Source organism: Pan troglodytes, chromosome 9 (assembly GCF_028858775.2).
Source record: "Pan troglodytes isolate AG18354 chromosome 9, NHGRI_mPanTro3-v2.0_pri, whole genome shotgun sequence".
Classification (NCBI taxonomy): domain Eukaryota; kingdom Metazoa; phylum Chordata; class Mammalia; order Primates; family Hominidae; genus Pan; species Pan troglodytes.
The window spans coordinates 53,497,839-53,565,180 of NC_072407.2; the positions used below are offsets into that span (position 1 = coordinate 53,497,839).

The following is a 67,342-nucleotide window of genomic DNA, read 5'->3' on the forward strand; positions in this document are numbered from 1 at the left end:
TAGTTAAGAATCTTTGTGGGAATGACTGGATTATGCTGGATTTGGATTCCTGAGTTGGGGCTCATATCAAAACCACTCTATGAAGGTCTAAAAGGGAATGATCATGAGCCTTTGAACTGGTATGGAACATGCCAACAGGCATTTCTAACCTTAAAAGAAAAGATGGGAACAGCCCCTTCTTTGGGACCTTTCACCCTCTATATGGCTGAAAAACAAGGGACAATTTTGGGTGTTCTAAATCCAAGGCTCAGGAATAATCCCAGATGAATGGCTTCTCTAAACAGCTGGAACAGATGGTGGCTGGATGGCCAGGATTCTTGCAAGCTATGGCCACCATCACTCTATTGATAGAAACAGACAGTAAGTTTACCTTGGTGCACCATTTAGATGTTATGACCTCCCCATCAAGTACAGGAGGTTCTAGAGGCAAAAGGACGTCCATGGCTAATAGGAAGCCAGTTACTTAAATATCAGGCCCTTCTGCTTGACACCCCCAGATGTTACCCTTAAGGTATGTTAAGTTTTAAACCCTGCTACCCTGTTCCCAGACTTCACATCCCAAGAAACAGGTCCCCAATTCATCCACTTCTATGTGAAAACCATAGAACAGACCTACTCTAGCAGGTCTGACCTTAAAGATGAGCCCCTGATAGCTTTGATGTTTTGTGGTCTACAGACAGGAGTAGCTTTATTCATAAAGGAGTAGTAAAGAAGACAGGTAATGCTATGGTTAGCCAACAAGAAGTTATTAAGGCCAAAGTTTTACCGCCCCAGACTTCTCCTCAAAAAGTGGAATTAATTGCTCTAATAAGGACCCTCCAACTGGGAAAAGAGTCAATATATTTACTCATTCTAAATATGGGTTCCTGATGCTCCATGCTCATGCTGCCTTGTAGAAAGAAAGAGGACTACTAACATCTAAGGGGTCCCCCATAAAACATCACTGAGATCTTGGAACTTTTAGATACTGTCCAGCTCCCAAAAGAAATAGCAGTTATTCATTGCAGGGGACACAATAAGGGAGACATGTCTAGTATTAGAGGAAATGCTCTGGCAGACAGAGCAGCCAAGGCCACTGCTACAAGAAGATCAGTACCACTGGCCACTGCACTAATGCCTGATACTCCACCCATGTCAGCAGAATCATACTGTACACCTGAGGAAATTAAATGAACATAACAGAAAGGCTTACAAAAGAGTCCCTCATGGTAGTTGCTAGAAAGCAATAAACTTTCTCCCCAAGGCTAAGCAATGGAAAATAATTAAGCATTTCCATAACTCCTCACATTTGGGATGGAATTCTCTCTTCAAATTGGTTTCCCAAATATTCTTGGAGAAGGGACTATTCCAGACTGAAAAAGGGGTCACCAGGACCTGTGAACTCTGTGCCCATAATAACCCAGGAAGCCACCTACTCAAACCTTTATAACATCAAGGAACATACCCTGGGGAAGACTGGCAAATAGATTTCACTCAGACTGCCTTACAGAGGACTACAATATTTGCTAGTACTTATAGCCATTTTCACCAGGTGGATAGAAACTTTTCCCACAAGGACAGAAAAAGTATTGGAAGGGTCCAAATTCTTACTTAAAGAATTTCATCCCAAGGTTTGGATTATCAAAAAGCTTGCCAAGTGGTAATGGACCCTTCTTCATAGGTAAGGTGACCCCGCAGGTTTCCTCAGCCTTGGGCATTACCTGTCATCTTCATTCCTCCTGGAGGCTTCAATCCTCTGGTAAGGTAGAAAGAGCCAACCATGTTTTTAAAAGGACATTAGCAAAACTCTGTTGGGAAACCTGGGAGGCCTAAGATTTTCTCCAATCCGTAGCCCTCTTGTGCATAAGGAGGGCTCCAAGAGGAACCCTAAAACTTAGTCCATTTGAAATAACCTATGGGAGGCCGTTTTTTACTTCAGATTTCCTGTTTGATGAGGAGACACCTAGAACGCTCACTCATATTATCAACTTAGGCCAGTTTCGAAAGGTCTTTCAAGAATATGGAAATAAAGCATTTCCCTTTCCCACGAAGGAAAAGAGTAAGTCCCCTCTTTAATCTGGAGACTTAGTCTTACTAAAAACCTGGAAAGAAGGGAGTCTTCCCCAAGGATCTATTACAACCAAAATAAAAGGCCTCCTATCAGGTGTTGTTAAATACCCGTGCTGCTGTGAAACTTCTGGGAGTCACTAGTTGGGTATACCTGTATAGCATTAAACTTATTTTCTCATGAATCCCTGCAGGTGCAAGAGAAGAACACCATGACCTACACTTGTGATCCTCGAGAAGATTTGAAGCTGTTGTTTAACAAACACACAGATAAGTAGCATGACAAGGAAAAGTATGTGCAGTAATAAACCACACCTGTTGTTCTTATGCTAACAATTCAGAGTTAGTTGAACTGCAAGCTCAAGGACTTCCACCCTCCTGCAACTCTTTAAAATTAAGGAGGAGTATATAATCTCTGAGGGGAAAATGAGGTACATCAGCAGGACTTGTGTTCCAAGCATGAGTCACAACCCCAGCCATGATGCAGCTTGTCAAAGCCCCAGTTTTGGGGTTTGCCTGCATCAGAATGGTTAAATCAAGCTAATTAACATATGCATTACCTCACATAGTTATCCTTTTCGTGGTGAAAACACTTAAAATCTACCCTCTTAGCATTTTTTAAGAATACAAGATTTCGTTATTTACTATAGTCACCATACTGTACAATAGATCTCTTGAACTTATTCCTCCAATCTAACTGAAATTTTGTATCCTTTGACCTACACCATGAAAGCAGCCATTTGTGACCTTCAGTTATTTCTGTGCTTACCTTTTTAAGCTTCAAAACATAGAATTTACCTCTGTCTAAAATATTTAATTAAACATAATTGTGACCCTACTCACAGGAAACTGTCACTACCAACAAAACAATGATATTGTATTTATAATTATGATGGCTATTTTTAATTTATTTGAGTGTCTACTATGTGCAAAGTACTTTATATTCTTTCTGTTATTTGTTAATAATTCTCACTGACACTCAATAAACATGATAACCTTGATATTCCCATTTCATAAATTAGGAAACCAAGAGACAGAAAGGTTAATTATAGTGTTCAAGTTTAAGTAGCTAAAATTTGGCTTAGATAGAATTCAGGTCTAAGCCTGTCCAACCCAAACCCCTCATGCTTTGCCAAATTCTATTCTGCTTCCACTTAATATAAATAAACAAGTTAGTTGTCTTAAATATCTTATATTTACATTGAAATTGTCTTCTTGAAACTCTTTGGCCTTCATTTTTTAAAATAAATTTTGTTGTGTATATCACTTTTTGAACTAATTTGCAGGTGAACTAGTTTTCAAAGACAGATCAGGCTGAAAATGTTGTGTCTGCAAAGAACCAGCTAGTGACTTGTCAGTAATTTAAATTCCATAAATGTTTGATTCACACATATCAGAAAAATTCTTTGAAATTAACTGTCTTTTTCTCCACCTGCACCACTTTGTACATAAAGGAACAGCTCATAACTTATACAGTGCTACTTTCCTCTGATAAATAACAAAATAAAAAATAGCAAATATTTTTATATGAGTATGCATTCATTTTGCCATTGTTCATTAAAACAAAATTCCACTTCAGGGAAAGGGGTTCAAGAGAAGTGAAAAAAATGATTTTTTTAAAGTTGTTTGCCAGTGGCCGTGTAACGATCAGTTGCAGAATAAAAATCTCAAACACAGATCTTCTCTTTTTACTTGACCAGTATATTTTCCACAGTACTTAAAATTCAGAGGATTACATTATTTCTAACCTTTATTCTTCTTTTACCCTTTTCTCACCAGCAAGGAAGGAAACTAACATTTATCAGGCACCTGTCACCTGCCCAACAGTCATCTTCCTACACACTTTCCTCTTACAAAGGCATGACCTAAGGAATAAAATGTCCATTTATAGTTGAAGAAACTAAGCATTAGATAAGTTTATTTGCCTAAGCTGACTTCTAAGCTGAACAAATAAATAATTTAGCCCTAGAGTGTAGTTTCCACCTTTTAGGTTGGCAGAGGCTTAACCAAGGGTAAAGATTAAGCTGAAATTATGCAAAAAAGCAATAATTGAGAACTGAAGAGGTCTTGGAGGTAATGTGATGGGAGGCGGTCATGGGGATCAGTGAAAAGACTGGCCTTGAACAGGATGATAAATCAGAATAATTGTCGGTGTAAGTAAGGGAACAGGGAATTCATGGGATCAGGGGAGGGGCACCAGCACAATATCTTTATTTTGACCTCATCTAAAGAAAAATCTAAATTGTCTGATTTTTAGGTTTAAAAAATACATAAAAATACAAAGAAGAGAAAAAGTGTCATTTTCTTATAATCAATAAGCTACTATTTTAAAGTCTAACATATCTGTTTTATGAGGTTTCTTTCCATTTTTAATTACACAAAGTCATGTACTGATATATTGTGCTTATTAAATTAGGATATCAAAAGTAGAAGTAAAAGACCCCTTTGCTCTTCTACTTCTCATGACAAAAAATACTATTCTCTGCTTTCACACACACAAATACGTACTAACACATGCACACACAAAGAAAATATTTTTGACATTTAGTGGTTTATTTTCTATTAACGTTATCATACTAGATGCATCATTTTCAACTTACTTTGCACTCAACATTGTTTTTCAGATTGATCTGTATTAACAAATAAAAATACAATTCATTTCTTGTAACTGCTATACAGTAATCCATCATACACCATGGTTGCCTAAGCAATTCCCTAGTTGATTACTTCTATGTTTTATTACAAACAATTCTGTGGTGAAAATCCTTGCACATGTTTCCATGTGCACATTCATGAAATTCTTAGGTATTAAGAATATCTAAATTAGTTGTTCTTTAAGTAGATACCTACGAGTGAATCAAATGGTTAGTACTTATTTTAACAAATACCATCAAAGAGCTTTCCATGCTGGCTGTGCCACCAGCAGTGTACAACAGAGCTGCCATTTCCCATCTCTGGCCACACTTGATATTGTCAAGTGCTTTAGTCTTTGCCAATATGTGAAATATGTGAAAGTGGATTCTTATTATTCCTATAATTGGCATTTCCCTGATTACCACCAAAGTTGGGCATCTTTAAAATGTTTGTATAAACAGTAAATTTTTTGTTTATACATTTACCTATTTATATATTGGTTGTTTAACTTTTTCTTCTTATACTCTAGCAGTGCTTTTTATATTCTGATTCTTTGGCTATTATACATGTTGCAAATACCTTCTCTCCAGCAGTGACTGGTCTTCTGACTTTGTTTATGGTGTCTTCTTATCATTCAAAAGCAATTTATGTATTATGTGGCCCCATTTATTGATCCAAATTTTATCTCTCATTTCAGAAAGACTTCTCTGGCCTAGATCATGAATATATTCTCAAATAATATCTTCTATTAATTTTTAAAAAGAAATGTTTGAGTTTAGGATTTTTTTCATCTGGAATTTATTTTCATAGTCATGTAAAGTAGGAACCTAATTTTATGTTAAAACCTTCAAGTGGCTTCACATCTTCTTACAGGACTGAGGCCAAATACACTGTGTCCTGAAAGCATATGCTGATTCTGTGACTGTAATTCCCTTTTCATTCCTCACATTTTCAGTTGATTCATCTGACTCCTTTTACTCATACTTCAACATCCAGTGAAATATAGCCTCTTGCATGTAATACTCCTTGATCCACTCAGTGTTGAAAACCCTTCACTCATCTCCTGACTATACCTGGCTCATACACTATTGTCGCATTCATCACATTGTGAAGTCATTCATTTATATGCCAAGATTCTACTCTTGATTCTGAAATACCCCTTAATTGATGATCACCCTACTGTGTCTTCTCATGCCTCTAACTTATGAATGAGCTTATTCCTCTAGAATGAGAATGTTCTTTTCTACTTTTGTTCCTAACTCTGACTCTACTCTATTAGGTTTGTTTGTTTGTTTTTCCCTAAAGATGCACTCTTAGATGTGTAAAAATATTTGGCTAAAAGAATATTTGTTGCAGTACTCTTTATAATAGCAAAAACTAGAACCAATCTAAATCCATTAACAGGGGTTCCGTTAAATAAATTTAGAAAAGCTATATAATAAATACTAAACAGTCATCCATATTGAGTCACAGAAAAAATTTACATTATGCAGATATATATCAGGCATAAATTGAAATATGAAAATCAGATTAAACAAATCAGTATGGAAATAAAATATTATCTCATATATTACCTATCACATATATTTGTGTCATACACCTATCATATGATATACTGTATATAAAGAGAGGGAGAGGGAAATAGAGAATAAAAGGGAGGAAGAAGAGAAAGAAGGGGAGGAAAAGGAGAAGAAAAGGTGATGAGGACTGGAAGAGTATCCACCAAAATGTTGATAGTGATTATCTCTAGGTAATGGGCTAATAGGTGGATTTATACAAGTGTTTTGGAGGATGTATGCTGACCATCTTTATTTTCTTATTTTCTAAATTTGCTAAAACAAATATGGATTATGAATGAAAGACATTTTACATGGTCTCTAAAAAGAAGATACAGCTATCTTTGTAAACAAGATTAGTAATAATTTTTAATTACTAGAAAACTACTCAGAATATTTACCCATGTATTTAATCTAGTGAGTTGAAATTTTTCAAAAGTAAGCAATATTTATAAGTTAATGGGGATGTTGTTCATCATAATTTGGACAATAAAAATAGGGGTGCACTAGTATTAGTCTTTCTGCTATTTGATATTTTAACTGTACCAAAAATCAGGGTACTGTAAATTACAATTAAAATAAGTGTGCTTTTCTAAAAAGTCTTTTCAGATGAAATTGTAGCAAGCTGCCCAAAAGACAGGCTATTTTTTAGCAATCCTCATCATTATTTCATATTTCTTAGTTAATTAAATAATATTTTTATCATCTAACAGCAGAAATGAATGGGTACAGAATTCAAGGTCTCAATTATAGCTAGCTATTATTAATTAGCTTCCCAAAATGTGTCAAAGTGAAAGAAAGCAATATTTCCTTTGCCAAAAATTCTGCAATTGTCATTTTTATTAGACATGGAGTTATGGGGATAAAACAAGAAACATTTCCTGATAATCTCCCAAATGTGGTGGAAACTAATTTCTTGGAGACCAATTTTGCACTTTTTGTGACTTTTTTAACTTTTATTTTAGATTCAGTGGTACATGTGCAGGTTTGTTAAATAGGTATCATGGGGGTTTGTTGTACAGATTATTTCATCACCCAGGTAATAATCATGGCATAGTACCCAATAGTTGGTTTTTCAATCCTCACCCTCCTTCCACTCTCTACCCTCTAGTAGGCTTTAGTGTCTGTTGTTCCCTCCTTTGTGGCCATGTGTATTCAGTGTTTAGTTCCCATTTATAAGTGAGAATGTGTGGTTTTGATTTTCTGTTCTCATGCTAGTTAGGATGATGGCCTCTTGGAGATTAATTTTGAATATTTCTTCCCATAACAGAGAAATTTCTTTTCATATGAATTTATAGGTTGTTTTTTCTTCGTGTAAAAGTGAATATGTTGTAACATGAGGAATTACAGACTATTTTTTCCAACAGAGGGCAAGTTTAATATAAATTATGGGAGCCTACAATCTTAAAAGGTGAAGCTTTGGAAGGGATATGGTGAGAGTTTGTAAAACCAGGGAAAAGATGGAATGAAAATGGACCTACGTTTTAGATTTCAGAGTTTGAAATGAGAAGGCTAAGGTAAAATAAAAAGAAACACCATGTTGTATTACTCAACAACAACAACAAAATTTCTCTAAAGGCCGCATGTATTTCAAGTCTAAAAGAGATAGAAAAACAAAAGAAAGCAATTTCTTTATAGAAGGTTAGGAAAGGGTTGAGGTTTGTTGCGGGAAGTCAGGGACCCCAAACAGAGGAACCAGCTGAAGCTGAAGCAGAAGAACATAAATTGTGAAGATTTCATGGACATTTATTAGTTCCCAAAATTAATACTTTTATAATTTCTTATGCCTGTCTTTACTGCAATCTCTGAACATAAATTGTGAAGAGTTCATGGATATTTATCACTTCCCCAGTCAATACTCTTATAATTTCCTATGCCTGTCTTTACTTTAATCTCTTAATCCCGTCATCTTCATAAGCTGAGGATGTATGTCACCTCAGGACCCTGTGATGATTGCGTTAACTGTACAAATTGTTTGTAAAACATGTGTGTTTGAACAATATGAAATCTGATTGTACAACATGGGTGTTATGAACAATATGAAATCAGGGCACCCTGAAAAAGAACAGAATAACAGTGATTTTCAGGGAACAAGGAAAGATAAACATAAGGTCTGACTGCCTGTGGGGTCAGGCAGAATAAAGCCAAATTTTTCTTCTTGCAGGGAGCCTATAAATGGACGTGGGAGTAGGAGAAATATTGCTGAATTCTTTTCCTGGCAAGGAATATTAATAATTGATAACCCTGGGGAAGGAATGGATTCCCAGGGGTAGTCCTATAGACAACTGCTCTGGGATCGTCTGTCTTATGCGGTTGAGATAAAGGATGAAATATGCCCTGGTCTCCTGCAGTGCCCTCAGGCTTACTAGGGTTGGAAATTCCAGCCTAGTGAATTCTAGTCAGACCAGTTGTCTGCTCCCGAACCCTGTTTCCTGTTAAGATGTTTATCAAGACAATGTGTGCCCAGCAGGACATGGAACCTCATTGGTAATTCTAATTTTGCCCTTGCCTTATGATCTTGCTCTGACCTTTTGGCTTGTGATCTTTTATTGCCCTTTGAAGCATGTGATCTCTGTGACCCTCTCCCTATTCATACACCCCTCCCCTTTTGAAATCCCTAATAAAAACTTGCTGGTTTTGTGGCTTGGGGTCACCATCACAGTCCTACCTATATGTGATGGCACCCCCAGAGGCCCAGCTGTAAAATTTCTCTCTTTGTACTCTTTCTCTTTATTTCTCAGACTGGCTGACACTTAGGGAAAATAGAAAAGAACCTATGTTGAAATATTGGGGGCTGGTTCCCCTGATAGAGGTAGACATGGTAATATCAAATAAGCATGTTGGGAGTTCACTATGTGCCAGAAACTGCATTAAGAACTTTAGAGAGATTAATCTAATTGTCACAATAACACTTTGAGACATGTATACTCTTTGCCTTTTATTTCCCCAGCTTTATTGAGGTATATAGGTGACACCTTAAAAAAGAAAGAAGTTTTGTCATTTGCAGCAAGGTATATGGACCTGGAAGACATTATGCGAAGTGAAATAAGTCAGACACAGATAGACAAATACTGCGTGACCTCACTTATACTTGGAATCTAAAATATCTTTACTTTCATTTTAAAGACAGGCATCAGAGGTTTCTAGAAATCTCATCACTTTTCTCAAGATCGTGCCACTAGCAAGCATAGAAAATAAGATTCAATACTATGTAGCCATAAAAAGGAATGAAATCATGTCCTCTGCAGGAACATGGATGGAGCTGGAAGCCATTATCCTCAGCAAATTAAAGCAGGAACAGAAAACCAAATTGAGAACTGCATGTTCTCAATTATATGTGGGAGCTGAACAATGGGAACACGTGGACACAGGGAGGGGTCAACACTCACTGTGGCCCATCAGGGGAGGGTGGGGAGGGAGAGCGTTAGAGAAAAGAGCTAATGCATGCTGGGCTTAATATCTAGGTGATGAGTTGATAGGTGCAGCAAACCACCATGGCACATGTTTACCTATGTAACAAACCTGCACATCCTGCACACGTACCCCAGAACTTTTAAAAAAATTAAAGAAAGGGCTGGGCGCAGTGGCTCATGTCTGTAATCCCAGCACTTTGGGAGGCTGAGGTGGGCAGATCACAAGGTCAGGAGATCGAGACCATCCTGTGAATGGTGAAACCCCATCTCTACTAAAAAATACAAAACTTTGGCTGGGCACGGTGGCGGACGCCTGTATTCCCAGCTACTCCACAGGCTGAGGCAGAAGGATGGCATGAGCCCGGGAGGCGGAGATTGCAGTGAGCCAAGTTCACGCCACTGCACTCCAGCCTTGGTGGCAGAGCAAGACTCCGCCTCAAAAAAAAAATTAATTAAAGAAAGAAAATAAGATTCAAACTCAGATTGCTCTATCTCCAGAGCCAAACTCCTAACCTCTCTGCTATAGTGTAGCAGCGGTATTGCTGATGTCACACAGAGTGAGGAGAAGAAGTAGAAGCCAGGCCTGGATGCAGAAGAGCCTACTATATATGGCTAAGTGTTAAGTAACATTTTGCCTCATGTTTCTACAACTCAATTAATTATCACACAGTCTCAAATGATGTCAACATGGATTGCTACTTAAAGATCTGGATGATGGATCAAAAATAACTCATTTTAAGCTTTGGTTTAGGCATTTCAAAAATTGGTAATCTTGATTAATTGACTAACCACATCAGTAAACAGAGCTTCCTCATTTCTAAAATAGGAATAATAATCATTCATACCATGTATATTTCATACAGTTGTTTTATAATCAAATTATGCAATTCAAGTGAAAATACTAAATAAACAATAAAAGTCAGTGAAGGCTGGGCACAGTGGCTCATGCCTGTAATCCCAGCACTCTGGAAGGCCTCAGTGGGCAGATCACTTGAGGCCAGGAGTTTGAGACCAGCCTGGCCAACATGGAAAAACTCCATCTCTGCTAATAATGCTTAAGATGGAATACAATTATACATGATACAAAAAAGTAAGGCTTGGTTTGTTTCACTTATAAAAATAAAGTCATTTTTATTTCCTGCTTTACCACTCATTATCCACTTGCAATTTCTTACCATGTAAAGATCTTTCTCATGGCATTTTTTACCTCTTCATTTCTCAGGGTATAAATGAGTGGATTCAACATAGGTGTCAGAATACCATAAAATAATGCCATATTTTTGTCTATAGATAAAATAGAAAATGGAAGCATATAAGTAAATATACAGGGCACAAAGAACAAGGCAAAAACAATGAAGTGGGCTCCACAGGTGGAGAGGGCTTTGCGTCTCCCATCTGCACTGTGGGACCTCAAGGAGTACAGGATGACAATGTAGGAGGCAGCCAGCATGAGGAAGTTCAACAGGCAGATTAAACCACTGTTGGCAACCACCAGCAGACCAACGACATGCATGTTGGTGCAGCCAACTCCCAGCAAAGGGTACAAGTCACAGGCAAAGTGATTGATCACATTGGGCCCACAGAAGGGCAACCAAAGGACCAGGAGGAGCTGAACCAATGAATGCAGGAAACCCCCAAGCCAAGCCACCCCTACCAGCATGGCACAGAGATGCCTGGTCATGATGGTAGTACAGTGCAGGGGCTTAAAGATGGCCACATAGTGGTCATAGGCCATCAGTGTGAGCAGAATGATCTCAACACCTCCCAAAAAATGAGCTCCAAAGAGCTCAGCCATGCAGCCCTCATAAGAAATGGTTCTCCCCTCATACAAGGAGTCAGCAATGAGTTTAGGAGCCATAGAAAAAGAATAAAAGGTGTCAATAAAGGATAGGTTGGCCAGGAAAAAATACACAGGGGAAGCCAGGGTGGGGCTGGAGGTGATAGTGACCACAATGAGCATGTTGCCACAAACTGTGACCACATAGATCAGCAAAAAGACCACAAAGAGAACTCTCTGTACCTCTGAGTTCTGTGAGAGTCCCAGCATGAAAAATTCTGTGATATTGTGTGGTATTTCCATAGATTCCAAGGTCACTGAGAATTCAGATGCAGTATTGCCTATAAAAACAAAGAGAAACATGAGTAATAGAACTAATTGCCTGGGGAAAAACATTGCAAGTTTTCCTTTAATATACCCTTTGTCCCTCTTAACCCTCTTCTGTTCCAAAACTCTTATACAAATTTAATCTTCTGACCACAAAATGTCTGTTAACTTTAGCATCACTGGGCACCACATATCTCAGTTATTAGATGACAATAATAACTTATCTAAATTTGCATTTTTGTGGCTGCTGGGATTGAACATTTAACAGACATTTATTTTCCATTTCAAACTGGAGTAAATCTCTGATCACTTTCAGCATAGATTAGATCGCACTTGAGAATACCATGTAGAGTTAGGACCTCTTGAAATCTCTTGAAATCTCGGTGTGTATGGTCCATACTTCGAATTAAAGCTTTCTTCTTGGAGTTTGCAATGAAGTTGGTTACACTTTTTGTCGGTTTTTCCAATGGTAATACAATTGATATAAAACAAACTAAAGCAGGATTGGAAGAAACTGACTTGGTTGCAGCTAGAGACTTACCAAATTCTCTACTTCTCTACTTTCTCATTTATTGCATCTGCATACTGTGAACAGCATCATGCCTAGGAAGACAACTTAGCTTTCTCCTCCCCCTTGTTTTATACATTTTTACATCCTTCTGAGTTTTGCTTTCTCTGACCTTGGTGTAATCCTTCTAGTTAAGGACTACTAGTTCCCCTACAATCTACAGGGAGGACTCAAAGTAAAAAACAAAATTAAAAAAATGGGGAGTATCAGTGAAAGGTACTAGTAGATGATTATCTGCCTATAACTGCATAAGGGAAGCTACAAGGGCAGAGGAACAGGTGTCCTGTCTTAACCAGCTATCAATTATAACTTTATATGACAGAATATTCCTACTCACCCTTTTTTCCCCTGACGATACTAAGGAAATGCCTGTGAAATAGACCTAATAGTCCAATAGATAGTTTTGGGGTTTTTTGGAGAGACTTAAAAATTGCTCTTCTGGTCTTAAAACTTAAAATTTACATTTGTCTTATCTGAATTCCCTCCTCAAAACATTCACCCTTGGACATCCCAAAAACTATCAAAAAACTAAAACTCACCAAATCACTGCATTCAGGCAATAAGTTATCAGACCCTATATTCATCATAATTATTTGCTTAGCCTTCCCTGTTTTCCTAACCGACCACCTACTTCTTATTGTCCAACTCCTCTTCCTTACCCGTCTCTAACTCCTGTTTTAACAGTTACGTTTCCTCCCTGCTATATAAACCCCTAATTTCAGTTGATTGAGGAGATTGATTTGAGACTAATCTACCTTCCAGCTACAACACCCAATTGAAGCCTTTTTCCCTGGGAATACTCATTGTCTCAGTAATTGGCTTTCTGTGTGGCCAACAGCAGGACCTAGACAGAACCCCTGGCCCTTTGGTAACACCTGTGCCTATCTTAAATTTTGAAACTGTCACTAACCCTCTCCACCACCCTATCCTTTTCCTGGAAACATAGGTCTTCTTAAAGTAGCTGAATCCTCCAACTTGCTGCAGATTTAATGCTCAGCATGACAAGAATTAAAGGAGAACCATCAAGTGTCAGAAGAAGAAAGAGGTACCCAGATATATAGAAACACTGGAGAGAAAACTCATGTACCGATCATGAAACTGCTACCTTTTTCTCTCTCCACACTTCATTGCAAGAAGGTAAATATAGCTCCTGCAAGTGACAAGTCTGATGGGGACTTTTTGAAGGTAGAACATTATGGCCAAAAACACAGACAACAGTGATGAGAGGAAACACCTACACAGAATTTAGCCTTTGCCAAGCACTAACCAAACACTTACGTAGGTCAGCTTGTTTAATCTTCACATCATTCCCATGAAGTAGATTACTGGTTTTATCCTCATTTTTCAGAGGAAGAAAGTAAGAAATGCATAACTAATAAGTGGCATAACTGGGGCTGGTACCCAGGCAGTCTTGCCCCAGCTTGTGGGTTTCACGGTACCATACTGTCACTTAAACACATCTGGGTTTGAATCCCTCCTCTGCCATTTTATTGGCTGTGTTACTATGAACAACTTCTCAAGACTCAATGTTCTTATCTGTAAAATGAAGATAAGAGTACAGCAACACTCTGAGGCTGCAGAGAGGCATAAAAAACAATTTATATCAAGCGTTTGTACAGATAAACATTCAATACATGGAGTCTCTATCACCATCTTCAATATCCCAGGCAGTAAATTTTTCATATGGCTATTAATATGGGTACAGTATAATATGGGTATAATTATAAATATGAAAAATGCTCTAATGCTGATCCTTATGCAGAACACAAGAGTAGAGAAAATGTAATCAGTGTGAGTAGTATACAATGTAGCCAAATAATGGATTTATATGCCCAGAAATAAAAATAATAAGCTGATTCACCTCTGTGATTCAAATTTGTGGGAGTGTCAAATAAAATATTTGTTAAAAATTAATAAAGAAAGAAAGTTTCCTGTTTGAATTATCCATGAGAAATAAAATTATTTTGTGGAAAATAATGAGAATTCTAGTAAATTTATTCCACTGCATTTTTATTTGGGTTGCCTTTTTCTTGCATTTTATTATAAAAATACATTATAGAAAACTTACAGTGACTGGATCTGGGGACACCAACAGACTAACATGTCTTCAGATTTTTTTTTACATTTGAACATCATGGAATGGTGTACCTGGAAGAGTGTTTAAAATGTCATCAAGGCCAACTCCAAGTGTATGATCCCGAATTTCAATAGTTCATGTAATTAAATTCCTGGTGAGATTCAAATTGCTTTTTACATTGAGGCAAAGCACAGACTGGGAAGTTGCTATCGATTACAGAAACTCACCTAAGCTGAGTCTCTTAGAATCATACTAGGTAAAAACCCAAAGGGGGGTCATTTATTTACAAGTAGCTGGGAATTTGTTCCATCATCCGTTTCCTTTTTTTTTTTTTTTTTGTATTTAACCACATATTTATCATTTCTGGTGCACTTTATTCCTTTGTTTAGGTATTATTTTTGCCTCTGCCTGAAGCGCTTCTTTGAATATTTCTTGAGCAGGTGTGCTGGTGATGAATTCTTTTGGTTTTTGCATATCTGAAAAAGTTTATATTTCATTTTCTTTTTCTTAACTTTTTATTTTGAAATAATATAGGCTTACAAGAAGATGCAAAAATAGTTAATAGAGTCAATCTCAAGAGCCCTTCACCCAGTTTCCTCCAAGAGTAGCATCTTATTTCCCTTTTATTTGCTGAAGAATCCTATGACATTTCAAACATTTTCAATGGCCTCCATGTAAATGGTGGATCTGAGACTCAGAAAAACTAAGTGCACTTTATCTAAAGTCACATGAGTGATTGGTGACTCAGCTTTGAGACTCAGAAAGATGAAATGCAGTTTATCTAAAGTCATATGAGTAATAGGTGACAGAGACACAGCTGGAACCTGGGTGGCTCATCACCCAGACTGTCCCCTTCCCAATACAGCCACCACCTTCCACTTTTACTCCCTCAGACTTTGACAAGTCAAAAAGCACTGCCACTAAAATTCAGGAGAAAAGCCTCACAGAAGGGATAGCTGACTTGTTAGCTCTGCATTCTGCTAAGAATATTCATCAGCACAGTCTCAGAAAATCTTTCTCCCTCCACTGCAAAGGCTTATTATTTATAAGGTAGAAATGAGAACATACGGATTATTAGTACTGTATGCTTTCTGCCTTTCCAAGGGAGACAAATTCTCCCTCGCAGGATCTCTTGCTGAAGTGGTGTCAGAATGAGCCTTGTTCACAGGTGAGAACAACATTGATGCCATCATTTAATTAGTCCCCGTGAATAGAGTTTTGGTCTCACAAGGAAATAACTTACATTCTTCCTTCTAAAAGTACCAAATGTCCTTCTAGTCTCTGGGGAGAGTTCACAAATTATCCAGAAGAAAGAAAACTAGGATATTTCAGAACCTGATATTGAAAGGTCAGTGTTTATAAGGAAATCACTGACCGAACAACAACAAAATCAACAGCACTTATTGAGCATCTCTTGCATTCTAGGCATGGGTCCTAGGCCCTCTCACATCCATCCTCTCTTTTGTCTCCCCCCTTCAAAGCAAAGAGAGAAGAATCACTGTCCATTATCCACACCTATACTACGTAGCATGCTAAAATATCAAGGGAACTACAGTCAGAACAATCTGAATTGGAATTACACTTCCACCATTTCGACCATTCAGTAAGTGTTTATTACTCAGCCCCTAGCTAATAAAAGACAACACTTTGCTAAATGCCAGGAATATCATGGTGAATATGATGAACCTGGCTCCCAGCAGCATGGAGCTTATATTCTAAAAGGGGCAGTGGCCACCTGCCAACTAAAGCAGGAAGGAAAACTAAACAAATAGAATAATTACAAAATAAAATATATGGAATTGCTGGGTAAATTGTATAAATATTTTTAATGCCAATATTACTGGCCAGATCCAGGTCCATTCTGCCCACCTACAGTAAATCAATCACTGCAACTCTGGTTTTGCCGAGGAGAAAATATTTATTTGCAAAGCAAGCAGGCAGGAGGAGCAGCTCTCAAACCTGCCTCCCCAAAGATAAGGCTTAGGGATATTTATGGGTTAGGGAAGTGAGGTGGTCTAAAGCATGGAGAAAGGTGACTGGCAGTGGGGGAAAATGAAGTAATGGGTTTGCTCTGAGCAAGCACAGTCTGGGTTAAGGGCATTTCGTAGGACATATGTACATAAAATTGTAACGTTAGCCTAATCTGAAGGTGGAGGTGTTTGGCCTCCAATGTCAAAATGACATCTTTCCAATACTGTGCAGGTCCAATTCAAGGGTCAGTGGTCTCACTGGTTTGAAATGGACAGGAGCTGACCCAAGTTCCTGAAAAACAACTGAAACAACTATTGCTACAGTGACCTATGAATGTTATCTACAAAGTAGAAAACATCTACCAAATTAGAACTCTACGAAGTTTCTATAAGCTCTTGTACTCTTTTCAGCTATCCTGGCCTTCAGCTTTGTGGAAAAAGGAAAAATAAAAATAAAAAAAAATCAAACAACCACAAGGAAGCAAGGCAGGAAGACCTAATCAAATTAACTTTTCAGTTTCATTGATAAATGTTGATCAATTTCTCTCCAAAAAGGCAGCATTGCTTTACCTTCCTGCCTAAGCCCAACAATCCCGCTTTTAGGAATTAATCCAACAGATACAGTCCCACATGTTTACAATAGAATTGCTGAGTAAGAGGGATAGACATGTTTAATACTTATTCATATATGGAACAATCTTTGTAACAATTTATGTTTGTAAACATTTGTAACCTTTTACATTTCCAATACCCTTGTCTGTATTGCCACATACACCCTGCAATTCTCCCACACTAGATGAATTTTATTCTAAGCCTTCTCCAGACCTATTTCCTGAAAGTATTCAGAAAGTCACAAAACAGGGAAGATTTAATTTATATAAATTTGTGTCACCAACTTCAAAAGGCACATCAATATTGCTCAGCAATCCTAGTATATTGCTTTAGTCAACACATGTTCCCAACTCTCAAGAACCATGTATAACCTTTCTCACTTTCTTCAAAATTCCCTTCCCCAACCTGCAGTCTCCACTCTACACCTTGAACTCAAAGACTCCCTGTCAGTCTTGACAAAATTTACTTAGAGATACATTGTAATCTAGAACCTACCTTTCTTTTTTTTCCCTCCCTCTCTCCTTCATAGGAGTTATACCTGAATTATTCCTGGTAGCTTCTCCCACCTTCCTTCACTAGTTTTTCCCCAATAAATCTCTTGCATATTTATCTTAGTAGCTGCATAGTATTTCCAAACTAGTGTCTGCTTTTCACAGAACCAGGACTGATACAGAATATATAAGGAACTACCTTATAAGATAAACAAGATAAAGACAGACTACCATGTGAGACTTAAACAAGCACTTCAGAAAAGATGGAAAGTAAACATGTAAGAAAGTTGGGGGGTGGTTCACCTCTTAGTTATCCTGAAAAAAATATGTAAAACCACAATAAAATACCACAGCAATGCTCTCTCCACATGGCTAAAATTAAAGACTGTCAATACCCAGTATTTGTTGTCAATATAGAGGAGTGGTATCTCTCATGCCTGCTGGTAGAAATGTGCATTTGTTGTTTAAGTGTATGTTGGAAAACTATTGGATATTATCTACTAATGTTGAATATATGTATATATATGTGTGTGTATATGTATGTATGTATGTATGTGTGTATATATATATATATATATATATATATATATATATATATATGCCATGACTCGGACTCCACTCTTAGGTAGAAATCCAAAACAAAAGTGTGCATTTGTACATTGGAAGACACATCATCAAGAGTGTTAATAAAGCATTATTTGTAACAGCACAAAATTGGTAACAAGCCAAATGTTCATCAATAATAGAATGGATTTAAAAAGTGATGGTATAGGCTCAGTGGCTCACACCTGTAATCCCAGCACTTGGGGAGGCTGAGGCAGGAGGATCTCTTGAGGTCAGGAGTTCAAGACCAGCCTAGGCAATATAGAGAGACCCTGTCTCTCTCTCGCTCTTTTTTTTTAAAGAGGTGTTTGGGAAATTCCACTATGTAGATGTCCACTGCTGAAGGGCTGTCTTGGGTCATAACCAAGATGCATGGCCTGAGAGCCTGTGATGATTATTTGTGTTTGTGCAAACTCCAGAGCAGCCCAAGCTCCTGGACAAAGAGACACTCCACTCTGTTTTTAACTGACTTGATCAGACATATGAGGAGATACAGGTCATTGTCTCCAGCATCAAAGGAATGAACCAAGATGTTGATTTTGAAGAGCCAACACTTTCCCAACAAGCCTCCACAGTGTGACCTCACAGGGCCTCTACCGGCATGGCACTGAGTGTCAGAATTAAGGCATGTGAGGCTGGGCCACATTCTAGCAGAGGTGCCACTCAAAATGTGGCCTGGAGTAATAAAAAGATGTTGATGTAGCAGCTCCTCACCAGATGTCTTGCTCCCACTATTGCCCCTCCATGTCCAGTCTCTTGACAAGCAGCTGGAATGTTCTTTTTAGTGTTTTTGTTTTGTTTTGTTTTTTCTTTGAGATGGAGTCTTGCTCTGTCACCCAGGCTGGAGTGCAGTGGCATGATCTCTGCTCACTGCAACCTCTGCCTCCTGGGTTCAAGCAATTCTCACGCCTCAGCCTCCTGATTAGCTGGGATTACAGGCGACTGCCACCATGCCTGGCTAATTTTTGTATTTTTTAGTAGAGACAATGTTTCACCATGTTGGCCAGACTGGACTTGAACTCCTGACCTCATGTGATCCACCCACCTCAGCCTCCCAAAGTCCTGGAATTACAGGCATGAGCCACCACACCCTGTTTTTGTGTTTTGTTTTGTTTTTAGCTATAAGGTCTAGCTTTGTCCCTCAGCCTGCAGTGCAGTGGTGCAACCATGGCTCACTGCAGCCTCTGCCTCCTGGGCTCAAGTGATTCTGCCCCCTCAGCCTCCTGAGGAGGTGGAACTACAGGCCCGTGCCACCACATCTAATGGAGTTTTACTCTTGCTGTCCAGGTTGGAATGTAATGGCCTGATCTCAGCTCAGCCTCCCAAAGTGCTGGGATTACAAACATAAGCCACCATGTCTGGACTCTTTTAGCTATTTTTAATAAAAATTTTAAATATAAATTATTGTTTACTACAGACATCCAGTTTTACTACCAAATACTACATCTTATTCATTCTAACTGCATTTTTGTACCCATTAATCACTCACTACAAACTCTGCCTCCTAGGTTCAAGCAATTCTCCTGTCTCAGCCTCCCAAGTAGCTGGGACTACAGGCATTCGCCACCACACTGGCTAATTTTTGTATTTTTAGTAGGGATGGGGTTTCACCATGTTGGCCAGACTGGTCTTGAATTGCTGACCTCAGGTGATCTTCCCCCCTCAACCTCCCAAAGTGCTGGGATTATAGGCATGAGCCACTGCACCTGGCACACCTGGTTCATTTTTTAAATGTTATTTTTGCAGAGACAGGGGTCTCAGTATGCTGCCCAGGCTGGTCTCAAAATGCTACCCTAAGATAATCCTTCCCCTTCAGCCTCCCAAAGTCCTGGGATTAGAGTTATGAATCACCATGCCTAGACTCATTCTCTTTTAATTAGCACAGTTTCAATTTCTTATTATAGAAATACCATCAAATAGAAAATGTCAATTTTTTTTTTTTAATTGATCATTCTTGGGTGTTTCTCGCAGAGGGGGATTTGGCAGGGTCATAGGACAATAGTGGAGGGAAGGTCAGCAGATAAACAAGTGAACAAAGGTCTCTGGTTTTCCTAGGCAGAGGACCCTGGGGCCTTCTGCAGTGTTTGTGTCCCTGGGTACTTGAGATTAGGGAGTGGTGATGACCCTTAACGAGCATGCTGCCTTCAAGCATCTGTTTAACAAAGCACATCTTGCACCGCCCTTAATCCATTTAACCCTGAGTGGACACAGCACATGTTTCAGAGAGCACCGGGTTGCAGGTAAGGTCATAGATCAACAGCATCCCAAGGCAGAGGAGTTTTTCTTAGTACAGAACAAAATGGAGTCTCCTATGTCTACTTCTTTCTACACAGACACAGCAACAATCTGATTTCTCTATCTTTTCCCCACATTTCCCCCTTTTCTATTCAACACAACCGCCATCATCATCATGGCCCATTCTCAATGAGCTGTTGGGTACACCTCCCAGATGGGGTCGTGACCGGGCAGAGGCGCTCCTCACATCCCAGACAGGGTGGTGGGGCAGAGGTGCTCCCCACATCTCAGACGATGGGTGGCCGGGCAGAGATGATCCTCACTTCCTAGATGGGGTGGTGGCCGGGAAGAGGCACTCCTCACTTCCTAGACTGGGCAGCCGGGCAGAGGGGCTCCTCACATCCCAGATGGGGTGGCGGGGCAGAGGCGCTCCCCACATCTCAGATGATGGGCGGCCGGGCAGAGACGCTCCTCACTTCCCAGACGGGGTGGCAGCCGGGCAGAGGCTGCAATCTCAGCACTTTGGGAGGCCAAGGCAGGCGGCTGGGAGGTGGAGGTTGTAGCGAGCCGAGATCATGCCACTGCACTCCAGCCTGGGCAACATTGAGCACTGAGTGAACGAGACTCCATCTGCAATCCCGGCACCTTGGGAGGCCGAGGCTGGCAGATCACTCCCGGTTAGGAGCTGGAGACCAGCCCGGCCAACACAACAAAACCCCGTCTCCACCAAAAAAATACGAAAACCAGTCAGGCATGGCGGTGCGCGCCTGCAATCGCAGGCACTCTGCAGGCTGAGGCAGGAGAATCAGGCAGGGAGGTTGCAGTGAGCAGAGATGGCAGCAGTACAGTCCAGCTTCAGCTTGGCATCAGAGGGAGACCATGGAAAGAGAGGGAGAGGGAGACCGTGGGGAGAGGGAGAGGGAGAGGAAGAGGGAGAGGGAGAGGGAGAGCGAAAATGTCAATGTTAAGCAGGATTTTCATGTAAAGGTGGCAAATCACAAAATCTCCCTTCCTTGATACGTATTCATTCTTTTTTGTTATTTTTATTTATTTAAATTTTTAGATGGAGTCTCACTCTGTCACCCAGGCTGGAGTGTAATGGCACAATCTTGGCTCACTGCAACCTCTGCCTCCCAGATTCAAGTGGTTCTCCTCCCTCAGCCTCCTGTGTAGCTGGGATTACAGGTGTGCACCACCATGCCCAGCTAATTTTTGTATTTTTAGCAGGTATGAGGTTTCACCATGTTGGCCAGTCTTGTCTTGAACTCCTAACCCGAGGTGAAACACTTGCCTCAGCCTCCCAAAGTGCTGGGATGACAGGCTTGAGCCACTGCACCCGGCCCCTTGATACTTATTCATTCTAATGACATTTATTTTGTGCCTACTATGTGCCAAGTACTATATTAGGTTCTGAGAATGAATAATATGGGACTCCTGCAATAGGGAGCCACTGTTCTGATTCGGCATGAGTTTGAGAGGAGGACATGCAGACAAGGAATTCAGTAAATAGCAAGCTGAGTTTTGAGAGTGATATCTGCTTTGAGAGAACCAGGCAGGTTGAGGCAATGAAAAAGGAGGATGATTCCCCCTCCACAGGATGAGGGAGGATTTCTCTGCAGAGGTGATGTGTGAGCTGTGGTCTGAAACATGAGAAAAATCCAGCTATGGCAGGAGGTATGGGAAGTCCATTTTGGGCAGGGGAGAGCATGTGCAAAGGTCCTGAAGAGGGAAACCACTTGGCATTTACAGGAGCAGAAAAGAAGCCCAGATGCCTGATGCACAATGAGCAAGAGGAAAAGAACAGAGGGTGGCAGGCAGGGTCAGATCATGCTAGGACTGTTTTTTTTTTTTTTAAGAGACATGGTCTCACTCTGCCACCCAGGCTGGAGTGCAGTGGGGCAATCATAGCTCACTGCAGTCTCAATCTCCTGGGTTCAAGGGATTCTGCCATCTCAGCCTCCCAAGTAGCTGGGACTATAGGAATGAGCCCCACCATGCCTGGCTAAGTTTTTTTATTATTAGAGAGAGGAGTCTTGCTATGTTGCCTATGTGGGGCTCAAACTCCCAGACTCAAGTGATCCTCCCATCCTGGCCTCAAAAAACACTGGAATTACAGGTGTGTGCCACCATATCTGGCAAAGATAGGGAGTTTAGAAAATGCTTCACTTTTAATTTTTGTGGGTACATAGTAGGTGTATATATTTATGGGGTGCATGAGTTGTTTTGATACAGTCATATAATGTGTAATAATCACATGAGGGTTAATGGGATACCCATCACCTTAAGCATTTGTCCTTTCTTTGTTTTACAAACAATCCAATTGTGCTCTTATCGCCTTTTTTTTTTTTTTTTTTTTTTTGAGATGGAGTCTAGCTCTGTCGCCTGAGTCAGAGTGCAGTAGTGTGATCTTGGCTCACTGCAACCTCCACCCACCTCCCCCAGGTTCAAGCAATTCTCCTGCCTCAGCCTCCTGAGTAGCTGGGATTACAGGTGTGTGCCACCACACCTGGCCAATTTTTGTATTTTTAGTAGAGACAGGGTTTTGCCATGTTGGTCAGGCTGGTCTCGAACTCCTGACCTCAGGTGATCCACCTGCCTCAGCCTCCCAAAGTGCTGGGATTACAAACATAAGCCACCACATCTGGCCTCTTTTAGCTATTTTTAAATATAAATTATTGTTTACTACAGTCACCCTGTTGTACTACCAAATACTACATTGTATTCGTTCTAACTGTATTTTTGTATGCATTAATCATTCCTGTGCACCCACTCCAGCCCACTGCAGTTCCCAGCCTCTGGTAACTATCATTCTACTCTCTATCTTCATGAGTTCAATTGTTTTTTTAGCACCCACAAATGCCTGGGAACATGCAAAATTTGCCTTTCTGTGTCTGGCTTATTTTAGTTAACATAGTGATCTCCAGTTCTACCCATGTTGTTGCAAATAACAGGATTCTATTCTTTCTCATGGCTGAATAATATTCCATTGTGTATATGTACCACATTTTCTCTATTTATTCACCTGTTGATGGACACTTAGATTGCTTCCAAATCTTGGCTATTGTTAATAGTGTTGCAATAAATATAGAAATGCAGATATTTCTTTGATATACTGATTTTCTTTCTTTGGGGTATACACTTAGCAGTAGGATTACTGGATTATAAATTAGCTCTATTTTTAGCTTTTTGAGGACCCTCCAAACCGTTCTTCGTAGTGGTTGTACTAATTTACATTCCCACCAACAGTGTACCAGGGTTCCCTTTTCTCCACATCCTGAATAGCATTTGTTATTGCCTGTCTTTTGGATATAAGCCATTTTAACTGGGGTGGGATGATAGCTTATTGTAATTTTGATTTCTGTTTCTTTGATGATCAATGATGTTGAGCACATTTTCATATACTCATTTATCATTTATATGTCTTCTTTCGAGAAATGTGTATTCTGATCTTTTGCCCATGTTAAAATCAGATTATTAGACTTTTTTTCCTATTGAGAGAGATAAAAAAAATGAAAGAAAGACAGGAAGGAAGGAATGAAGGAAGGAAGGAAGGAAAAAGAAAGAAGGAAAGAGAGAGAAAGAAAGAGAAAGAGAAAGAAAGAAAGAAAAAAGAAAGAAAAAAGAAAAGAAAAGAAAAAGGAAAAGAAAGAGAAAGAAGATTGCATGGAGCGATAGAGAAGTACATAGTCAGTAGTCTAAGGGCACATCATATACCTGGAAAAACTAATACGGAATCACTGGCCTCCATCCAACCCTGGCTAAGCTATTGAATTTCAATGATAAACAAAGTATTCCCATGGCCTTTGGGCAGGAAAACATAAGTGCGTGTGAGAATAACCTCCAGCCAGCCTCAGAGCCTTCCATAACCCCAGCCAGAGCTAGATGACAATAAAGCCAGAACTTAAAGGAAGAACTGAAGAAAAGGAAAATGAATCAAGAATATTCTCCCAGGCCAGGTGCGGTGGTTCACGCCTGTAATCCCAGCACTTTGGGGGGCCGAGGCGGGTGGATCACCTGAAGTCAGGAGTTTGAGACCAGCCTGGCCAAGATGGTGAAACCCCGTCTCTACTAAAAATACAAAAATTAGCTGGGCATGGTAGCGTGCACCTATAATCCCAGGTACTCAGGAGGCTGAGGTGGGAGAATCGCTTGAACTTGGGAGGTGGAAGTTGCAGTGAGCCGAGATTGCACCACTGCACTCCAGCCTGGGTGACAGAGCAAGACTCTGTCTCAAAAAAAAAAAAAAAAAAGAAAGAAAGAAAGAAAAAGAATAGTTATCCAAGTATAAATGCATTAAACAGAAACTCTCAAACATGCATCAGTTCCAAAAATACAGCTGCTGTGGGTGAAAATAGAAACTGCAGGTTAAAAAGAATCATGATACTTTTATTATCTCTTTTCATAATTTTAATGAATGTTGAATAAAAAGATATAACTTTCACATAGTCATTTATCTGAAGTTCAGAAATTGTCCCACCTTACTTTAGTTTCTTCAGCTTCTGTTGTATCAAGCAAAATGAAAATTATGTATGTTTAAACTAAAACACATATAAAACACATAAAGTTATCTATTTTTTTGAGACAGTGTCGCTTGGTTGCCAGGCTGCAGTGCAGTGGCACGATCTCAGCTCACTGCAACCTACACCTCCCAGGTTCAAGCGATTCCCCTGCCTCACCCTCCCAAGTAGCCGGGATTACAGGCACTTGCCACCACGCCCAGCTAATTTTTGTATTTTTAGTAGAGACAGGTTTTCATCATGTTGGCCAGGATTGTCTCAATCTCCTGACCTCGTGATCTGCCTGCCTCGGCCTCTGAAAGTGCTGGGATTACAGATGTGAGCCACAGCACCAGGCAAAGTTATTTTTAATCCATTAATACATCTACTTACCTAACTACCTATTTGCACAAAAAGAGGTATGAATTATCACCTTTTTTTTTTTTTTTTTTTCGAGACAGAATCTCTTTCTGTTGCCCAGGCTGGAGTTGGAATTGTGTAATCTTGGCTCACTGCAACCTCTGTCTCCAAGGCTCAAGCGATTCTCGTGTCTCAGCCAGGCATGAGCTATGAGGCCTGGCCATACCACATAATGTTGAGTTATTTCTTGGTGGTTGAAAATTCCATTATTATTTATTACTTGCTTGTTTGTACTTTTCTTGTTTCTCTCCCTCTCTCCCACTCCCTCTCTCTGACAGGATCTCACTCTGTTACCCAGGCTGCAGTCTCAAACTCCTGGGTTCCAGTGATCCACCTGCCTCAGCCTCCCGAGTAGCTGGGACTATGGGTGCACATTACCATAACTGGTTTTTAAGTTTTTATGGAGATGAAATCTTGCTATATTCCTCATGCTGGTCTCATACTCCTGGCCTTCAGCAATCCTTCTACCCTGCCTTCCCAAAGTGCTGGGATTACAGGTGTGAGCTATAGCACCCAGCCTGCTGTGTACTTTTCCATAGGACTTAGATTTTATATAGTAATTACAAATAATTTTTACAAAAGCAGTAGCCATTCTAAACTTTTTAAAATTAAGCAGTAATTAAGAATGAGGCACAGAAAGTAGTATTAATTCAGCACCTATTATATACTAGATATTTTGCATAGAGCGGATCACCTAGCCCACATATCAAGGCAGGAATTATAATCTTTATTTTCCAGGAGATGAAACTGTGGATTACAAGCATTTGTTAATTCTAGAGTTACACAGCAGCTGCCAAAACAAGTTCCCTCTCCCCAGCAGCCTGCCCCCTGCTGGTTTTATCAAATTCAACAGCCCCCCACTTCCACCCCAACATCGGTGCACAAGCATGTTCACACACACACAGATTTCTGCTATATTCCATCTGCCTAGGCCAGGAGCTTGTCATGACAAACCAAATGTAATACCTATTTCCTGACCAAAGCTGTTATTCAGTATCTACGATTTGAGAAATAGTTTGATTTCACCCTGACAAGGATCACACTGAGGTCTTAAAAGAAGTAATAATTACAAACCATCAAAGTCTATGTGAAAGGGTGTGGTGTTCAGATATATCCAGCCCTTTGAGATGCTCTGCTGGAAGGTGGTTGAGGTGCAAAGTACTATTGACTCATGGTCATCTTGGTCCATGGTCATTAATAATGATAGTTTGTACTTTTGTGTTTGTGCTAAGGGTGGTTTTGAAACCTGGAAGAAGCTTATCAATGTCTAGGTATTCAAATATCTCTTTCACAATGTATGTGTGTGTGTGCTATGAAAACACATACACACATATATTCACATATGAATGTATACACATATTTATATATTTACACTATACTAATAAAAAAGTAAATTCTTTTTTTTTCTTTTTAAGATGGAGTCTCAATCTGTCACCCAGGCTGGAGTGCAGTGGCATGATCTCAGCTCACTGCCACCTCCGCCTCCCAGGTTCAAGCAATTCTCCTGCATCACCCTCCGGAGTATCTGGGATTACAGATGCCTGCCACCACACCTGGCTAATTTTTGTATTTTTAGTAAAGACGGGGTTTCATCATATTGACCAGGCTGGTCTTGAACTCCTGACCATGTAATCCACCCACCTCATCCTCCTAAAGTGCTGGGATTACAGCCATGAGCCACGGTGCTGGCATAAAGGAAATTCTTAATAATCCATGAAAAGAAAATGGTAGGCCAGATATCATGGCTCCCACCTGTAATCCCAGCACTGCAAGAGGCTGAGGGGGGAGGATGGCTTGAGCCCAGGAGTTTGAAACCAGCCTGGGAAACATGGTGAGACCCCCTCTCTACAAGAAATATAAAAATTACCTGGGCATGGTGGCTCATACCTGGGGTCCCAGCTACTCAGCAGGCTGAGGTGGGAGGATCACTTAAGCCAAGAAAGAAGAGGTTGCAGTGAGCTGGGATAATAACACCACACTCCATCCTGAAAAAGTGGTACCTTGCCTCAAAAAAAGGGAAAAAATTGGTATCCATGAAAAATTTAAAATATCTATATATACATAAATCTATACAGAAATACTATATTAATCAAAAAATAAATTCTTAATAGTTCATGACAGGCAAATAGCAGGCCAGGCACAGTGGCTCATGCTTGTAATCACAGCAATTTGGGAGGCTCAGGCCAAAGGATTACTTTTGTCCAAAAGTCTTGGAACAGCCTGGGCAATATAGTGAGAACCAACCTCTCAGAAAAAAATCAGAAATTAGCCAGGCATGGTGGCTTGTGCCTGTAGTATCAGCTACTCAAGATGCTGGGTTGGGAGAATCACTTCAGGCCAAAAGCCCAAGGCTGCAGTAAGCCATGATCACACGACTACACTCTAGCCTGGGTGACAGAGCAAGGCCCTAACAAAACAAAAAAGATAACTGTAAAAAATATAAATATAGAAGACATGAAGTGAGAAGCTGCCATGTCCAGAGCGAAGAAAAAGGGCCCAAGCAAAGGCTCATTCCCATTGCCACCCAAAGAAGACAAAAAAAGATGAGACACTAAATAAAACAAAAATCACTATGAAAGCACACAGGCAGAATTTATTATAAGTTTGTCAGAAATCCACTGTCAAGGTTAAAAGAAGAGACAGGTGTTTTGCTAAGGCAATCTGCTCTGAAGTTACCAACAAATAAGAGTCCAGGGAAGCTTTAGGCTCCTTGATGCTGTTGACCATCAAAGACTAAAAAGCTGGATCCAGAAGAGGTGACTGTGAGGCAAGAGCAAAGCCAGAAGAGGCCACCAGGAGGCAGAAGATGGATTTGAGTGGCCACTATGAGGCCAAAGATGGGCCAGAAGAGGCCATCGTGAGACAGGAGCTGGTATAACTGAGACCACAGTGAGACAGGAGCTGGGACTTGGGAGGCAGACGTGAGGAAAGAGATATGCCAGGTGAGGATAGTGAGAGGCAGTAGCTGGGCCTAGAGAGGCCAGTGTGAGGCAGAAGCTGGGTCTATTGAGGCAGCCTTAAGAAGCCATTGTCAGGTAAAAGCTGGGCCTGTTCAGGCTGCCACAAGGAAGGCAGTGAAACTGGAGGGCTGGACTTGAGAAAGTTTTGGGTCTACAAAGGCTGCCAGGAGCTGGACAGGAGCGGAGTCCAAAGAGGTTGTTGTGAGGCAAAAGCTGAACTGGTAGATGCACCTGGGAAGAAGAGATGGGCCAGAAGAGGACACTGGGAGGCAGCAACTGGGACTGGAGAGGCAGACTTGAGAAAATTCTGGGTCCACAGAGGTGGCCAAAAGGAAAAAACTCGGCCTGGAAAGACCATTGAGAGTAATGAGGTGGGCCTGAAGAGCTCATTTGAAGGCAGCAGCTGGGGCTGTCGAAGCTGCTGAAAGGCAGGAGTTTTGGATTGGGAAGGCCACAGTGAGGCAAGAGCTGGGCATGGAGAGTGCGCTGTTAGGCAGAGGCTGGGCCACTACAGGCATTTGAAAGGCAAAAGCATGAGGTGGCTTGGGTCTAAAAAAAAAACACTCGAAGACAGGAGCTGGGCCTGGAGAGAATGATGGAGAAAGTTTTTCACCTGTAGAGGCAGATGGGAGGCAGGAGCTGGGCTTGGAGAGGCCGGCTTGAGGAAGCTTTGGTCCTAAAAAGGTCAACAGGAGGCAAAAGCTAAACATAGAGAGGCCGACATGAGGAAGTTCTGTGACAAGAGACCCACAAAAGGCTGGAGCCGAGACTGGAGACTTGAGGAAGATTTGGGCCTATGAGGCAAAAGGTGGGCATGGAGGGCCCACAAAGGCTGGCAGGAGCTGGGCAGGAGCTGAGCCCAAAGAGGTTGTTTGTTGTGAGGCAGGAGTTGGGCCTGTCGATGAAGCCAGAAGGAAGAGGAAGAGCTGGGCCTGGAGAGGCCGCCAGGAGGGAGGCAGAGGCTGGGCCTCTAGAGGCCAATGGGAGGCAGGAGCTGGCCCTGAAGGGGCCCACTTGAGGATGCGTTGCACCTGGAGAGGCTGCCGGGAGGCCGGAGCTGGGCCTGGAGAGGCAGACTTCAGGACGATTTGGGCCTGCAGAGGATGCCAGGAGGCCCAAGCTGGGCCTAGAGGAGCTGACTAGAGGAAGTATGGGGGCCCAGAGACACCGTCAGAGGGCAGGAGTTGAGCCTGGAGAGGCCACCATGTGGCTTGAGCTGGACCCGGAGAGCTTGACTTGAAGAAGTTTTGGGCCTATAAAGGCCACCAGGAGCTGGGCAGGAGCTGAGTCCAAAGAGGTTGCTCTGAGGCAGGAGTTGGGCCTGTCGACGCAGCTGGGAAGAAGAGCTGGGCCTGGAGAGGATGCCAGGAGGCTGTAGCTGGTCCTGGAGAGGCCAACTTGAGGAGGTTCTGGGCCTGGAGAGGCCACCAAAGGGGACAAACTGGGCCTGGAAAGACCACTGTGAGGAGTGAGCTGGGCCTAAAGAGGCCATCGGGAGGCAGGAGCTGGGCCTGTCAAAGGTGCCAGAAGGCAGGAGCTTTGGACTGGTGTGGCCACAGTGAGGCCAAGAGCTGGGCATGGAGAGTCTGCTGTGAGGCAGAGGCTGGGCCTATATAAGGGCCCTTGGGAGGCAGGAGGCTGGGCCTGGAGAGGCCGACTGGAGGTCAAGTTCTGGGCCTGAAGAGGCTACCACAAGTCAAAAGTGGGTCCTGGGAAGGCCACTGAGAGGCATGACCTGGGCTGGGCCTAAAGAGGCGACTGGGAGGCAGGAGGAGCTGGGCCTGGAGAGGCTGACTAGAGGAAGTTGTGTACCTGGAGAGGCTGCTGAGAGGCAAGAGCTGGGCTGGGGGAGGCCGACTTGAGGACGATTTGGGCCTGCAGAGGCCACCGGGAGGCAGGAGCTGGCCCTGGAGAGGCTGACTTGAGGGCAAATTGGGCCTGCAGAGGCCACCAGGAGGAAGAGCTGGGCCTGGAGAGGCCAACTGGAGTAAGTTCAGGAACTGGAAAGGATGCAAAGGAGCAAATGCTAGGCCTGGAAAGGCCGCCGTTGAGGCATGAGCTTGACCTACGGAGGCCACTGGGAGGCAGGAGCTGGGCCTGCAGAGGCTGTGGAAGGGCAGGAGCTTGGCCCGAGGATGCCACAGCGAGGCAAGAGGTGGGCCCGGAGGGCCTACTGCAAGGTGGAGGCTGGGCCTGGAGAGGGCGCCAACAGGCAGGGGCTGGGCCTGGAGAGGCCACGAGAGGCATGAGCTGGGCCTCAACAGGCCAGTGTGGGGGAAGACCTCGGCCCAGAGAGGCCAGTGTGAGGCAGGAGCTCACACCTCTGGGTGGGTTGCAAGAGGTATGAGTTGGCCTGAAACAGGCCGCTGTGAGGGAGGAGCTGGGCCTGTCGAGGCTGCTGGGAGGCAGGCAGGAACTTGGTCCCAGGAAGCTGCCATGAGGAAAGAGCTTGGCCTGGAGAGGCCCCTGGGAGGCAAGAGCGGGGCCTGCAGAGGTTGCACTCCAGTCAGAGCTGGGTCTGTGCAGGCCACAGGGAGGCAGAAAGTGGGCCTACAGAATTTTGGCTGGAGAAAGGTTTGGGCCTACAAAGGCTGGTGGGAGCTGGGCAGGAGCTGAGCCCAAAGAGGTTGTTTGTTGTGAGGCAGGAGTTGGGCCTGTTGACTCAGCCAGGAGGAAGAGGAAGAGCTGGGCCTGGAGAGGTTGCCAGGAGGGAGGCAGAGGCTGGGCCTCTAGAGGCCAATGGGAGGCAGGAGCTGGCCCTGAAGGGGCCCACTTGAGGACGTGTTGCGCCTGGAGAGGCTGCCGGGAGGCCAGAGATGGGCCTAGAAAGGCTGACTTCAGGATGATTTGGGCCTACAGAGGCTGCCGGGAGGCCCAAGCTGGACCTAGAGAAGCTCACTGGAGGAAGTTTGGGGGCTTGGAGACACCATTGGAGGGCAGGAGCTGAGCCTGGAGAGGCCACTGTGAGGCCTGAGCTGGGCCTGGAGAGCTTGGTTTGGGGAAATTTTGGGCCTACAAAGGCTGCCAGGAGCTGGGCAGGAGCTGAGTCCAAAGAGGTTGCTGTGAGGCAGGAGCCGGGCCTGTAGACACAGCCGGGAGGAAGAGCTGGGCCTAGAGAGGACGCCGGGAGGCTGCAGCTGGGTCTGGAGAGGCAGACTTGAGGAGGTTCTGGGCCTGGAGATGCTGCCAAAGTTGACAAACTGGGCCTGGAAAGGCCATTGAGAGGAGTGAGCTGGGCCTAAAGAGGCCATCAGGAGGCAGGAGCTGGGCCTGTCAAAGGTGCCAGAAGGCAGGAGCTTTGTACTGGGGTGGCCGCAGTGAGGCCAAGAGCTGGGCCTGTATACAGGCCCTCGGGAGGCAGGAGGCTGGGCCTGGAGATGCCGACTGGAGGTCAAGTTCTGGGCCTGAAGAGGCCACCAAAAGTCAAAAGCAGGGCCTGGGAAGGCTGCCGAGAGGCATGAGCTGGGCTGGGCCTAAAGAGGCGATTGGGAGGCAGAGGAGGAGCTGGGTCTGGAGCGGCTGACTGGAGGAAGTTGTGCACCTGGAGAGGCCACTGAGAGGCAAGAGCTGGGCCAGGGGAGGCCAACTTGAGGACAACTTGGGCCTGCAGAGTCCACTGGGAGGCTGCAGCTGGGTCTGGGGAGGCCGACTTGAGGTGGTTCTGGGCCTGGAGAGGCCGCCAAAAGGAACAAACTGGGCCTGGAAAGGCCATTGTGAGGAGTGAGCTGGGCCTAACAAGGCCATTGGGTGACAGGAGCTTGTCCTATAGAGGCTGATTTGAGGAAGTTTTGCACCTGGAGAGTTCATTGAGAGGCAAGAGCTGGGCCTGGAGAGGCAGACTTCAGGACAATTTGGGCCTGCAGCAGCCATGGGGAGACAGGAGGCTGGCCCTCGAGAGGCCAAGATGAGGACTATTTTGGCCTGCAGAGTCCGCTGGGAGGAAGAGCTGGGCCGGGAGAGGCCAACTGGAGGAAGTTCAGGGCCTGTAGAGGATGCAAGGAAGCAAACGCAAAGCTTGGAAAGGGTGCCGAGAGGCATGAGTTTGGTCTACAGAGTCCACTGCGATGCAGGAGATGAGCCTGTAGAGGCTGATTTCTGGACAATTTTGGGCTGCAGACACCGTTGGGAGGAAGAGCTTGGCCTGGACATGCTGACTGGAGGAAGTTTTGGGCCTGGAGTGGATGTCAAAAAGCAAAATCTTGGTGAGAAAAGACCACCAGGAAGCCCGAGCCTTGCCTATAAAGGACATTGAGAGGGAGGAGCTGGGCCTGTAAAGGCTGCTGAAAGGCAGGAGTTTGGCATGAGGAGGCCATGATGAGGCAAGTGGTGGGCCTTGAGGGTCTACTGTGAGGTAGAGTGTGGGCCTGTGTAGGCCTATGTGAGGCAAGAGTTGGGCTGGGAGGAGCCATCTTTTGAACAATTTGGGCCTGCAGAGGCTGCCAGGAAGCAAGAGCTGTGCCTGGAGATTCCTCCTCTTGGCATGAGCTGGGCCTATAGGGGCCATTGTGAGGCAGCACCTGGACTTGTCGAGACTGCTGGGAGGCAGGCCGATTTGTGGCCTGGGGAGGTCACCGTGAGGCAAAGGCTCTTTTCGGAGGATGCCATGAGGCAGACAGAAACTCGGCTTTTGGAGGCCACCGTGAGCGAATAGCTGGACCTGTAGAGGCTGCTGGGAGGCCAAAGGTGGGCCTGGAAAGCCTGACTTTAAGAATTCTGTGGCCTAAACAGGCTGCCAGCAACTCGGCAGGAGTTGGGCCAAAGGAGGTTGTTGTGAGGCAGGAAATGGGCCCGTAGACACAGCCGGGAGGATGAGCTCATCCTGGAGATGCTGAATTGAGGACATTCTAGGCCTGGAGAGGCTGCAAAAGGTAAAATCTGTGCCTGGAAAAGTCACCCTGGGGCATGAGCTTGGCCTAAAGAGGCCATTTTGAGGCAGGAGCTGGGTCTGTAGAGGTTGCTGAAAGGCAGCTGCTTGGCCTGAGGATGCTACAGTGAGACATGAGCTGGGTTTGGAGGTTCCACTGTGAGGTAGAGGCTGGGCCTGTAGAGGCCAACAGTAGGCAGGAGCTGGGCCTGAAACTGCTGATTTGAGTAAGTTTGCAGCTCTGAGAGTATGCCAGGAGGCAGGAACTGGACCTGGATAGGCGATGACCGGCATGAGTTGGGCCTAAACAGCCCAGTGTGAGGGAGGACCTGTGCCTGTCGAGGCTGCTGCCAGGCAGGCAGAAACTTGGCCTAGGGCAGCTGCCATGAGGAAAGAGCTGTGCCCGGAGAGGTCCCTGTGATGCAAGAGCAGGGCCTGCAGAGGTGGTTCTCAAGTCAAAGCTGGGCCTGTACATGCCACCAGGAAGTAGAAGGTGGGTCTGGAGAGTTTGACATGAGGAAGTTTTGGGCCTATGGCAGCCGCCATGAGCTGTGCAGGAACTGGGCCAAAAGAGGTTGTTGTGAGGCAACAGTTGTGCCTGTAAACTCAGCCAGGAGGAAGAGCTGGGCCTGGAGAAGCCACCATGAGGCAGAGGCTGGGCCTGTAGAGGCCGATAGAAGGCAGGAACTGGGCCTGGAGAGGCCAACTTGAGGAGTTTTGGGCCTTCAGAGGCTGCCAAGGGGGGCAGTAGTTGGGACTAGAGAGGCTGAATTTAGGAAGTTGTGGGCCTGGAGATGACATCCCAGGACTGGAACTGGGCCTGGAGAGGCCACCATGAGGCATGAGCTGGGTGTAGAGAGGCCAGTGTGAGGTAGGACCTGGGCCTCTCCAGGCTGCTGGGAGACAGGTAGGAACCTGGCCAGGGAAGGCTGCCATGAGACAAAAGTTGGGCCTGGTAAGGTCCTTGTCGTGCATGAGCTTGGCCTAAAGAGGCCACTGAGTGGCAGGAGCTGGGCCTGTAGAGGCTGCTGAAAGACTGTAGCTTGGCTGGGGGGGGGGGACATGGTGAGGTAGATAGTGGGCCTGAAGAATCTGCTGTGAGGTCGATGTTGGGCCTGTAGAGGCCGACAGAAGGCAGGAGCTGGGCCTGGAGAGGCCACCAAGATACAGGAGCTGGGCCTGGAGAGGCTGCCAAGAAGCATGAGCTGGGCCTAAATAAGCCAGTGTGAGGCAAGAGATCAGCCTGGAGAGGCTGACTTGAGGAAGATTTTGGCCTGGAGAGCCTGTCAAAGGCAGGAGCTGGGCCTGGAGAGGCATGAGGCATGAGCTGGGCCTAATTGAAGACAGTGTGAGGCAGGAACTGGGCCTGTCGAGGATGCTGGGAGGCAGGCAGGAACTTGGCCAGAGATGACCTCCATGAGGCAAGAGCTGAGCCTGTAGAGGCTGCTGTCATGCAGGAGGTGGGCCTGTTCAGGCCACCGGGAGACAGAAGGTTGTGCTAGAGAACTTGATGTGAGGAAATTTTGGGCTTACAAAGGCCGCCAGGAGCTGGGCAGGAGCTGAGTGGAAAGAGGTTGTTGTGACGCAGGAGGTGGACCTGGAGATGCAGCCAGGAGGAAGAACTGGGCCTGGAGAGGCCCAGTTGAGGAAGTTCTGGGCCTGGAGAGGCTGCTAAAAGGCAAAAGCTGGGCCAGAATGGCCACGTGAGGCATGAACTTGGTCTAAAGAGGTCATTGGGAGGCAGGAGCTGGGCCTGTTGAGGCTGCTGAAAGGCAGCAGATTGGCCTGCAGGGCTGCGGTGAGGCACAGGCTGGGCCTCGAGAGTCTGCTGTGAGGCAGAGTTGAACCTGTAGAGGCCAATGGGAGGCAGGAGTTGGGCCTGGAATGGCGGACTTGAGAAAGTTCTTGGTCTGGAGAGGCCGCTGAGATGCAGGAACTGGGCCTGGAGAGGCCACTGAGAGGCATGAGCTGTGCCTAAAGAGGCCAGTGTTCAGCAGGAGTTGTGCCTGAAGAGGCTGACTTGAGGAAGTTTTGGGCATGGACAGCTGTGGGGGGGCAGGAGCTAGGCCTGGAGAGGCCACCGTGAGGCATAAGCTGGGCCTAATGATGTCAGTGTGAGGTAGGATCTGGGCCTGTCAAGGCTGCTGGGAGGCAGGTAGGAAATTGTTCGGGGAAGACATCCATGAGGCAAAAGCTGGGCCTGGAGAGTCTGCTGGGAGGCAAGAGCTGGGCCTGGAGAGGCCGCTGTCACGCAGGAGCTGGGCCTGTCCAGGATATTGGGAGGCAGAAAGTGGGCCTGGAAAGCTTGACTTGAGGCAGTTTTGGGCCTACAAAGGCCACTAGGAGCTGGGCAGGAGCTGAGCCAAAAGAGGTTATTGTGAGGCAGAAGTTGGGCCCCCAGTCACAGCCAGAAGAAAGAGCTTGGCCTGTAGAGGCCACCTGGAAGCAGCAGCTGGGCCTGGAGAGGCTGACAGAAGGCAGGAGTTGGGCCTTGAGAGGTTGACTTGTGGACATTTTGGGCCTGGATAGGCCACCCAGAGGCAGGAGCTGGGACTAAACAGGCTGTTGTAAGGCAGGAGCTGGGCCTTTACAGGCTGCTGGGAGGCAGAAGGTGGGCCTCAAGAAGAAGAGCTGGGCCTGTACAGACTGCCGGGAGGCAGAAGGTGTGCCTCAAGAGGAGGAGCTGGGTCTTGGAAGGTGGCCATGAGGCAAAAGCCAGCCCTTGGGAGGCCGATGAGAGGCAGGAGCTGGGGTCAACTTGAGAAAGCTCTGGGCCTGGAGAGAAGGCTGGGAGGCAGGAGCTGGGCCAAAAGAGGCTGTTGTAATGATGGAGTTGGGCCTGTGGAGGCTGCCGTGATACAGTAGCCTCATCTGCGGAGACTGTCATGAGGTAGGGTATGGGCCTAAATAGGCCATTGGGAGCCATGAGCTTGGTCTGTAGAGGCCAATTGGAGAAAGTTCTGGGCCTGAAGAGGCTGCTGGGAGGCGGGAGCTGGACCAAAAGATTCAAGCACATTACATTTATTAGGTACTTTATTTCCACTATTCTGTTGTAAGATATAATGAAATATAGAATTCATCATAATGTAGAATCAGTGGGCGTGTTAACCTTGTTTTCCTGTGACTAGATGGTCCCATCCTCTGAGCGTGATGGGAGAAAGTGGTAGATAATCAGGCATTAGATTCTCATAGGGACAGCGCAACCTAGATCCCCCACATGTACGGTTTGCAATAGGGTATGAGCTCCTATGAGAATCTAATGGTGCTGCTGATCTGAGAGAAGGTGGAGCTCAGGCAGAAATGTGAGCAAATGGGAGTGGCTGTAAATACAGATGAAGCTTCCCTCACTCGACACCACTCACCTCCTGCTGTGTGGCTCCTTACATCTCCATGGCTCAGGGGTTGGGGACCCCTGCTCAAGTGCATCCAAAAGGACCCTTCCCACACCAGTCTTCATAGTGGTCAAGTGCAGCAACCACTTAACTCCCAAGGCTTGTGACTCAGCTGGCATTTCATCACTATCAACAGTAAGTGGTAGCTTGAGTCATTGTGAAGTCACTTCCTGGAAATCACCAGCATCTCATTTCCCATTGGCAAGGAGCTCAGCACTGCCCCTTGGATAACCAAGCCTATGCCCAAATCCTATCTGTGTGGGTTTATCTCCTGGGACCCTTCCTAGCATATTAGTCAGAGTCCAATCAGGAGACATAAACCACTCAAAAGTTTAAAGTGGTAAAATTTAATACAGAGAATTATTCATTATAACAGGGGAACAGCATAATGAGACTGGCTAGCACAAAGTAAAGAGAACTCTAGAGAATATAGGACTAGCCCAGGCCAGGCATTGTGGCTCATGCCTGAAATTCCAGCAATTTCAGAAGCCAATGCAGGAGGATTGCTTGAGGCCAGGAGCTAGAGACCGGCCTGGACAACACAGCAAGACCCTATCTCTATCCAAAAAAAAGAAAAAAAAAATTAGCTGGGAGTGGTGGTGCACACTTGTAGTCCCAGCTACTCGGGAAGCTGATGTAGGAGGGTAGTTTGAGCCTGGGAGGTCAAGGCTGCAGTGAGTGATGATTATGCCATTACAGTCATCAAGCCTGGGTGACAGAGCAAGACCCCATCTCAAAGAACAAAACAACAACAACAAAACAACAACAACCATTTACAGACAGAAAAGAAATAGAGATAATAAGCTAAGGAAAGATGTTGAAATGTGACAGATAAAGTAATATGAGGTCTTTTATCTATTTAAAATAATGAAAAAAGTATTAAATTATAATACCCTGTGCTGGCAAAGGTGCAGTGAAATGGACACTTTCTTATACTATGAGTGGTGTTTAAATTGTACATAAGCCTTCCAGGGTAAAGCTTGGCAATTTTTTAAAATAATAGAGACACAATCTCACCTAGTGCGTCCTCCAACTCTTGGCCTCAAGCAATCCTCCTGCCATAGCTTCCAAAGGGCTGGGATTATAGCTGAGAGGCACCCAAAACCTTGACCATTTACATCAAGGGCAATGAGAATGTCCATTCACCATGACTCACGGTAATCTTACTTCTGGAAATACCTTGGAGAGACAATTCAATCTAAACAAAATGTCAACTGTACAAACAGTGAAAATCTAGGAGTAACTGAAGACAGAGTAGTTAAGTGAAATAAGAAACAGTTATAAGAAATTAAACTATGATATTTATAGGCACCTGGTAAAAGGTCACTTGATGTTACCTGCTACTTTTTTAAGACAGGGTCTCACTCTGCCACCCAGGCTGGAGTGCAGAGGCCTGATCATGACTCACTGCAGTCTCAGCTTCCCTGAGCTCAAGTGATCCTCCTACCTCAGTCTCCCAAGTAGCTGGGACTATAGGAACACATCACCACACTAGGCTAATTCATGTATTTTTCTGCAGGGATGGTGACTCCCTTTGTTTCCGTGACCTGTCTCAAACTCTTGGCCTCAAGCCATCCTCCTGCCTCAGCCTCCTAAAGTGTTGTGATTAATGGTGTGAACCACCACACTTGGCCAGCTGCTACTTTTATCAACATTATTATTATTCCACTCTATTAAAAATTATTTGTCATTACAAATTATTATTTTAAAGGCTATGGAAAAATATGTGTCCTACAGCATAATTGTAAAAACACATACAGTCATCCCTTGCTATACAGAGAGGATTAGTTCCAGCCACCTATCTCTGCATATACCAAAATCCATGCATACTCACATTTTGCAGTCACCCCTTTGGAACCCACATATAGGAAAAATCCAAATATGAGTTGGGTATAGCGGCAAGCACCTATAGTCTCAGCCACTTCGGGGGCTGAGGTGGGAGAATAGCTTGAGCCTGGGAGGTTGAGACCACAGTAAGCTGTGATAGCACCACTACACTCCACCCTGGACAACAGAGCAAGACTTTGTCTCGGAAACAAACAAACAAACAAACAAAAAAAAAGTTAGAAATTCTAATGAGGTCTGTTGGGCTAAATTCCATATAAGCAAAGTATGTATTAATGAAGCAAATCATGATAAATTAGTACAACAGACTTTCTAGAGTCTCTGACAATAAAGGTAAGAAAAATGCAAAACACAGAGATATATGGTAAAAAAAGAAATTAGGGAAGCATTCTATATGTTTAATAAGAAGACGCTGGCCATGTTTGTGCAGCAGCAGTTTGTCACGATATGACACACCTTGGAGAGAAGTTAACAGATGAGGAAGTTGATAAAAATGATCAGAGAAGCAAAATACTGATAGCGATAGTCAAGTAAACCACAAAGAATTTCCATAACTGATGTCAGCAAAGTGGGAATATTGTACAGTGTGCGTTGAAGTTCCTATACAACATTGTTTATTTGCCTTTTGTTTGTTTGTAAGGAACGTATATACTAAAAGTTCCTCTTGCTGTCGAAAGAATATGTGTGAATAAGTTATTTGAACTTACTTTTCTGTTTTTCTACTTTTCCTGCCATCATCCCACAGCCTTTAGAAATTTTTTATTTTTTTAGAAAATTGAACAAGTGCTCGCTGTGGTGGCTCATACCTCTAGGATGGGAGGCAGAGTTGGAAGGGTCACCTGAGGCCAAGAGTTTGACACCAGCCTGACCAATAAAGTGAGACCCCATGTCTACAAAACAATTTAAAAATTAGCCAGGTGTCGTCATGTATACCTACAGTCCCAGCTACTCGGGAGGATGAGGCAGGAGGATCCTTAGCCCAGGAGTTCAAGGCTGCAGTGAGCTGTGATGGCACCACTGCACTCCAGCCTGGGTGACAGGGTGAGACGCCATCTCCTAAAAGAAAAAAGAAAGAAAATAGATTAAGTAACAAGTTGTATGTGGCTTACTCTGAATATTTCTAAACTAGAAGTTCTCAGTCTTTTGGGGTCTATCTTTTGGGGTCTAGCACCCCTTTACATTTTTTAACTTTATTGAAGATCCCTAAGACTGTTTCTTTATACAAATATATTAAAATTAGAAAATATGACAAAATTTTAAAAATATTATAAATTTTATAAATATTATAAAACCATTACATGTTGATATAATACAAAATTTTAAAAATATTTAATATTCATTACATATTAATAATAAAATCATTACGTTAATACTTTTTTTTTTTTTGAGACGGAGTCTCGCTCTTTCCCCAGGCTGGAGTGAAGTGGCACAATCTCGGCTCTCTGCAACCTCTGCCCCCTGGGCTCAAGCGATTCTCCTGCCTCTGCCACCCAAGTAGCTGGGATTACAGGTGCCCACCACCATGCCCGGCTAATTTTTGTATTTTTTTTTTTAGTAGAAATGGGGTTTCACCATGTTGGCCAGACTGGTCTAGAACTCTTGACCTCAGGTGATCCACCCACTTGGGTCTCCCAAAGTACCGGGATTACAGGCATGAGCCACCACACCTACCCCAATTAATACATTTTTAGAAACACCAATTAGTCAGGCAACAACACTGGGCAGGGGTCTCCTCATTCCCAGAGACACAAACCCTACTCCATGGCTCCAGGGTTGCAACGGCTGCAGAGACAAAAGGCTCTGACTTCAGATTTCATTTTTTTACTTGTATTTCTATTTGTACTGTGAGACAGGTCCTGCTCTGTCCTCCAGGCTGGAGTGCAGTTGTGTACTTATAGCTCACTGCAGCCTCAATCTCCTGGGCTCAAGCCATCTTCCTGTCTCAGCTCCCCAGTAGCTGGTACTACAGTTGAGTGCCACCATACCTGGCTATTTTTTAAATTTTTTGTAGAGTAAGTGGTCTTGCTATATTGCCCAAGCTGGCCTCAAACTCTTGACCTCAAGAGATCTGCCCATCTCACCCTCCTGAGTAGCTGGGACTACAAGTACACATCACCATGCCTAGTTACATTTATTTTATTAAATTTTGAAAAACATTTTTGTAGAGAGGAGGTCTTGCTATGTTGCCCATGCTGGTCTTGAACTCCTGCTCTTAAAATAAACTCCCATCTCTGCTTCCCAAACAACTGGGACTACAGGCATGAGCCACTGCACTGAGAATGAAGAGATTTCTTTAATCTAGCATCCCATACTTGGTAGGATTGAGAAAGGCAGTAGTGTTTTTTAAAATTACTTAATAATTCAGTAAGAATCAAACTCAACCTTGACCCCTGCCTTCTCTCACACCTCACATCCAGTCTGTCAGGAAATCCTGTTGACTGTCTTCAACATGTACTGAAGATTCCCCCCCCCCACCCCAGCAACTCCCTGGCCTTCTCCCCTACTTCTCTCCTCTGACCATCTCTCACCACCACCATGACCCTAGTCAGGACCACTATCATCTCCCACCTGGATGTTGTCACAGCTTGGCCCCCATGCTTCTACCCAAATCTTCCCACAGTCTTTCTCAACTCAGCAGCCAGAGAATGCTTTTAAATCGGGAGACAGATCATGTCACCTCTCTGCTCAGAACCCTCCCACAGTTCCCATCTCAGTCAGAGTAAAAGCCAAACCCCAGCAATAACCTCCCAGGGCTTATGCGATGTGTACTGATTCCGTCCCCTAATTCTCTCCCTCTATCCTTCTGCTCCACTGGCCTCCTTCCAGAGCCTCAGACACACCTCAGACACTTTATTCTGTTGTTTCTGCCTATAATCCTCTTCCCTCAGCACCTTGGCCAACTCCTTCCCCTCCTTCAAGTCTTTGCTCAATTTTCACTTAGGAGGTGACCCCTGACCATTCTATTTAACATTGCCATCTGTCCCCATGCCTACCATGCTCATGTCTTCTTTTTCTTTATTTTTTTTTGTTTCTTTCTCTTTCTTTTTCTTTCTTTCTGTCTGTTGGTCTCTCTCTCTCATTCTTTTTTTCTTTCACAAGATCTCACTCTGTCACCAAGACTGGAGTGCAGTGGCACAATCACAGCTCACTGTAACCTCAAATTCCCAGGCTCAAGCGGTCCTCCCACCTCAGCCTCCCTAGTAGCTGGGACTACAGGTGCATGCTATCATTCCTGGCTCATTATTTTAGTATTTTACTTTTTTATTTTATTTTATTTTAATTTTGAGATGGAGCTTCACTCTTCTTGCCCAGGCTGGAGTGCAGTGGTGCAATCCCAGCTTACTGCAACCTCCATCTCCTGGATTCAAGTGATTCTCCTGCCTCAGCCTCCAAAGTAGCTGGAATTACAGGTGTGTGTCACCACGACTGGCTAATTTTTGTATATCTAGTAGAGACAAGGTTTCACAATGTTGGCCAGGCTGGTCTCGAACTCCTGACCTCAGGGGTGATCCACCCACCTTGGCCTCCCAAAGTGCTGAAATTTCAGGCATGAGCCACTGTGCCCAGCCAATTTTTTTATTTTTCATAGAGACAAGGTCTCTCCATGTTGCCCAGGCTGGTCTTGAACTCCTGGCCTCAAGTGATCCTCCTGTCTAAATTCCTGAAGTGCTGGGATTACTGGCATTAGCCACCATGACTGGCTACATGTTCATTTTTTCTTGCTGCTGCAACAGTTTGCAGTTTCCTATATTTAGTGGCTTAAAACACCACAAATCTACCATCTTACAGTTCTGGGGGCCAGAAGCCCAAAATAAGTCTATTAAGGCTAAAGTCAAGGTGTCAGCAGGGCTGCATTCCTTCTGGAGACTCTAAAGTCTTCCCTTAGCTTTTCCAGCTTCTAGAAGCCACCCACATTCTTGGATCATGGCCCCTGACTCCATCTTCAAAGCCAGAAGTAATGCATCTTCAAATCTCCCTCTCTGAACTCTGCTTCCATCATCACATCTCCTGCTCCAATTCTGATTCTCCGACCCTCTTTCTTTTATAAAGATCCTTGTGATTGCTGGGCATGGTGGCTCCCACCCATAATCCCAACACTGGGAGGTCAAGGCAGGAGAAACACTTGAAGCCCAAAATTTGAAACTAGCCTGAACAACATAGTGAGACCCCACCTCTAGAAAAAAAATAAGAATAAATATTAGCCAGACATGGTGGTGTGCATCTGTAGTTCCAGCTACTTGAGAGGCTGAGGTGAGATGATCACTTTATCCCAGGAGTTTGAGATCAGCCTGGGCAACATAACTAAATCTCATCTCTATGAAAATGAGCTGGGCATGGGTGACATGCATGTGTAGTCCCAGCTACTTGGGAGGCTGAGGTGGGAGAATGGCTTGATCTCAGGAGGTCAAAGCTATAGTGAGCTATGATCTCCTGAGATCATATGACCTCCTGGATAACAGAGGGAGATTCTGTCTCAAAAAAAGAAAAGAAAAGAAATACATATTTAATCTCTGTCCCTGGTTCCTGGCACAGAGCTTCTAAAGCTCTTACAAAGACCTCAGTGATAGACATGATAGGAGCATCTTTTGTTTTTAATATTTAATCTTGGTCCCAGGTTTCTAACACAAGAGCCTCTAAGAACTTTGGGGGCAACCACATGATTAGATGCTTGGAACTTTCAGCCTTATGCACTGAACTCCAGGAGGAAGAGAGGCTGAAGATTGACTTAATCACCAATGGCCAAAGATGTTATCAATCATCATGCTTGCATAATACAGCCTCCATAAACACCCTGAATGGGGTTTGCAGAGCTTCTGGGCTTGCTGAACACAGGAGATGCTGGGAAGGTGGCATGTTCAACAGAGGGCATGGGAGATCTGTGCCCCTCCTAACTTACCTTGCCCTGGGCATCTTTCTTTTCTTTTGAGACAGGGTCTGGCTATTTGTCCAGGCTGGAGTGCAGTAGCACAATCTCAGCTCACTGCAACCTAAGCCTCCCCAGTCCCCAGCTCAAGGAGTCCTCTCGGCTCAGCTTTCCTAGTAGCTGGAATAATAGGTGCACAACATCGCACCTGGTTATTTATTTCTATTTTTTTAAAACTTTTTTGTAGAGACAGGTTTTCACCATGTTGCCCAGGCTGGTCTCAAACTCCTGAGTTTAAGTAATCCCCTCACCTTGGCCTCCCAAAGTGCCGGAATTACAGGCATGAACCACCACATCCAGCAAGTATGTGTCTTTCATTGACTGTTTCTGAGATATATCCTTTACAATGAACCAGTAATAAGAAATGAATGGCCAGATACGGTGGCTCACATCTGTAATCCCAGCACTTTAAGAGGCTGAGGTGGGAGGATCACTTGAGCCCAGGAATTTGTGGCCAGACTGGGCAACACAACAAGACCCCATCTCTACAAAAAATAAAAGAAATTAGCCAGATGTGGTGGTAGAGGCATGTAGTCTCAGCTACTAGGGAAGCTGAGGTGGGAGGACCACTGGAGCCCAGACAGTTGATGCTGCAGTGAGCTATAACTTCACCATTGCACACCCAGCCTGTGCAACAAAATGAGAACCTGTCTCTCAGAGAAAAAGAAAATAAACTGTTGTTCTGAGTTCTGTAAACTGTTCTAGCAAATTATTAAACCCAAGAAGAGGGTCAGGGGAACCCCTGATTTGTAACAGGTTGGTCAAAAGTACAGGTGACAACCTAGGACTTGCCATTGGCATCTGAAGTGAGGATAGTCTTATGGGACTGAGCTCCTAACCTGTGGGGTCTGTGTTAACTCTAGGTAGTGTCAGAATAAAATTGTGGAATACCCAGTTAATATCCAGAACACTGGAGAATTCGGTGTAGAAACTCCATACACACATTCAATCAGAAATGTGTAAGTAGAGACAAACATGGACTTTTCTTTCACCTGTCTACCTGCTTAACTGCACAGGAGAGGCAATATGTGGTGCTCATGAACAAAGCAAGCATTGAAGTCAGAAGAGATCCACCATTTGACTCAGTCTTAATATCCAAGTGAGCTTGCGCAAATCACTCATTATCCCTAAGTCTTCATCATTTCATTCATAAAATGGGGATAACTGTGGCACCTACCTGTGATTTTGTGAGAATTAATAAGATATTACACTTGGTGTTATTGTGATCATTATACCTATTCTAAATCATTTGACAAGGACAGTGATGGATGATAACATCAAAAGATTAGAAACTGTAATGGGGTCTCTCAGGCAAAATTCCATACAAGCAAATTACTGTCTCTACAAAGCATTCCTGTCAAACTTAATTCACCATTTCCTGAAAAAAAGTGCCATCTTCATTGTTCAGGTCTTTACAGTGCTGGTTTCCCTGCCTGGGCAGCTCACTCCATCCCATCCCTCCACCTCCCCCTTCCCTCCCCACTCTCATACCCACTCTCATACAACTCTTCCTCACCTTTCAGGACTTGGCTTCAAAGGTCACCTTAACTGGAAGCTTCTCTCACACTCCAGAAAAGCTTCCCATTGCATATGATGCATGCACTATTATTTGATCATTTTTGAGTCATATTCCAAGCCTTTTTGTACCTGAATAACATGTTGCCCAGTCAGTCTCTCTTCCTGGACTCTGAAGTCTTTCATGGTAGATCCAGCTGAGAGTGACAAAAAGACATTCTTTTGAAATAGAGGGATGACACAGACAGACATACGTTCTTAAACGTTTTAAATGGTATGTGAAAATTTAACAAAATTAAAAGGCTTTGGGGAACACTTAGGAGGGAAAGTTACTGGGAATGTCATAAAGGATTAATTTGTACTTTATTTTATTTTATTTTATTTTAATTTTTTGAGACAGAGTCTCATTCTGTCACCTAGGCTGGAGTGCAGTGGTGCAATCAGGGCTCACTGCAGTGTCAACCACCTGGGCTCAGGTAATCTCACTTAATTTTTATTTGGTTTAAAAAATTCAGTCTTGGTTGAGCATGGTGGCTTATGCCTATAATCTCAACACTTTGGGAGGCTGAGAGGGATATATTACTCGAGGCTAGCAGTTTGAGATCAGCCTGGGCAACATATTAAGGCCCTGTCTCTACCAAAAAAAAAAACAGAGTGACTGTGTGGAAGACAATTTTTCCACAGACTGGGGGTGAAGGAAATGATTTCAGGATGATTCAAGTACATTACATATATTGTGTACTTATTTCTATTATTATTACACTGTAATATATAATGAAATAATTCTACAACTCACTATAATGCAGAATCAGTGGGATCTCTGAGCTTGTTTTCCTTCAGCTAGACTGTCCATCTAGGGTGATGGGAGACAGTGACAAATCATCAGGCATTAGATTCTCATAAGGAGAGTGAAACCTAGATCCCTCACATGCACATAACAGGGTTCATGCTCCTAGGAGAATCTAATGCTGCTGCTGATCTGACAGGACATGGTGCTTAGGTGGTCATGCAAGTGATGGGAGGGCTAGAAATACAGAAGAAGTTTCCCCTCATTCACCTGTTGCTCACCTCCGGCTCTGTGACCCTGTGGTTGGAGATCCCTGCTCAAGTGCATTCAAAAGGATCCATCCCATGCCATTCTTCAGAGTCATCTTGACTGCCACAGTGGTCAAGTGTAGCAACCCTAAGCTCACAGGGCTTATGCCTCACCTGGCATTTCATCACAATCAACAGTAAGTGATAGCTTGAGTCATTGTGAGGTCACTTCCTGGAAATTACCAGCATCCCATGTCCCATTGGCAAGGAGTTTAGCACTGCTCCTTGGATAACCGAACCTATGCCCAAATTCCATCTGTGTGGGTCTATCTCCTGGGACCCTTCCTAGCATAAATTCTGTATTTGTAGGAGTCCAATCAGGAGACACAAACCACTCAAAAGTTTAAACTAGAATGAGCAAAGTGGCTCACACTTGTCATCCCAGCACTTTGGGAGGCCAACGCGGGTGGATCACTTTGAGCTCAGGAGTTTGAGACCAGCTTGGGAAACATGGTGAAACCCCATTTCTACAAAAAACACAAAAATTAGCCAGGTGTGGTGGTACATATCTATAATCCCACCTACTCGGGAGGCTGAGGCAGGAGAACTGCTTGAGCCTGGCAGGTGGAGGTTGCAGTGAGCAGAGATTGTGCCACTGCACTCCAGCCTGGCTGACAGCATGAGACCTGGTATCCAAAAAGAAAAAAAAAGAAAAAAGAAAGAAAAAATATATATGTAAATTTAATATAAAAAGTATTAATTTTGGCCAGGTGAAGTGGCTCATGTCTGTAATCCCAGTGCTTTGGGAAGTAGAGGTGGGTGGATCACCTGAGGTCAGGAGTTCGAGACCAGCCTGACCAACATGGAGAAACCACGTCTCTACTAAAAACACAAAATTAGCTGGGCGTGATGGCACATACCTGTAATCCCAGCTACTCGGGTGGCTGAGGCAGGAGAATCGCTTGAACCCAGCAGGTGGAGGTTGCAGTGAGCCAAGATCGTGCGATTGCACTTCAGCCTGGGCAACGAGTGAAACTCCATCTCAAAAAAAAGTATTAATTTTAACAGAGAATTAGCATAATGAGGGACACACTAGCACAAAGTAAAGACAACTCTAGAGAATACAGAACTAGCAGAGGCCAGGCATGGTGTCTCATGCCTGTAATCCCAGCAATTTGGGAAGCCTAGGCAGGAGGATCGCTTGAGGCCAGGAGTTGGAGACCAGTCTGAGCAACATAGTGAGACCCTGTGTCTACCAAAAAAAAGAAAAAAAAATTAGCCAGGTGTGGTGGTGGTGCACATCTGTAGTTCCAGCTACTTGGGCATCTAGGGTGGAAGGATCCCTTGAGTCTGGGAAGTCTAGGCTACAGTGAGCCAAAATCATGCCACTGCACTCCAGCTTGGGCGACAGAGACCCTGTCTTAGAAAGAAAAAGAAAAGAAAAGAAAGTGCTAATCCCCCTATGGGGATCTCCTCTTCTCCTCCCCTCTCTGGAACCTCACTTGTCAGTTCTTCCTCCCACTTCCCTGTATCTTTAAACTATCCCCCACTTTTAGCCCCTTCCCACCATCATTTAAATTACTCAAACTTCTTCTATTTTAAAAACCTCTCCCTAAACTCAGTGTGTCCCCTGCTTTAGGTCCCAGCACACCCGCTGAGCCATCTGCTCCCCCTGGTGCCTTCTCCACACAGCAGCCTGAGCCATGTCTCTAATCCATTAATCTCATCACGTTACTCCAAAGTTTACATCACTTCTCCTTGTCTTGGGGATTAAATCCAAACTCCTTAACAGCCCCTGTTCTGCCCTGCCTTGCAAGGCAGCCTCACTGCTTGCCCCTCTCCATTTTACCTGCTGTGGAGTCCAACTGAGCCTCATGTGCCCCATGAATCAGGCATTAGATTCTCATAATGAGCTGAATCCTGCTCTTATGAAATCCACACTCTTTCTCCTCTGGGAGTCTCTGAAGTGAGTGATACCCTCTGCTTAGAATATACTTCTCCTTAAACCTCTGCTCTCTTCCTGGATAGCTTTGGGTCCTCTGTCACTTGTCTGCTTTGGCATCACCCCCTCCTGGAAGCCTTCCTTGACTCTCCAGATTCTCAGGAGCATGAGAGGTGAGGTGCTCCTCCCATGAATGGATGGAGATTAGGGAGTATGGGTTATTCATGTTTAATTCAACAGTTCTTAGCTCAGTACCTGGCACAAAACAGTTACTGTGGTGGCCAAAGTAATGACCCCACCCCCCACCCCCCACCAATTGCTCATGTCCTATGTTACACAGCACAATTACATAGGAAGGGGGAATTAAGAGTACAGATGGAATTAATGTTGCTAATCAGCTGATCTTAAAACAAGATTATCCTGGAGTATCTGGAAGAGCCCATGTAATATCAAGCTTTCTTTAAATGTGGAAGAGGGAGGCAGAAGGTTAAGAACCAGAGACGGCGGGTACAACGGCTCATGCCTGTAATACCAACACTTTTGGAGGCCAAGGCAGGAAATTCCTCTGAGTGCAGGAGTTCAAGGCCAGCCCTGACAACATAGTGAGGCCCTATGTCTACCAAAAAAAAAAAAAAAAGAAAAATTCACTGAGTGTCACGGTGCTTACCTGTAGTCCCAGCGCTTACCTGTAGTCCCAGCTATTGGGAAGGCTGAAGTGGTAGGATCACTTGAGCCTGGGAGTTTGAGGCTACAATGAGCCATGATAGGACCACTGAACTCCATCCTGAGTGACACAGCAAGGTCCTGTTTCTAAAAGAAACCAGGACATTGGAATCAGGATTCCCTCCATACTAAGGTGCCTACAAAGCATCTCTCTCTGCAAATGAGTAAACATCATCCCCTAACTCCTCACAGAGTGGAGCAGCAGGAAAACTCCCTCACCTCATTTCTGTGTGGCTTGGGAGGCCTGGACAGCCCAATAACCAGCTCCTTGCTGATGAAGCAATCGGGAAATGGCTCGAGTTGAGCTAAGGAGAATTTGGATCCTCCTTTCGGTTCTCAAATAGGCAGGGTAGGGGCCAGGCATGGTGGCTCATACCTCTAATCCTTGCACTTTGGGAGGCCAAGGTGAGAGGATTGCTTGAGGCCAGGAGCTCAACACCAGCCTGGGCAACATAGCAAGACCCAGGTGGCATGCCCCTGTGGTCCCTGCTACTTGGTAGGATGAGGTGGGAGGATTGATCACTGGATCCCAGGAGTTTCAGGCTTCAGTGAGCCATGATCACACCACTGCACTCCAGCCTGGGTGACAGAGACAGAACATGTCTCAAAAGCTTTAAAAAAAAAAAAAAAAAACAAGAGAGACCATAGGCAGGCATCACCACATCCAGCTAATATTTCAATATTCTGTAGAGATGAAGTCTTGCTAAGTTGCCAAGGCTGGTCTAAAACTCCTGGCATCAGGCTGGTGATGAGGGCTCATGACTGTAATCCCAGCACTTTGGGAGGTCAAGGCAGGCAGATCACCTGAGGTCAGGAGTTTGAGACCAGCCTGACCAACATGGTGAAACCCCATGTGCACTGAAAGTACAATAATTAGCTAGGCAGTAGTGGCATGTTCCTGTAATCTCAGCTACTCGGGAGGCTGAGGCAGAAGATTCACTTGAACCTGGGAGGCAGAGGTTGCAGTGAGCCCAGATTGTGCCACTGCACTCTACCCTGGGCGACAGAGTGAGACTCTGTCTCAAAAAACAAAAAAACAAAAACAAAACAAAACAAAAACTCCTGGCATCAAGAGATCTTCCTATCTCACCCTCCCAATGCCCTGGGATTATATTTTTGTTTAGAATAATTGAAGACACTTGTTCTTATACTGCCTTAAGGTATAAAGAAAAAAAAAAGATAACAAATGGTGAAGGCCAGGCACAGTGGCTCAGCCTAGTTTCCAGAACTTTGGGAGGGTGAGGTGGACAGATCACTTGAGGCCAGGAGTATGAGACCAGCCTAGCCAACATGGTAAAACCCATGACTACAAAAAAGTAAAAAAAAATTAGCCAGGCATGGTGGCATGCACCTGTAATTCCCAGCTACTCAGGAGGCTGACGTGAGAGAATCACTTGTGCCTGGGAGGTCAAGGCTATAGTGAACTGTGATGGCATCACTGTGCTGCAGCCTGAGAGACAGAGCAAGCCCCTATCTAGAAAAAAAATGTCAGTGAAGATGTGGAGGAATTGGAACCCACATACATTACTGGTGGGAACATAAAATCGTGTAACCACTTTGGGTATTTCTTTTCTTGTCATTTTTATTGGATTTTTTTAAATCAAGACAGAGTGTCATTATCTTGCCCAGGCTGGTATTGAACTCATGGGTTCAAGCCATCCTCCCAACTAAGCCTCCTGAGTAGCTGGGATTACAGGTGTGAACCATCGCACCCAACTGGTGTAGCCACTTTAGAAAACAGTCTGGCAGTTTCTCAAAAGGCTAAATGTACAGTCATTATATAATGCAACAATTTCACTCCAAGACATATCCCAGAGAAATAAAAATATATGTCCACACAAAAACTTGTACAGCAATCCTCATAGCAGCATTATTTGTAATGGCCAATACATGGAAACAACCCAAATGTCCACCAACTGATGAACAGATAAACAAAATGCAGTGTGTCTCTACCATGGAATATTATTCAGCCATAGAAGGAATGAAATATTGATACACACTATGACATAAAGGAACTTTGAAAACATTGTGCTAAGAGGGAAAAAAGCCACAAAAGATCACATATTATACAAATCTATTTGTCCAGATTAGACAAGTCTATAGTGACAAAAAAATGCATCAATGGTTTCCAAAGACTGGGGGCCAAGGCAGGTGGAGGGGAGTAGGAGGTAGTGGATAAGGAGTGTGGTTTTCTCTATAGGGTAATGAAAGATTCTAAAAGTGACTGTGGTGATTGATGCACAGCTCTGGGAATACTCTAAAACCTACTGAATTTCAGATTTCAATAAATAAAGTGAACGGTATGTGAATCATATTTTAATAAAGCTACTATTTTAAATAATAATAATAAGGGGCTGGGCACAGGTGGTCATGCCTGCCTGTAATCCCAGCAGTTTGGGAGGCTGAAGCAGGAGGATCACTTGAGGTCAGAAGTTTGAGCCCAGTCTGAGCAATCTAGCAAGATCCTGTCTCTATGATAAAAAAAATTAAAAAATTAGCTGGGCATGGTGGCACATGTCTGTAGTCCCAGCTACTTGGGGGACTGACATGGGAGGATTGCTTGAGCCCAGGAGTTTGAAGCTACAGTGATTCGTGATCATGTCACTGTACTGCAGCCTGGGTGACAGAACAAGACCTTGTCTCTAAAAAGGAAAGAAGAGAAATGCAAGTTTTTATCACTTTGTGAGTGTAGCCAAGTTTGCGGGGAAATAGACAAGAATAAAAGGGCGCTGAATAATGAAGGTGAGTGGCTGGTTAGGCTCATTTGCTAGCTAATCAGCTTCTAAAAAATTTATTAGTAAAGTTACAGCTCTGGGGATAACCACACAGTCAAAGAATGAATGCTAAATTCATTACAAATGCTCATGGTCTTTCTTTACATGCCTTCTAGTGAAAAATTCCTAAGAGCCTGAACAGCAAGTCTGCAACTATAGCAGCTGTTTATTAAAGACTACAAAAAAGAAAAGGAGGCCGGGCATGGTGGCTCACACCTGTAATCTCTACATTTTGGGAGGCCGAGGCAGGCAGTTCACCTTAGGTCAAGAGTTCGAGACCAGCCTGGCCAACATGGTGAAACCCTGTATCTACTAAAAATACAAAAATTAGCTGGGTAATCCCAGCTACTCAAGAGGCTGAGGCAGGAGAACTGCTTGAGCCCAGCAGCCGGAGGTTGCAGTGAGCCAAAATCACACCATTGCACTCCAGCCTGGGTGACAAAAGCAAGACTCCATCTAAAAAAAAAAAAAAAAGAAGAAGAAGAAGAAATGGCATCTTCTTCAAGAATCACATAGTGTTTCATGATAAAGAAGCTCTAATTTTGCATTTGTGTTGATTTGATTTAGCCAATGTGACACCAATCTTGGATAAAGTGCAAACAACACAATTTCATTTTCTCATTAATTAAAACTGATTAGGTAGTGTAATATCAATTGTGATCTTATTAAAAACTGATCAGATAAAAAAATTATGGAATGATGGAGCCAATAAGATGTTACAACCTCTTCCAAGGAGAATTTAAAAATCCACACATATCTGAGACGATCAAGTATGAGGAAATATACTGGATTACTATATTTAAAAATAAACTGATTATATAGCCAACAACAACTGGACAGAGGTCTCCTCATCCACAGCCACATAAACTCGATCATGTGGCTATGCAGTTGCAAGGTCTGCATAGCCTAGAAGGGATTGGTCTGACTTGAGATTTCATTTCATTTGTATTTGTATTTTGAGACAGGGTCCCACTCTGTCACCCAGGCTGGAGTGCAGTGATATAATCATAGCTAACTGCAGCCTTGACCAACTGGGCTCAAGAGATGCTCCTGCCTCAGATGCCCCAGAATCTGGGAATACAGGCAAGTACTATCATGTAGTGCTATTTTTTTTTTTTTTTTTACTTTTGTAGAGAGAGAACTCTTGCTATGTTGCCCAAGCTGGCCTCAAACTCCTAGCCTCAAGAGATCTGCCTACCTCAGCCTCCTGAGTAACTGAGGCCATAGGTACACACCACCAGGCCCAGCTATATTTATTTTATTTTATTAAATTTCTTTCTTTTATTTTTGTAGAGAGGAGGTCTTGCTATGTTGCCCAGGTTGCTCTCCAACTCATGGCCTTAAACATACTCCCATCTCTGCCTGTCAAGCTGTTGGAACTATAGGTGTGAGCCACTGCACCTGGCCTGACTTGAGATTTCTTTAGTCTTGCATCCTTTACTTGGTAGGACTGGGAAAGGCAGTACTGTTTTTTTTTTTTAATTACTTAATAATTCAATTAGACTCAAACTCAACCTTGACTCCTGCCTTCTCTCACAGTTCACATCCAGTCTGCCAGGAAATCCTGTTGACTGACTTCAACGTGTATTCAGGCTCTGACCATCTCTCACCACCACCATGACCCTGGTCAGGACCAATACCATCTCCCACCTGGATGCTGCCACAGCTTGGCCCCCATGCTTCTACCCAAATCTTCCCACAGTCTTTCTCAACTCAGCAGCCAGGGGGTGCTTTTAAATCAGGAGACAGATCATGTTGTCTCTCTGCTCAGAACCACTCTGCGGTTCCCATTTTAGTCAGAGTAAAAGCCAAAGCCACACCAACAGCCTCCCAGGGCTTATGTGATCTGTACTGATCCCAGCCCAGCCCTGGCTCCTCCACTACCTCTCTCCCTCTATCTCTTTGCTCCACTGGCCTCCTTCCAGAGCCTCATACACACCAGGGAGTTTCCTCCTAATGCCTTTATCCTGTTGATTCAGCCTACAATGCTCTTCCCTCAGCACCCTGGCCAGCTCCATCACCTGCTTCAAAATTTGCTCAGTTTTCATTTATTACCACTCTACTTAACATTGCCATCTGTCCCCATTCCCATCATGCTCATTTCTTTCTATCTTTTTAAACAGGGTCTTGCTCTATTGCCCAGCATGGAGTACAGTGGTGCAATCATAGCTCACAGCAATCTCAACCTCTCAGGCTTAAACAATCCTCCTGCCTTGGCCTGCCTAGGAGCTGAGACTACAGGTGCATGCCACAACACCTGGCTAATTTTTTTTTCAACTTTTTTTTTTTTCTTGAGATGGAGTCTGGCTCTATCGCCCAGGCTGGAGTGCAGTGGTGCAATCTGGGCTCACTGCAATTTCTGCCTCCTGGGTTCAAGCCATTCTCCTGCCTCAGCCTCCAGAGTAGCTGGGACTACATACAGGCGCCTGCCACCACACCAAGCTAATTTTTGTTTTTTAGTAGAGATGGGGTTTCACCATGTTGGTCAGGCTGGTCATGAACCCCTGACCTCAAGTGATCCACCCACCTTGGCCTCCCAAAGTTCTGGGATTACAGGCTGAGACATTGCGTCCAGCCCCAACCACATTTTTTGAGGCTTGGAACTTTCAGCCTCACCCACTGAACTCCAGGAGGCAAAAGGGGCTGGAGATTAATTTAACCACCAATGGCCAATGATTTTATCAATCATGCCTCCATAAAAACCCTAAACAATAGGGTTTGGAGAGCTTCCAGGTTGCTGAACACAAGGAGGTGCTGGGAGGGTAGGGTGCCAAACAGAGGGAATGGAAGTGCCCCTCCCCACTTACCTTACCCTGTGCATCTCTTTCATTGGCTGTTCCTGAGATGCAGCCTTTACATTGAGCCAGTAATAGAAAATTAACTGGCCAGATGTGGTGGCTCATGCCTGTAACCCCAGCACTTTCCCAGATCTTTCTACCTTGGCCTCCAAAGTAGCTGGGACCACAGGCATGCATTAGTGTACCATCATACCTGGCTATTTTTTTTTATTTTTAGTAGAGACACGGTCTCACCATGTTTCCCAGGCTTGTTTCAAACTTCTGGGATCAAGCAATCCTTTTGCCTCAGCGTCTCAGCGTGCTGGGGTTACAGGTGTGGGCCACTGCGCCTGGCCTGGAACCTTGCTACTTGTATAGTCTGCAGAACTGTGAGCCAAATGAACCTTTTTCTTTATAAACTACCCAGCCTCAGGTGTTTCCTTATAGCAATGGAAAATGGACTAATATAGGAGTCGTATGCTAACACTTACCAGACTGTGATGAGCACAATGACAGAAGTATAGAGTGGGACTGAAACGCTCCCAAGGGGTTTCTTGTTGCATCATAGAGTGGGGTAAGACATCTCAGCTGAGGCTAAAGATGAGCAAAAATGAGGGTTAAAGACTGATGACGGGGGTAGGGAAAGGGTTTCCTGAAGGACCAATAAAGTCCCCCAAGGAAACTGACATTCCATGTGGCTGCAGGGTAGGGATATGGGGAGGGTGGTGCAGGATAAAACTGGGAAGGTGAGTGGAAGCCAGCTCTTACCAGGTCCTGTGGCCAAATTAATTTGGACTTTGTCTTAAAGGCAATGGGAAGTCACCAGCAGGTTTTAATCAAGGACCATTTTGACCCAAATTTGCCTTTTAGGAGAATTTCTCTGGCTTCAGTGAACAGGCTGAAGTGAGCAAGCCTAGAAGTCAGGAAGACAACTGGAGGCCCTTACAATAAACCAGTGTAAAAGAGAATAAGGCCAGGCATGGTGGCTCCTGCCTGTAATCTCAAAACTTTGGAAGTCCAAGGGGGGTGGACAGCTTGATCCCAGGAGTTTGATACCAGCCTGAGCAATGTGGTGAAACCACATCTCTACAAAAAACACAAAAATTAGCTGGGTGTGGTAGCTTATACCTGTGGTCCCAGCTACCCCAGAGGCTGAGGTGGGGGGATAACTTGAGCCTGGGAGGTTTAGACTGCAGTGAGCTGAGATCACACAACTGAGCTCCAGCCTGGGCAACAGAAGGAGACTGTCTCAAAAAAAAAAAAAAAATCCCATTCTTCACCTATTAGTGCCCTAATGTTCTCATAAGTACCTTGGTGACACAATGAATTCAACTGTCATTGCAATTCAGCAATCTACACATTTAAGTTTGTGTTTGATTTTCAATAATATCAGCCCTACAGATGCAAGAAATAAGGAATTGTGTTCGGGCTATCCTGGAAGCTCTCTGGATCCTAGACCATGACTTACGCTAAGAGGTAAAGACTTGAGCTTTTTGTTTTTCTCTCTGTAAGTGCTCAAGTGCAGCAGTCCCCAATTTTTTTGGCACCAGGGACCAGTTTTGTGGAAGAAAATTTTTCCACAGACTGGGGGAAGTGGGTCAGTTTTTGGAATGTTTCAAGCAACGTACATTTATTGTGTACTTTATTTCTATTATTATTACATTGTAGTACATAATGAAATAATTATATAACTCACCATAATGTAGAATCAGTGGGAGTCCTGAGCTTGTTTTTCTGCAACAAGACAGTCCCATCTCGGGGTGATGGGAAACAGTGACAGATTATCAGGCATTAGATTCTCATAAGGACAGAGCAAGCTAGATCCCTCACATGCACAGTTCACAATAGGATTCGTGCTCCTATGAGAATCTAAAGCTGCCACTGACCTGACAGGAGACAGAGATCAGGCAGTAATGTGGGGAGTGGCTGTAAATACAGATGAAGCTTCACTCAGCCATCTGCTGCTCACCTGCTGTGTGGCCCAATACAGGCCTGTGATCCAGGGATTAGGGGGCCCTGTTCAAGTGCATCGAAAAGGACCCTTCCCACACCAGTCTTCATAGTGGTCAAGTGCAGCAACCACTTAGCTCCCAAGGCATATGCCTCAGCTGGCATTTCATCACAATCAACAGTAAGTGATAGCTTGAGTCATTGTGAGGTCACTTTCTGGAAATCACCAGCATCCCATTTCCCATTGGTAAGGAGCTCAGCACTGCCCCTTGGATAACCAAACCTATGCCCAAATCCCATGTGTGTGGGTCTGGCTCCTGGGACCCTTCCTAGCATCAATTCTGTATTTGTAGGAGCCCAATCAGGGGATATAAACCACTCAAAAGTTTAAAGTGGTAAAATTTAAAATAAAAAAATTATTATAACAGGGCAACAGCATAATGAGAGATGGGCTACCAAAAAGTAAAGAGAACACTAGAGAACACAGGACTAGCAGATGCCAGGCATGGTAGCTCCTACTTATAATTCCAGCAATTTGGAAAGCCAAGGCATGAGGATTTCTTGACGCCAGGAGTTTGAGAGCAGCCTGGGAAGCACAGTGAGGCCATCTCTAAAACAAACAAACAAAAAAGCTCCATCTCAAAAATAAATAATAAAAATAAAAAAATAAAATAAAATAAAATTAGCTTTGCATGCTCTTGTACATCTGTAGTCCCAGCTCCTTGGGAGGCTGAGGTGGGAGTATTGCTTGAACCCAGGAGTTTGAAGCTACAGCAAGCCATGATCACACCACTGCACTGCAGCCCGAGTGACAGAGCAAGACCCTGTCTCTAAAAAGGAAAGAAAAGAAATGCAAGTTTTTATCACTTTGTGAGAGTAACAAAGTTTGAGGAGAAACAGAACAACAAAAGAGCACTGAATGGTGAGGGTGGGTGGCTGGTTAGGCTCTGTTCCTAGCTAAGTGGTTTCTGAAAAATTCATTAGTAAAATCATAGCTCTGGGGGTCAGTCATGCAGTCAAATGATGAATGCTAAATCCATTACAAATGCCCATCTTCTTTCTTTACATGACTTCTAGTGAAAAAATTCCCAAGTGCCTAAATAGCAAGTGGTCTGAAATGATAGCAGTTGTTTATTAAAGAAATAACATCTCAGCCAGGTGCGGTGGCTCACATCTGTAATCCTAGCACTTTGGGAGGCTGAGGCGGGCAGATTACCTGAGGTCAGGAGTTTGAGAACAGCCTGGCCAACATGGTGAAACCCCCGCCTCTACTCAAAATACAAAAAATTAGCTGGGTATGGTAGTGAGTGACTTAATCCCAGCTACTCGAGAGGCTGAGGCAGGAGAATCACTTGAACCTGGGAGGCAGAGGTTGCAGTGAGCCGAGATCGCACCACTGCATTCCAGCCTGGGCAACAAGAGCAAAACTCTGTCTCAGACGAAAAAAAAAAAAATCTGTTTTTAAAAACAATGAGTCAAATATTATTTTCCTCCCTGCCATTTTACAGGTGTGCAACCTGAAGAACAGAGAATTTAAGTAATTTTCCTAAGTGGCAGAGTGCAGATTTAAATCCTATCACTTTGGCCTCAGAGTTTGTGCTTCATTTTATTATTTTAAATTCATCTTTTTTTAAAACCAAGAGACTTATGCAAAATTGTGCTAGGATTCAAAAAAAGCCCTGACCATGGGTGCAGGCAGGGCTCACGCTGCATTTTCTTTACTTATTTATGTCCTGCTTGGATGGAGACATGATGACAGGAGCTCCCTCCACCACCGTGCACCAGAAAGGAAAGTGAAGAGAAGCACAGGGAAGCCAGTCTTGCCATGTTTGAGCAACTGAACCAATGTCAGCCTCAGCCTACCAGCACAATTAATTTTATGTGAGAAAAACAGGCATCTCCCTATTTGGAAAATCACACTGGCTGCAGCAGCAAACAATCGTCAAGTTATTCCTGGTTAACATTATTCCTATAGCCCTAATCTCTACACCCACCCCCCCACCCAAAAAAAAAAAAAAAAAAAAAAGATGATCCTAATGCAGGTATTTCCTTTTGCATTCACGAGGAAATGGAAGAAATATCCATATTTGACAGTTGGTTGGGAACTGTCTTTGGTATTGTGTGAAGTATTTTAATATTGTAAACATGAAAGGTGAGAATCCTGGAGACCCTATGGGCATAGAGAAAAGGAAGTACATTAGAGGGTGTTGTAGGAAATACTTTCATTCCAGGCACTGCTGTTTAAACTACCCCTAAACTTTCTTTCCTTAAAAGAACAGAAAAAACAAAGAGGGCAAAAGATCAAGAAACATTCCATGTCATCCTCTGCACTCTTATTTGTTGTAATAAAGGAAAAGCATTTTAGGGATTTTCTTGAGTGCAGTTTATGATGTGATCCAAGTTATTTATTTTCTGTTAATGATTTGGAAAATTTTAATTAAAAACATTCAGAAATTTAGCTTTACCAAAGGTAGCTGTTCACATGTAAAACTAGTTTGGTTAACTTCATCTGTATAAACACATAGCTAGTAAACTGACATAACTATTAAACTGGAGAATCAACAGAAACATGCCAAGGACTGGCCCTTACCTTCCACAGTGACCTCAATTTCAGGAATCTTTTCATTACTCTCAGGGCTTCATCGTCTTTTTGGGGACTGAAAGTTGTAAAATGAGCACAGAATTACCTTAGTATATTGTAGGAAAAAAAATACAGAAGAAGATGCTTTATAAGAGTATTAACATTCATACAGTTTGACTCTTTTCAAACAAACCTGCAGAATTAAACTTGTAGTGGAATCCTCCACAGGTGGCTCAAAAAAGCCGTGGAAACATGAATAAAGTGGGATTGCAAATGTGACATTTCCAATCAAATGCTGTTTTTTTTAAAAAAAAAAAAGAAAAAGAGGTCCATTAAATAAAATACCTTAAAAAGCCAAAAAACTAACTGCAAGTCCCACAAAGATATTGGCCAATGATTCTGTATGATTTAAAAAATGCTGATAAAGTATGTCTTAATGCAGTGAAATATCATAGGAAGTACATGTAATCTCTTACCTTTAGTGTTTATTTTACTAGCCATTACAGGAGGCAAGTAGGAAATAATTAGTTCAAGTCAAGAAAGAAAACCAAAAAAATGTTACAGTAGCCAGTACAATAGTGGTCTCACAGCTAGTAAAACAGTTGTGATATGATGAGGGATTTTTCCAAAAGGAGTTCGCAGGGTCACCCTGCAATGTGACAATAATTCCTATTATTGTGGACAAAAACCCTGATTTTTCCTTCCCATGACTGGTAAGTAATTATATGAAGAGTAAATTACTTCATGAAAAAGAAAATTAACACTAGTGTACTTTCTTCAGCCACTAAAATTCTGCAGAAACATAGATATAGTAAGAAACTCAATCATCACATCAGGCCCAGTGTGGTGGCTCACACCTGTAATCCCAGCACATTGAAAGGCCGAGGTGGTTGGGTCACCTAAGTTCAGGAGTTTGAGACCAGCCTGACTAACTTGGTGAAACCCTGTCTCTACTAAAAACACAAAAATTAGCCAGGCATGGTGGTGCATGCCTGTGATCCCAGCTACTCAGGAGGCTGAGGCAGGAGAATTGCTTGAACCCGGGAGGCAGAGGTTGCAGTGAGTGGAGATTGTGCCATTGGACTCTAGCCTGGGCAACAAGGGTGAAACTCTGTCTCAAAAAACAAAAAAAGAAAAGAAACTCAATCATCAATATTTAATCACTCACAAGATTGACCCAGGAATAACAGAGTAGATAAAACCCAGCAAATTAAACTACATTCAAGTACTTAGGCCTACTGTGAGCCAACATAGTGCCTCTCAACACTGTGGAGGCGGTGGTCACTATTCTTGCACTGATGAAGACGGCTAAGTACAGGATGGGGGACTGCAGGGGCTATGGAGAGTGCCAGGACTGCAGTTCAGAGCCAGGCTTTTTCATCAAGGACTTACAGCCAAGCCTGTCACCTCTAGCTAGAAAAACATTTTAGTAGAAATGTCATTTTACTGTTTTAATTCCAGAAATGACTACAGCGGCAAATAGAACTTACTTTTTTATTGTTGTTGTTGCTGTTGAGGCAGAGTCTCACTCTGTTGCCCAGGCTGGAGTGCAGTGCTGTGATCTCAGTTCATAGCAGCCTCTGCCTCCCAGCTTCAAGTGATTCTCCTGCTTCAGCCTCCTGAGTAGCTGGGTTTACAGGTGCCAGCCATGATGCCCAGCTAATTTTTTATATTTTTAGTAGAGACGGGGTTTCACCATGTTGGCCAGGCTGGTCTTGAACTCCTGACCTCAGGTGATCTGCCCTCCTCAGCCTCCCAAAGTGCTGGGATTACAGGTGTGAGCCACCATGCCCAGCTTAGAACTTACTTTTTAACAACAAACTTCATTTTATTACTCCCACGGATGATACCTTCAAGTCATGGAATTCCAAAGCAGGTAGGGCTTCGAAAGGGAATCCCCTCTGGCAAGCCTTCTACACATAGGAACTCGGGGTTTGATTGAAACACAGAATATGGTACTTTTACTGCCTCAATGAGTCCAAGAGCTTGAGCTGAAAGTGGAAGAGAAGACAATTTGTGGAAGATAAAATTTGACACAGACATTCTTTTATTTGTATCTGCATTCTCAAGTACATTATGGACAAGTTCCCTACAATTGAGCAATATCCACTTCATATTGAACGCATTTCACTTAGGTTACTGGGCAAATCTGAAGAACAAGCCTAAAGTACTTTTAAAAGAAACATTTAACACTTTTTTTTTTTCAGCTGGAGTCTTGCTCTGTCACCCAGGTTGGAGTGGAGTGCAGTGGCTTGATCTCACCTCACTGCAATCTCCACCTCCAGCCTCAGCTTCCCAAGTAGCTGGAACTACAGGCACACACCACCACGCCCAGCTAATTTTTTTCTATTTTTAGTAGAGAGGGGGTTTTACTATGTTAGTTAGCCAGGTTGGTCTCTATCTCCTGACCTTGTGATCTGCCCACCTTGGCCTCCCAAAGTGCTGGGATTACAGGCATGAACCACTGCACCCAGCCCATTTTAACACTTTCAATCAAAAGGAGAGTTATGTTATTAATCAAAATGACCTCTGTGTTCTAAGGAGAAACTACCAAAGGCCATTCCATACAGCAGTGGCCCCTGGTAGCCTTTGCATTCTCATCAAGAGGCAGGGTAGCTGTTCGAAGACAGGTGGTTTCTATGATGCAACTAAGCAGCGCTCAGTAAGTTCGAGTCATCAGATGCAGAGTAGTCAGGATTTCTGATAAGGGACAGGAAACATCAACACCAGGTATCGAGATAGTGGACAGAAATGCCCTGGGAATGCTGTGAGTGCTCCCCACTCTTTGCTCCTTTCTCCATGACAGACACGCCCAATCAACTGAAACACACTTTCTTGCTGAGCCTCCTCAGAATCATTCAAGACAGCATTCCAGGAAACTGCTGTCAACAAATCTAAGTATTTGCCACATGGGTGTCAGCCAGATTAGAAATACAGACAGTGGAATGACATCCCAATGCCTCCCTTCCTCTCCCATTCTGACACATGAGAAAGCCGAATCCAAGAGAAATGAAGTTGTCTGCTTGGTTTCAATAGCAAGCGTAGTAGTAGAAATACACCAAAGCCTGGCTTTTGGGACCTTCTTTTTAGGTCCTGAAATTCTATAATTCATTCAGATATGACCCTTCATTGATATGTTATTAAAGACATACTGTAGGGGAAGGGACTATGAGTCCCTTCATGTTCATATGAAAGAGTGAGACTTTTGTCTCCAAAAAATAAAAAATACAAAAATGTTTCAATTAAAAAAAAGGTGTGATGGTCTTTGGCAATGTTTAAATAGAAATAAGAGTATCCCTTTCAAATAAACTGACACTTTCTGAACATGTAATAACCAGGGTCACAGAATCACAGAGGCCAGTGAGATTAAAAAGTTCCCCTGTGAATGCCAGTGACACATACACCACCAGGAAAATGTCCTGTTCCTGTCCCTCCAACTAATCCACAGCAACATAATGTCAGCAAGTGCCTCCCCTACTTCCAGGCAGCCACAGGGAAAGTGGAGAGAAAAGAAACCATTTCCTCTGTCACTGATAAGTGAGGCTCAATGGGAAACACAAGGCATGAGGGGCATCCAAAGGGGGGTGACAATTTCAGTGTCTCCCCTTTGTCTTCCTGCTTCAGGTATCATCTGCATCTTCTGCTCATTTCATGATAAGGAAGGAGGCAGCAATAGCATGTCTGCTGTGAAAATGTGGGACTACTCATTAGGCATCATGGAACTTAATGTAGAAGTTTATACAATCCTGGGAAGCTTTCAGACTTGGTCTCCTAACACGTACATATAAGTTTTCTAAGGCTCTTGACCAGGCAGTAGACTGTGAACTGCCAGGGGTTCACACAGGTTTTCTAGGGTCTTCACACCGCTAACCACAATTATGGTAACTCCTTCATTTCCTTTTTAAACAAATGTTTTCCCAATTATCCCTTTAAAATTGGGCAGTTCAGGCTGGGCACGCTGGCTCACCCCTGTAATCCCATCACTTTGGGAGGTCAAGACGGGTGTACCACTTGAGGTCAGGAGTTTGAGACCAGCCCAGGCAACATGGTAAAACCCTGTTTCTATTTAAAAACACAATAATTAGCTGAGCATGGTGGTGGACACCTGTAATCCCAGCTGCTCAGGAGGCTGAGGCACAAAAATCCCTTGAGCCCAGGAGGCAGAAATTTCAGTGAGCTGAGATTGTGGCACTGTGTTCCAGCCTGGGCAACAGAGCAAGGCTCCATCTCAAAAAAGAAATTGGGCAGTTTCGGGCCTCTGATATAGCAAGTGAGTGTGCACAATGATTAGTGGCAATGAGCTAATAAACATTAACTAGGCCATGGTGGTTTTTTAAAATCATGATTGGCTGGGAGAGGTGGCTCACACCTGAAATCCCAGCACTTTGCGAGGCCGAGGTGGGTGGATCAAGAAGTCAGGAGATCGAGACCAGCCAGGCCAACATGGTGAAATCTCATCTGTACTAGAAATACAAAATTAGCCGGGTTTGATGGTGAGCGCCTGTAATCCCAGCTACCCGGGAGGCTGAAGCAGGAGAATGGCTGGAATCTGTAAGGCGCAGGTTGCAGTGATCTGAGATCACACCACTGCACTAGAGCCTGGGCAACAGAGCGAGACTCTGTCTCAAAAAAAAGAGGAAAAACTGATAAAACAGGTGCCCCCCTAAAATTTGAACGTTATATGCAAGACTGGGTTAAAATATGTTTAAAACACATCTAAAAAATGTATGACCGGTAATCTCAGCACTTTGGGAGGCTGAGGCGGGCAGATCACGAGGTCAGGAGATCAAGACCATTCCGGCTAACACGGTGAAATCCCGTCTCTACTAAAAAATACAAAAAATTAGCCGGGCGTGGGGGAGGGCGCCTGCAGTCCCAGCTACTCTGGAGGCTGAGGCAGGAGAATGGCATGAACCTGGGAGGCAGAGCTTGCAGTGAGCAAAGATCGCTCCATTGCACTCCAGCCTGGGTGACAGAGTGAGACTCCATCTCAAAAAAAAAAAAAAAAAAAAAGTATGAACAGCATAGGTATGGCAATATGCTAAAAAAATCTATGAGGGGAGTGGACGATCAAGACAGTGGTCCTCCTTCCCTGCTCCCTTTACAGTTTGATTTCATCCTTGGCTTTTCATAATGGACATTTGTAAAGAGGGGAGATTTGCATCCAGGTCTAGGATTACAAGTATAGGTTTTTGTTTGTTTGTTTGTTGAGATAGAGTCTCACTCTATCACCCAGGCTGGAATGTAGTGGTGCAATCTTGGCTCACTGTAACCTCTGCCTCCTGGGCTTAAGCAATTCTCCTGCTTCAGCCTTCAAAGCAGCTGAGATTACAGGTGCCCACAACCATGCCCAGCTAATTTATGTATTTTTTGAAGAGGTGGGGTTTCACCATGTTAGCCAGGCTAGTCTTGAACCCCTGACCTCAAGTGGTCCACCTCCCTCGGCCTCCAAAAGTGCTGGGATTATAAGCAAGAGCCACTGTGCCCCACCTGGGTACAACTATTTTAAGACCACTTTCAGCACAAGTGCTATTTTTGTTTAATTTTTCAGATGGAGTCTCACTCTGTCACCCAGGCTGGAATGCAATGGTACAATCTCGGCTCAATGCGACCTCTGACTCCCAGGTTCAAGTGATTCTCCTGCCTCAGCCTCCTGAGCAGTTGGAACTACAGGCACCTGCCATGATGCCTGGCTAATTTTTTGTATTTTTAGTAGATACTGGGTTTCATCATGTTAGCCAGGCTGGTCTCAAACTCCTGACCTCAGGTGATCCACCTGCCTTAGCCTCCCAAAATGCTAGGATTACAGGCATGAGCCATCGCGCCTGGCCACAAGTGCTTTTTTATTAAATACTTCTGTGGTTCCCCTTCCCCATACAAAAAGGAAAAAAAACAAACAAAAAGGAAAGGGGAAGCTATTGTTCAGGGCCAGTAAGGGGTTTATCTAGCTTTGTGGCATAAAAGAACCCATAATACTTAGTAAATTTAATAATATTTAATAATATTTAATAAATTTATTAATATTTAACAGCATTTAATACATTTATTAATATTTAACAATACTTAATGGATTTGATAAATTTATTAATATTTAACATTACTTAATAAAATTAATCCATTGTCTAGCCCTTGCATCTGAGAATTATTGCTGTAACAAAACACCAAGGACAACTAGGCCCTCCTACCTCCCTGTAGCCTCAACTAGATAAATGCAAACATGTTGGCTCATGCCTGTAATCCCAGCACTTTGTTAGTTTTTTTTTGTTTTTTTGTTTTTTTTTGAGCTGGAGTCTCCCTCTGTCACCCAGGCTGGAGTGCAGTGGTGTGATCCCGGCTCACTGCAACCTCTGCCTCCTGGGTTCAAGTGATTTACCTGCCTTAACCTCCTGAGTAGCTGGGACTACAGGAGTATGCCACCACGCCTGGCTAATTTTTTGTATTTTTAGTAGAGACGAGGTTTCACTGTGTTGCCCAGGCTGGTGTCGAACTCCTGAGCTCAGGCGATCTGCCTGTCTCAGCCTCCCAAAGTGCTGGTATTACAGGCTCACCATGCCCAGCAATCCCAGCACTTTGGAAAGCCAAGATAAGATCTGTTGAGCCCAGGAATTCGAGAGTAGCCTGGGCAACATAGGGAAACACCGTCTCTACAAAAATTAAAAAACTAGCTGGGCTTGGTGGCATGTACCTGCAATCCCACCTACTTGGGAGGCTGAGGTGGGAGGATCACTGGAGCCTAGAAGGTTGATGCTGCAGTGAACTATGATTGTGCCATTGCACTCCAGCCCAGACAACAGGATGAGACCTCATCTCTTAAAAAATAAAAAGATAAATGCAAACGTGAATCACCTACAGAGTTAAAAGGCCACAAATGTTCCAATGTTAGCAGGGAGCCTAGGAGGGAAGAAGCCTCCACAGCTGCCCCAGTCAACCCAACTAAGAGAAAGAGGTTGGTGGCCAGAGAAATAGGTAAGGCAAGCCTTCATTTGAGCCCATCAGCTTCTGCAGAAAAAATATTCCATGGTCATGGGATGACCTGACGGACTGATGCAAACTGTCCACACAGCTAGTTTATCTTTGCCTCCTCTCTAGATCCAAAATGTACTGGAAACGAATGCCATATGAGATCTATCCCTGCCCTCCTTTTCACACACCCTTTCTAGGAGAGCCCACACAAGCTGATGACCCTAGAATTCTGGTTACCATAAATCTAGATATCATGCTAGATAGAGCTCTGTCTTTCCAACTATCTTTTAGACATCTTTACCTGGATGTCCTGAGCATCCTATGTCCAAAGATTAATTCCTTCTCCCCAGCAACATATGTTCTTTATTTCTCCACTTTCCCTGTCTCAGTTAATTACACTGCCATGCACCAAGATACCTGAGCCAGAAACCTGAAGGGCATCCTCCAGTCCTCCTTCTGCCCACCTCCTGTTTCTATTCACTGTGTCAACAATAAGCTGTCCTGATATTTTACCTCCTAAATATCTCTTAAAACCTCACTTCCCCTTCATATTCACTGGCACCCCCTATTCAGCATCTCATCACTCAATAAACAATATTTAATGAGTATAAAGCATAGCTAGGTGTTTTAAAAGAGAATAAAAACAGTGTGATCTTTGTTTTCTAGTGGCTTAACATCTAGTTATTTTTTTCTTTTTTTTTTTTTCTGAGATGGAGTCTTGCTCTGTTGCCCAGGCTGGAGTACAGTGGCGTGATCTCAGTTCACTGCAACTTTTGCCTTCCAGATTCAAGCAATTCTCCTGCCTCAGCAAGTAGCTGGGATTACAGGTGCCCACCACCACACCCAGCTAATTTTTCTATTTTTAGTAGAAATGGGATTTTACCATGTTGACCAGGCTGGTCTTAAACTTCTGACCTTGTGATCCACCAACCTTAGCCTCCCAAAGTGCTAGGATTACAAGCCATGGTACCAAGCCAACATCTAGTTATTTCTTATCTGAACTATTCAGCTGTACTCTTGCCTCTTACCATTCATTCCCTAAACAATACCCAGAGTGTCTCCTCCTCAAAACTTAAATTAGATCATTTAATTCAGGAGTCAGTAAACTTTTTCTATAAAAACCAGACAGTAAATATTTTAGGCTTCTGGGTCATACGTTTCTGTTGAAACTACTCAACTCTGCTCTTGTAACATTAAAAACAGCCATGGACAATATGTAAACCCATGGGTGAGACTGTGTTCCAATATGGTTTATTCATTATAATAGGCAGCAGGACAGATTTGACCCATGGGCCGTAGTTTGCCAACCCCTGATTTAATTGCAATGCTTCTTACTCCATTGGATTTAATCCAGATTCCTTTCCATGGCCTAGAAGGTGCTCCATCCTCATCTGAATATTACTTGCTCCTCTAGGCTCCACTATGCTCCAGCCACCCTGACCAGCTTTATGGTGCTTAAACACTATGCCAAGTCTGTTTACATCTCAGGTCACTGCACTTGACATTCTACCCAGCAGGACCAGACCAGATCTTGACTAGATCTTCTTCAAGCTGCCTCAGCTCAAATGTCACCTCCTCAGAGAGGTCTTCACTGCCCACCCCAATAGGTCAGTACCCATTCCAATGCCCAAACATTCTAACTCCCATAGCTCTATTTATTTTCTTCAAATTACTTATCACCATCTGAAAAAAAATATCATTTGTTGCATGTATATAGCCTGCTTCTCCACCACCACACCACCACTAGAATGGAACCTCCCCAAGAACAGAGACTGAGTTACTCATTCTCCCCTAGTTCCCAGGACCTAGATATGTGCCTGGCACTTAGCAGGGGCTCAAAAAATATCTGTTATCTGGACTGTTATTGCCTCT

General features: G+C 43.9%; 1 protein-coding gene and 1 pseudogene across 1 annotated transcript; both read right to left on the reverse strand.

The window, feature by feature from the left end:
* Positions 1–10,790: 10,790 nt before the first annotated feature.
* LOC129136423 (olfactory receptor 4C3-like) lies at positions 10,791–11,895 on the reverse strand. The gene has a single exon (XM_054662277.2). It carries the CDS (start codon positions 11,820–11,822, stop codon positions 10,821–10,823), a length of 1,002 nt encoding a protein of 333 aa, XP_054518252.1. The 5' UTR covers positions 11,823–11,895; the 3' UTR covers positions 10,791–10,820.
* A 15,903-nt stretch (positions 11,896–27,798) lies between these two features.
* LOC107967335 (putative uncharacterized protein FLJ44672) lies at positions 27,799–57,105 on the reverse strand (annotated as a pseudogene).
* Between the last annotated feature and the right edge of the window lie 10,237 nt (positions 57,106–67,342).

Coding starts and splice junctions, on each gene's coding strand:
- LOC129136423 (XM_054662277.2), bottom strand. CDS start 11,822: ATGTTTTTCCCCAGGCAATTAGTTCTATTACTCATGTTTCTCTTTGTT.